At 40.8% G+C, this 71,082-nt stretch overlaps 3 protein-coding genes across 9 annotated transcripts; 2 read left to right on the forward strand and 1 right to left on the reverse strand.

Moving 5' to 3' along the window:
- Positions 1-336: 336 nt before the first annotated feature.
- Positions 337-42,136, reverse strand: nedd4l (NEDD4 like E3 ubiquitin protein ligase). 6 transcript variants are annotated; one of them, XM_046374848.1, is made up of 32 exons: positions 41,771-42,136; positions 39,480-39,553; positions 35,407-35,488; positions 33,776-33,814; positions 33,303-33,356; positions 24,123-24,158; positions 23,423-23,473; positions 21,871-21,932; positions 21,404-21,506; positions 20,213-20,367; positions 19,387-19,522; positions 19,079-19,267; positions 18,825-18,902; positions 16,679-16,738; positions 15,293-15,430; positions 14,112-14,288; positions 11,468-11,665; positions 10,598-10,675; positions 8,849-8,903; positions 7,877-7,935; positions 7,424-7,489; positions 6,418-6,647; positions 4,967-5,088; positions 4,772-4,842; positions 4,460-4,555; positions 4,265-4,338; positions 4,046-4,106; positions 3,729-3,788; positions 3,468-3,575; positions 2,762-2,858; positions 2,191-2,263; positions 337-1,807 (listed from the first exon to the last, which is right to left on the reverse strand). In XM_046374848.1, exons 1-32 carry the CDS (start codon positions 41,813-41,815, stop codon positions 1,705-1,707), a joined length of 3,030 nt encoding a protein of 1,009 aa, XP_046230804.1. In that variant the 5' UTR covers positions 41,816-42,136; the 3' UTR covers positions 337-1,704. The 6 variants fall into 6 exon arrangements, with proteins under 6 accessions (XP_046230804.1, XP_046230805.1, XP_046230800.1 ...); XM_046374849.1 differs by lacking the exon at positions 24,123-24,158; XM_046374844.1 differs by lacking the exons at positions 33,303-33,356; positions 33,776-33,814; positions 35,407-35,488; positions 39,480-39,553; positions 41,771-42,136 and adding an exon at positions 28,033-29,301 and having other exon boundaries at positions 16,679-16,735.
- A 3,820-nt stretch (positions 42,137-45,956) lies between these two features.
- Positions 45,957-58,030, forward strand: prlra (prolactin receptor a). Of its 2 annotated transcripts, none has more exons than XM_046374235.1 (9): positions 45,957-46,171; positions 50,956-51,046; positions 51,243-51,375; positions 52,048-52,217; positions 53,484-53,650; positions 53,917-54,058; positions 54,594-54,690; positions 55,158-55,227; positions 55,341-58,030. In XM_046374235.1, the coding sequence occupies exons 2-9, from the start codon at positions 50,980-50,982 to the stop codon at positions 56,400-56,402; spliced, it is 1,908 nt and encodes a 635-aa protein (XP_046230191.1). In that variant the 5' UTR covers positions 45,957-46,171; positions 50,956-50,979; the 3' UTR covers positions 56,403-58,030. The 2 variants fall into 2 exon arrangements, with proteins under 2 accessions (XP_046230191.1, XP_046230192.1); XM_046374236.1 differs by lacking the exon at positions 45,957-46,171 and adding an exon at positions 47,578-47,599.
- A 1,229-nt stretch (positions 58,031-59,259) lies between these two features.
- On the forward strand, positions 59,260-70,191 carry LOC124051185 (alanine--glyoxylate aminotransferase 2, mitochondrial-like). The gene is made up of 14 exons (XM_046374246.1): positions 59,260-59,446; positions 60,972-61,060; positions 61,309-61,499; positions 61,627-61,750; positions 61,839-61,933; positions 62,379-62,472; positions 62,679-62,772; positions 64,015-64,115; positions 64,220-64,312; positions 64,863-64,995; positions 65,921-66,009; positions 66,173-66,322; positions 67,250-67,348; positions 68,511-70,191. Exons 1-14 carry the CDS (start codon positions 59,368-59,370, stop codon positions 68,610-68,612), a joined length of 1,533 nt encoding a protein of 510 aa, XP_046230202.1. The 5' UTR covers positions 59,260-59,367; the 3' UTR covers positions 68,613-70,191.
- The last annotated feature ends 891 nt before the right edge of the window (positions 70,192-71,082 follow it).

Here is a 71,082-nt window from a genome sequence, read left to right on the forward strand (position 1 = left end):
TAAGGAAAAAAAAAAGGACTCATCTTAGTTTGAGATGTGGGATGAGAGGAGGGAGGAAACACAAGGGAGGGAAATGAAAGAAGAAAATGGAGAATACTAAAGGATGTGTCAACTTTTTTCCTACCTTAGCAGCAGCAGCCCACATTTACAGACTATTTATATTGCACCAGGTAAGTGCTCCGAACAGAAAACAAAAAGAATCACATTCAAGTTAATGACAAAAGACATACAATAGGTGACATGACCTCAGAGTGATCTATATAAAGTGCCCTTTAGGTTCAATGGTGTTAGAAAAAGGAGAGAGAGAGAAAGAAAAACATAAAAAAGAAAAAAAACTTCTTTTTCCTTGTAAGAAATGTGCTGCTTTATATTCAGTGGCGATCACAGCTTTTCTATCAAACATCCACGCACGCACACAGCTTCATTTTAACGTTGTTGATCAGTAATACTTCTGTTAAATGTAGTACATACATATATTTATATATCATGAAAGAACTTAAAATGTGGTGGGTTTTTTTTTTTTTTTTTCCAAATACAATTTACAGCATTATGAACAGCAACAGGCATGAGAGTATTAATATAATCGTGACGCAAACATCTCAGAGAGACTATCCTCAGTTTTCCCCTTCTCGACCTCGAGACTGATTACACGTCCAAATTACCACCATGTAGTCGAAGCAAACACAAGATACAGTTTCATGCTGCTTTCATAGCACTACAATAAAAACCATTTTATTCAACACATTTGCTATCACCATAACAAATGATACGGATTAATTATTTCCCAGACTAGCCAGATTTACACTTCACACACCATGTCATATAGAGTTGTCAAAATAGTAAACAACATTGTTCATCAGTACAAATATGTGGAGAGTATTTTCCTGCAAGAATTATAACAATGGTTTAAAAAAAAAAGAAAGAAAAAAAAAATCCATGATGACAAAAAACTATAAAAATCATCTTTGGGGATCGTTTCATCCCCCACTCTCGAATCCTTACCAGTGGCTAAAAAAAAGAGAGAAAGAAAAGAAAAAGAAAAACATTCTACAAAAGGCTGCAGTGGCGATTTCTGATCACATGACATGTGGTCAAGGCTCTACGGAGGGGTGTGGCCGATTTCCTGAAATGTGACTGGCTAGAATTCCTAAGGTAATCTGGTGTTGGTCTAAGGATTTGAGAGAGTTGTGATCATAGTGCCATTGCAGGTTCTTAGAGAAATAGTGCATGTAAGAGCCGGATTAAGGCCATGCTAAGACCCTTCCACTGAAAGGTGCTCGAATACTGTGCTATAGTGTACATAAAGGAGCTATTGAAATGCATTAGTGTTTTCCAGCACTGTAGATTTTCACAGGGTGAGGGGGAGAGGGGAGAGAAATGGCGGATCAGGGGGCCAGCTCTCGTTATTTATCGCTCATGTCTGTGGGTAATGGATTTCAGCATTCAGCGTTGCGGCTTTCCCGTTCTTTCCCCAGCACCTTTAAGGAGTGACCTACCTGCACTGAAAAGACTTAAAGACGTAGGCATATTGGCTCGATAAATCGCTGTACAGTCTCGAACCACCGTGCTGTGGAGGTGGCTCACAGTCAGGCATTACAGTACAACATGCTCACACAGAACTGCTACAGCAGCTGGTTTGACATCCCTGTGGCTTTTTGTTTCGGTTTTATTGTCGGTTGGTTGGACGTGGACGAGGCGGCTATTTTAGTCGACGCCCTCGAAGCCCTGTGCGTTCTCCACAGCCATGAGGAGTTTCTCTCTCAGGTCCTCAAACGATTCATAGGTGGGCAGATCCAAGCGGTTGAAACTGGAATGAAGAATGTTTGATTGACAAATTTAATATAAAAAAAAAAGCATGAACAAAACCACAAAAGCACTTGATTTGTTATGTACTGCTCTGAGTATTTTAAGCTGTGCTGCTAACATGGCTACATGCGCCGTCTGACTGTCAGTCTGTCCACTTTGGTCCAGACTGAAATATCTCAACCACTGGACAGGTTGGCATGGACTGAGGTACAAAATCTGTTTCCAAAGCGGTTCCAAAATGCATCTTACTGACTTTGGTGATCCCATAACTTTTCTCTGATGCCTAAAAACAGCCTCAAAGCTGCACGCTTGTCTGTAGACTCCTCTGTGTGTGTGTGTGTGTGTGTGTGTGTGTGTGTGTGTGTGGTAGTGGTGGTGACATACCATGTGTGAGCTCTTGGCAACTTATCTGGTGTTCCCCACTGCTCGATCGTGAACAGCTGAGGTCCATTAGAACCTGGCGCAAAGAAAAGATGATTACAATGACAGACAGGAGAGGAATTACTGCCTTTGCTATCTCATTTTTATTCAGTTAATCGTTAAAATCTCACACATATTTCATACGTTTTCTGTGATCAAACTCCTACAAGCAAATTTCTAATCAAACGGGGATCTCTGGTTTAATTTGTGTCAGTTTAGGGGACCCTGACCTGAAGACGTTTGGGGACCACTGATGTACAGTGTTTCTACGCATGAATTGAACATTTCAGCAATCATAGTGCCATTTGGTAATTTGGTACTTCCTCATCTTTCTCTTATCCATATGTAAATGTGCACTGATGGTAATACAGTTCTTGGAACTGTTAATTGTTGGCTCATAGTCTCAGAGAAAACAACTTCTGCGTCACTGTTACATAAAGCTCAGGACCTGCGGCCTCGGCAGATGACATGATTTTAAAGAAATGCTGCAGCATGAAATAAAAGAAACCTGAAGTCATATGGTGAAGTAACATACCATAAAGCTCAGCAAAGCCATTCATGGGCACACGTGATGTTCCTGTGACAAACTGGAGGAGTCGGATCCTCTTTTCAGCATCCATCAAAAGGACAACCTGGAGAGTCAAAGTGACATATACTAAATCAGGAAGCTCACGGAATTTACATTAATATCCATATGTTATAACACCTTAATATTTCACAAGTACAACACAGAAAAAAAAATAAAAAAAATAATTCAAAGCAGAAAAGCACAAACTCAAAAAGAAGTTTGTTTGAGGCAGCTCGCTTAATCAGATGACATGACACCGTTGCCTGTGTCTGTGTGTGTTGTTTGCTGACTGAGTGTGCGAGTGTGTAACTGTGTGTGTGTGTGTGTGTGTGTGTGTGTGTGTGTGTGTGTGTGTGTGTGTGTGTGTGTGTGTGTGTGTGTGTGCGTGCCAAAGCACAAGTCAAGACAGATGATAACCAGGGCAGGTACTACTTTGGGCTCTTTCATCAGAGCAAATAAGCCTGTACTTCCAAACAGACTTTGATCTTCAAAAGCGAGGCCAGCAAACCCGTCGCAGGCTGGACGGAGGGAAAGATGACTGGAGCCAACGTTTATGATCAAATACCACCCGTGTGCCTGATGATTAGCTCAGTGCATGTTTGCAAAAATCAGTTGTGTGTATATCCATCTGTGCGCTTGCATCCATCTGTGTGTGGACATATCACAGACGTACCTTCCAGAACCACTGTATGACAGGATGGTTGGGACAGTAGCCATTTTTGTAAACAGTGTGTTGCCTCCAGTCGTTCACGTCAACGTCACCCAGACCACACATGAGCAGCTACGCAGAGTCAGAGGGCGACGAGCAAGACAGAGAAATCATAATCTTCAGACAGAATACTGTTTAAGTTAAGATTCATAATGCCTTGTGGCGTGTAAGTGTAATGTACACGGATATGATTGGAGGAAACAACTTTAAATTAAGACTCCATACCTCCAGTTCATTTTCATCAAAAATCTTGATCAGGTCTATGAGAATGAGCTCAGTGAAGCCCTGAAAATTAAAGTAAAATGGAATTAAAACATAATTCTGAGTTCAAGCCAAGCAACATAACTTCAGAACAACTCAATAAATAATTAACATGTTTTGATTTGAAAGATACAAATATCCAAGGAAGAGGTTTAGGTTTAGAAATAGAATAGACAGATTAGATTAGATATAGCTGAAATTAAAACTAAGGGCCTCAGACACGCCAAACATCTGTGGTCACGCTGCCCCCAAGTGGTGACTGTATTATTGGACATAAATACCTCCAAGAAGGCGTTCATCTGCTTCTGGACCCGATTGACAAACCTCCACTGGATGACCAAGCTGTCAAAGGGAAGATTATTGAGATGTGAATACAAAAACAAATTTTAGTACAGTTTTAGCGTTATATTTGATGATGAAGTTCTATGATAACCTGTAGCTACTCATAAAAAGATTTTAAAAAAATGAAGTCAGAGGAGAAATACGGATCACGTCCTTACTCTATGTATTCCTTTTTGTTCTCATTGGTGACCACCATGTCAGAGCCACTGGGCTTCAGGTCCACCTGGTACGTCTGAGAAACAAAACCACCATAAAAACAAAGACCAGGATATTCCAGATACCAAACAACATCTCTTTTACTGCAATTAGAAATGTGTTCACAGATTCAGAATGACTGACGGAAGCCTGAGCACCTGTCCAAAGTTGTCCTCGTCAATACAAAACCTCAGGTCCAGCTCAGTGGGATCATTCTCCAGAATCCACTTTAGAGAGTTGTAGTATTCACTGTCCTGCAGGGGTACAATGCAGGGCAGACAAACATTACACACACACGCACACACACAAAAATGTATGCATTCACTGCCTTTTATTTGTTAGACTTCAGAGTCTCCTTTTTGCGTCTCAATCCAATCCAAACAAACAATCAACCCTGCGCTCAACTGGTAGTAAAAAGAACTACTGAAAATTTAAAGCAGCAAAGTATTTCAGCAGCACTGAGATCTTACCACAGACTCCATGTCTTTCAGGGAGATTTGTTTTCCCAGCATCATCTTGTAGAAGGGTCGGATGAAGAAACCTAAGAAAGCAGCAAACAATACCATGCTGTCACACATGACAAACCTGAAAACACTCATGATAACAGAACATCATTATGAGAGAGTTTATATGTCAAAGACAGGACCCGACATCGAGCAGCTCACCATCCAGTAGTTTTCCGTGAAACACGGCCATTCCTGCCACACGTCCGATGAACTTGAAATAGGAGAGGTGATCCTCGTTGCACAGGCCAGAGTTGGGATTGATTTGGAGAGTGTAGTTGTCCCTGCAGAGACGAGCGCACAGAGGAACAAAGTCATTTTCAAGGTTTCATATCCAGGTTATTCTGTAATGCACAGAGCAGTCAGTGCTGCCAATGGGCTCATTTCAACAAAAAAACCAAAAGTCAATAAACATAATATCTTGACTGAAATTTCTGTATTATTTGGAGCAGCAAGCTAAAAAAAAAGAAGAAATACTCCAAGATTAAATTGCACCATCAACTTTATCCTTGATTTAATAAAACAGACTATAATTACCTTTTCCAAACGGCCCAGATTTAATAAAGTGTCATCTGTGATTTATTTCATGAGATTTCATAAATGCTCCAGACATTTTTTTAAAATGACATCCACAGTAAACACAGACTCTGCTAATCTATAATCCTCTATATCTATAATCCTCAGGTACATCTTGCACCTGAAGAGAAAGTTTATATATATATATATTTATATATTTACAGCAGAACATGCACTGCCTTCATGTATAGTCGTATTTTCCCCTCCTTACCACGGCAACAAAACCCTGCGTGATCCACAAAGACACTGCCACTGTTAAAGAGCATCTCACAGCTCATTCTACAAAACATTGTTCATATATTAAATTATAATATTGTTTTCATTAAAACTGTGTGTGTGAGATGGTTAAGGGTAAAAGTTTTGCACCCAGGGACAAACGCACAATTTCCAAGGAAGTTGCTCAGCATCGACTTCTCATCTAACTGTAACTACATGATGTGTTAAAAAGAAGGTTGCTGAGGTGAATATTCACAGTGGAGCATAATTTAAAACTTTTCAACTTAATTATACCTATCATTCATTTATGAAATGAAGCACACTTTAATTAAAGTAAGAGTCTATTTTTTTTTTTTTTTACTTTGCTGCCTTTTCAGCAGCAGTTTGTATCAGTGATTTCATGTCACCTTTGCCCCACATGGGAGTCGTCACCTATTGATGATGGTGCCAAGAAAAGGAACAAAACATACGACAATTTAATTATCTTTACGCATACTGAATGTGGGAAACGTTTGTTCCAGGATGGCTTGCTGAATGACAGGAAAAGACAATCAAAGTAAAAGGAAACTTTAACAAGTCTCATAGGGAAACAACACGACAGGACTGCCCCTTGCTCCACAATGTGGAAAAAGACAACCGTGACAATATGAGGGGTGAGGGATTGTTCCATGACCGCAAACATACAACATGGCTGTCTAATAAACTCAGCTTTACCCAATACTATGTTACACCCCTGTGTCCTGTGTCACATCCTGTTTTTGTCTCAGCTGTCTAACTCTTCAGTGAGAGGCTGCCCTGCAAATCAGCACAACACGACTTACGTGGCAGAGTACTCAAACAGGCCGTAGTAAGGATTAAACATCTCCTTAGATAAGAGGAAGAACCACTCTCTGGCCACACCGCCGTAGTCTAATCCTTTCTCGGACTCAAACTCGATCCACAGCCGCGCCTTGAGGACATCAGGCCTCTTTAGGGACATGATTCGACGGTACGACTCTTCAAAGATGTTGTTCCTGTGTAGCTTCATCTCAAAGCGGTTGGGAATGTCAGCCTAGAATAAATGCGAAAACCAGTGCTGTGTTAAACAAAGGGGAGTTTTTATTTCATTTTGATTCACTGAGGAAAGGTGGAAGTATGTGACCTTTGTACAGAGACAACAAATTGATTTAGACTCAGACAAGGAAAGAAGAAAAGAAGACTAGGAATTGTGTGCTGTTGTTAAAGATGCTCTAACAAAGTACTCACACAAGAGCACAAGTAACAATGTTGTTGTAAGCCATTTACAACAGTGCAGAATCCTTGTGCAGTTGGATTAACTGCTGTGGGAATTGCAAGCCTACTGAAGTACTTACACCTCAAAATAGAAGGCATGTTTCTCCTTCAGAAGTTACTGTAGATATGATCCTTTGTGTGATAATCTTGCCTGATGACCTTAAACATGCTCAAACACATGACTGAATACTGTGCCAAGGCCAAAGTATCAATATGTTCACCAAAGATTAAATTCCAGTATCAACAAACAACAGAAAAAAAAAACAGGCTGTAATGTGGCATTCTGCACTCCACCTTGCAGGTGTTAATTTCAAAGAAATGTGAAATGACTGCAATGAATATTTAACATGCAATGAAAATATCAAAATCAGTCATGCAGTGTCAAGACAGTGTGAAGAAAGTTGAATAAGCATCCAATCAAGCCTAATCAAGAAACAAGCTTAATTAGACTGCATTCTTGTGCAAAGAGAAGCCGTGACATTCTGAACAAATTTACCTTTGTTTCCCAACGAGAACTCAGAAACCCAAGACAAACCAGTCACTTAAAAATCTTACCGGTTTCTTCAGTTTCTTCCTGAAGTAGTCGTATTTCTGCTTGAACTCTCTGGAGTAGGGAACAGCCTGCACAGACAACACAAAGCACATACAAGAGTCAAGATATTATCAAAAAGGAATCAATATTCATATAGACATTTGACTCGTGATGTTTTATCAGAAAAACTAAGCATGCCTTCATTTCCGGTGAAAACAGAAATACCAAATACTAGATAAGAGTGTAACTTGTGTATGGTAGTTGGCAATGAGCGGAAACAATATCTCAAGTGGTACACAGAATAACACAGAGGCGTTGGCATGTTAAGTGGCAGTGACAAAGTGATCTGTCTTTGTTGTACACAGACACTGTGGCTGATGATAGTGTGTGTGGCAGACAGAACCACAATGTTAAAAGAACTGGTTGCTTCCATGTGGAAACACTGCAGGGACTCTGTGTTGGAGGAAACTACTCACAGGTCCTGTGATAGCTGGACTCTGGAGACGCGGGTCCTCCCACTGTGTGTTCTTTGTATCTGGATGAAATAAACAGCATAAACTTTTCAGACGGAAAACAAAACAAAAATCAGGAACATGTTCTGGCTTCAACTATTAAAAGGCGATTTGCTGCTTTCTCTGCTTTATGCCTTATGTAAAATGGGTATCTTTGAGTCCGGGCTCACGTGAACAGGTCACCTTAGGCCAGCATGACATTTTATAGACTAAATGATTGCTCAATTAATCTAAGAAATAACTGACACATCGATTAGCAATGAAAATAATTAAACTTCAACTCTTATGAATCCACATCCCTCAGTTAAGTGACAGCGCTGCACTACATCAAATTCCAAACAGAAAAACCTGTCAAGTGAGTTTTTGCTTCGATGGAGGAGGTGCGTTGCTGTCCTTGACACTGAAAAATCTGTAACCCCACTGCAACCACTCCACACTATAAAAAGTAACTCAAGAGAGAGGCAGACAGAGTGAAGGCTGAGTCCAAATGTCGCGATGTTCTTGGGAAGTCTAAGAGTGCTGAGGCCTGTCCAAACACACATTTTATCCAGCCCACAAGGGTCCCTCTACTGCACTTTCAGAAGACTCCCAGAGAGCCCGCTTGATATCATAACCCACAATTCATTGAAATACGGATGTGAAGTTTTCATTTCTCCAACTGCCAAAACAAAATGAACTTAATATGAAAGCGTAAAACAATGATTTGTTAAAATTTTACTCGAATCTTGGAAGTAAGAAATATGTAGAGTGCTGTGCTGTGAAAGCTGTGCAGTCTTGTGCCCTCTCACACTTGATGTAACGATGGTAAACACGTCACAGGCCATTTGACTGAAGTCTGCTAAGTCCAAAGGCTGGACACTCGGAATCAGCTTAAGACACACATGACAAAATACAGCCATGGAAGAGACAGAAAGTGGTAAGATGGGATCCGCTTACTGTGGTCAATGTAGAAGGTGCGTCCGTCTGAGTGAACTCTTTCTTCCCATCCAGGCTGAAAAAGGAGCACAAGTGAAAAGAGTCAGAAAAAAAAGCACAAAGTCACCATTACACAGCACTTTTAAACAGGCCATGCTCAAATAGTCACCATTTAAATCCATCCACTTTTTTCCCTTCCTTTTTTAATTTATGTTTGATTGACTGCGACTGACCACTAAATGGTCCAAACACTGACAGCCCGGCTCTGCAGGCTCAATCAAACACGCCACAAAGGAACCGAAAGGATTTTCTGTCCTATTTGAGTCATGTCTGAGACGTCAGCAAGGCAAGGATACGACCACAACATTAAAAGGTTAATCACCACTACTAGTTCAAACCAGTACATGGTGACCACTTTGTGTCACAGGTCACACACACACACACATTCGTACAGCATAAGACAATTAAAACAAGTACAGTAAACTGAGAGTAAGGGGGTGAGGAAAGGAACCAAGTCTGACAATCTGTCAACAAGAGTGCAGCTGTAGTGCGTTTCTATGGATGCTGCTACTGCATGAGTGGAGACATCAGACTGAAAGGCTGATAACACATGCGCCACACAGGCAGTTCCTTCCTCTAACATACATACATAGCTACTTTTGTTTCTCTTGAAACCTTCATGCCTCCCTCTGACCCTTATCAACCCCGTCTCTCCCCTATCAGTTCTTCTTTGTTCATTCTCCTTCTCTCTCTAACAAATGCCCACTGCATCTCGCCTCGTCCCACTTTCCTAAGTTGTCCGTCTGTCTCCTCAGACACTGAAACAGGTACACACAGAGATGGAGCAGTCAGCAGTGGTGGTGCAAGGAGGGCACACAGAGAGGAAGTGGGGTAAAAATACTGATGAAAAGGAAGGGAGAGGTACAGTCCATCCATGCCGGTCATGAGAAAGAGAAAAGTGAGAGAGAAAAAGAAGGTAAAAAAGAAAGCACAAGGATGTCTGCAGGCATTTGACCAGACCAGACCAGACATTAGGCAGGCAAGCAGAGGGAGGGAGGCACCAACCAACCTCCTCTGGTAGGTTCTGCCAAACAGGAATGGCCAGGTGTAGAAGAAGTAGCATACATTAGATCCACCAGAATGGAGAGAAAAGAGAAAGAGGGAGAGAGAGAACACACACACATGCACACACACCACACAACCCTGTGAGATGTACGAACCCATGAAGCTCTGATTATTCAAACAGCTACCTACAGTACCGTTTGGCCCACTTGTTGAGAGTCTGTCTTTGTCAAATGGATAATAGAGCAGGTGACAGACAGCCTCCACCTCCTAATTATGGATTATCACAGCCCCCAGACTCTGCTTTCTCATCCATCACCAGTTACATTCTCCTTCCTTTCTAACAGGACTGAAGAGGACATGTCTAAAAATGGCTTCATTGTCAACCATTTTATACACAAATTTAAAACATGGACCACTGAGTTAAACATCAAAAGCTGACCTGCAGACAAAAAACATAAAATTCACTGAAGGCGCAACAAGCCGAATAAATACCTTTTCTCATTAGCTTGGAGACGTGTCACATAGTTATGGTGATAGAAAAAGAGTTCTAAATAGATTTAGAACACAAGATGTGTATTTTGGTAATGGTACTTGTGAATGAGTGAACAAAGGGAAGCAATTGTTTGGATCTGCGAGGTTGTTATTAATGTGTTTTGTGGGCCAAAGGTTAAATATGCAGTAGGTCTAATTGTGACTGTAACTTACAGGAAGAGGACCAAGGTCACCAGGCTCCATTGAGTTCTTATTCCTCATATGGACTGGATACTTCAACCTGGGATCCTCCTGGTTGTCAAGACAGGGAGGGAGCGAAGGAGGAGATACACACATGGGTGAAAAAAAAAAGTGTGACAAAAACAACATTTTACTTTTGCTCTTGTTTAAGGATTAAAAAAACTGCTCTTTCAATATAATCGCAACTGCCCCAAAGCTCACTTAGTCTTAAGAGCTGAACGCTATTAAGGACTGAGGTAAATGTGAAATTTACTTAAACCACTAGATGTCACCAAAAGATCCTTGAGGATCAAGACTAACCACTGCCCTAGATTTTTTGAGTCTGTTTCACAACTCAGAATGTCAAACAAACGTTCATAATCACAGACAGAGAGAAAAATATAAATCACTACATTTGCTAACAGTAACCCAACACATTTTAGGCTGTTAACAAGTCTCCCAGAAAGAACTGTGTAAACTGGTACTAATTATAAGGCAAACAAAGTGAAACGCAGCTATTTAGGTGTAGCTGGTTGCGTTGAGTTTTTATACAGCTGTGGATTTTGAGAGGAATTTCCTTGAAATTGAAACTCCAGTCAATACTCATTTATTATTGGAAATCATATATCTTTATATATGCTGCACTGTACGGTTGTTGGCTGCGCACTAAGGTTATGCAACAAAGTTCCTATAATTATGACCAAATAACATAGTTCTTTCCTGGAAGTGTACTAGGAAACTGTTGGAGGAATTGCAGACCTGTAAAATGAGTCAGTCAATGAGAGTCACCCTCCACTCATACTTCAAAAACCATCTTCTAACCTCAAGTGCAACCCAGCCCGTTCCCACAGCGTGTCATCTCACCCAGGTAGTGGTTCTGCTGTTGTGGTCGATGAAGAAAGGCCGTCCATTGGGGGCTATCCTCATCTCCCAGCCTGGGGGCAGGAAGCTCTGCTGTGTCTTGTGCTGTGACTTGGGAGAGCTGTAGGGGGACGGCTGGGGAGACTGCGGGTTGGAGAAGGTGTCCTTCACAGCCCTCCGCACCTGGATGTTGTTGGCTCCCTGAAACCAAAGGAGAAAAACAAAGGGGAAAAAAATGCAGTGAACTAAAAGGACATGTAACTGGATATGGATGACTGACAGGATGAACTAAATCATTACTGATCCTCTGACACAGAACAGACAGTGATGGAAAAGCAGTCTCGCAACAGTAACCTTGTTAGAAAAGATGAGAAATTCAGACTCAGTCACCATTCTGATTCCCATAAAAACAGAGAGGGAGCTGATCAATACCCATGCTGCATACTCAGTCAGCCTGTCAAGTTATCAATCAAAGCGTCAACATAAACAACAACATAAACTCGATAAGTTCTACAGATTTCAGCTTTTACTGATTCTGTGGGCATGCCTCTGAAGCATAATGGTACAATAAAATTTAACATAACATAACATAAAAACTGGAGATAATTTACATCTACCAAAAGTGTTCAGATGCAGACCTTGGACAAGGATAAAAGAAATAAAGGAATCACAACATACCATTCAAGAAACAATGTTTCTACAGTAAACCAACGACAGCTGGGATCTTTAAAGTTTCTAAAGTAACATTAAACAGACCGAAGTTGCTCAGGTTAATGAATGCTCCTACATCGCATTGTTCTTTTAGCAGCAATTATCGCTCACTGATCTGATTTTTAACAAGAGGAAAGTCTGCATTAATTAATCCGCGGACCTCCCACCTCCTCTGGAAGTTGTAATTACAACATTATGCAGTGAGTTTTTCACTTCCTTTACATGTGCAACACCTTGTTAACACACAGACATGGGCAGAGAGAGACACACACACACACACACACCCTAATTAAAACTCTGTCAGGTCTTTTCCCTTGATATAGCGTGGGATTATCACCGCACAATAAAGCTGTTAAATACAGTAGGAGATCAAAAAAAGAGACCATCCTTTAAGATACACTGCGTTGATCTTAATTAACCAAGTCTGTGTGCTGTATTTAGAGCTACTCTGCATACTTTTAGTTGAAATCTGTTTGGAATTGATGATAGATGTGCAAAGAAAATAACTAACTAAATGACAAGTTTTGCAGGTTTTCTAAAATGTCAGTTCAAGTGCGGGTTCACACGCATAGCAACAATACAATATCCCGACGATGACATAGTAACAGATGACAGATGCAAGAGACATTTAACACAACACTTAAGAGATTTTTAGGACTTCACTGTAATTGTCCCAGGTAGTTACTTGTACAATGTCACAGCCTGAAAAACAAGTTATTACTTGTCATGTGGCTAACATATCAACCACCTGTGTTGCTGAATTATTAAACCGTCTGACCGATGAGTAAGAAAACTGGCTAGATGAAAAGCATGCAGTGTAGAAGACATGTTGTGAACAGAGCCAGGACATGACAAATGATAACATACTCAGGACATGCAGATTATGGGCCTGGCTCATTGTGGGATCTGTTATTCAGCATGTTTCCAATTATCTGTATGATTCATATGTTTGGCGTAATAATGCAAATATTCAGTCTGTCCACTACATGTGAGGACTCAAACACAAATGTACAGCAGCTGATGCCTGTTTGCTCTCTGCCTTACTTTCACTGAGATATCTAATGCCTCAAAGGATCTTACAGTAGAACACTTGCAGTACATGAGGTACTTGAATTAGCCCTGAGTGTGAACATATATCTGTATATTTTCACAGGTTTATTGTTAAACAATCAGATCCAGCAACTCCAACAAGCAGCAGCTAATTTCTATGGTCTGATATCCGCTGGATTTAATGATATTTACTTTGCAAGATCAATATCATTGATTTGGATGTTCCCGGGTTTGCTTTAGCAAATCACAACAATCATTTGAGACCTGTGATCAATTCAAATAATGGATTCATGCAGCAGTAACTCAATCTACCATCTTGAATTCACCACAGCAAATTCATTCTGTTAGTGTTACTGCTTTAAAACACACTGTGCTGCAGGGCGAGATGGATGTACCAAGAATGCATATTGTTCCCAACAAACTCATCACCATGAATACCGAGCAAATATCGAACCATTTCATGTGACTAATTACTGTTTAACAGAGAGAAGTATTAGTGCTTCGTCATCAGCTACTTCTCCACTGAAGTTGGAAAAAAAGACCAGTGTGAAGAAAGAAAACCAGACTCCACGGTGAGATCAAAAAAAGATTAGATGAGAAAAGGAGAGCGGTTAAATGATGAGATTAACATTTCCATAAGGTTGGCAAGGATGAAAAGAGAGAAAAACAGTATCAAGACAAAGTCAACCTGAAAGAAAGAGAACAACACTAGAAAAATGTAATATTTAAGAAGGAAAATGAGGATAGGCTGATGAAGATAGGTGAGGATCATGATGGAAATGGTGAACACAAAGAACAAGGAAGTGCGGAAGGGCAAAGACTGCAAAGAAAAAGGAAAAAGATAAGAATACAGGGGAGCGGGGTGGTACAGGTGGCTAATTCTCACCTCCAACGGGGTGGAAAGGGTGACAGTAGGGGAGCTGAGGCTACGAGGTCGTCGGACTTGGGGCTCATGGAGGTGGTTGTTGGAGGCATTGGAAGAGGAGGAGGGAGTGGATGCAAGTGCCAGGGCTGAGGCTCCTCCTGAAGCTCCTGCTGAAGTGCTGGCTCCATCTTCAGTCAGCTGTCAGTGAGAATAGCACTTTGGAGGTTAAGTGGGGTTTAGAATAAGCCGTTTTTCTGCGAAAATCAATACTCGTTCTCATAAGCCATTGTTGGAGGTGCTTATCTGGTACAGGAAAGGTCTGGATACAAGCTTTTCTCTCAGGGAATTGAGTTCCTAAAATATCAAAAGCATGGTTGATGTAGGCCCATTTATTTTGCTTAAAATATAATTGTTAACAATGGGACAAAGATTGGTGAGGTACTATACTGGAAAAATGAAAGTCAGTGTTACCAAGAACCCCGGCCCAAGTGGCTGATACAATGGTTAAACCCACATTTACAATTGTCACAACTACGTATGGAAGACAAAGCAGTGCTATAAAATCCTCATGTAAATCATTTGGCAATGTCCTCTCGTTCTGAGTAATAACAAAAACAGAGACTGTTTGAATGAAAAGACTGTTTGATGGAAGTCAGAAGATGAACATGTATAATATAACCAGCAGTGGGCTGATAAAAGCAGAAATGAAGGGTAGATTTTCAACGAGGAGAGACGTGAGCATTAAACATACACCAAGTCCCATGTAGCCATCTCTCCCTGAGCTCAGACTATGGTGAGCTGCCTCATTTGCAGACAGGAAGACAGAGGAAGGCAAGTGGAAAAACAGGGCAGAAATGGGAAAAGGCAAGGGAAAAGTGGTGGTTGCAGTTCCACGCCAGGATTTATAAAGGCGTGACCAATACGAAGTTGCACTTCATCCAGAGTATCAAACAAAAAAAGCTAGACAGGGGAAGGAAGACATACAATAAAGTTGGAAAGAATTGAAAACGCCACGGAGAGAAAGACAGAAAAAGACTCTGAGGTTGCATAGTTGTGTCTCTTTCCATCATTCTTTATGGCGAAACAGACGAGAAACACAAGGGGGAATAGAGGAAAAGGTCCGACACGCACGGCCATGACAGGGACTGAGGTAAGATCCAGTCCCATGCATAGAGTCCGGCCAGCCTGCAGACCTGCTGTACCTGCACAATTGGCCTAGTCCAGGTAGTGGAGCGGTTGTTATGGTTCACATAATAAGTTCTTCCTTTGCCGTCCTTCCTCTCTTCCCATCCAGGAGGCAGGCCAGGGGTGGTCAAAGTATAAGCAGTCGCCGAGGGAGACTGGCCAAGTGTAGAGAGAGAAAGCAAAGCAGAGACAACTTATCAGTACAGGCTCATATGTGTGGAGATATGTGAAGGGAATCTTTTGATATTTGTAAATGACAGAGAGTCGGAGCACAAATTATTGTCCTTCCAAGGGGATGGTCACTGATGTTTTCTATAAAGTTTAGGGTTATTCCAGCATACCACGCGTTGCTTTTCTCAAAATCTATCAAGAACAGCACAGGAGATTGGAAAGACTTTCCATTTCAGCTGCATGGCACAGCGAAAGAAACAATTTAGGGACAGCATATAACAAAAGATTTTTAATGGAGTGGTAGGCGACTGCGTGTAATGTGAACCTTCACAAACAAAACACAATGAAACACAGAGAGTGCTAAAATAAACACCACACAGGGAATAGAAGTGGATCATTACTATTTTGCTAAGTGAACTATTAACCATTTGTGGTAAAAAAATGACTAAAATGGCTGACCAAGTAATAGTAAATATGGCACCCTTAAACATTGGACAGCACAAATATTCCAAGATGTGCATTCTCCACTTAAATTTTTGTTCATATCAATGATTTAAACATATAAACTTGATATTTTTGATATTTTAGAACCGGGACCTTCAGTATTTGAATCAAGTAGCATATGAAAAAAAAGGTGAGAAAGCTTAAGAAGTCTGTTATAGCAATGTGTCACGTACACCGATAAACCCCAAAACTAAAAGGCAAAAAAGGACAAAAACGAACGGATTGGGAGATCCCCATTAGTGGACACGTTGCATAAGGCTGCTTCATGGACTGTTATTAAAGACTCATCAGTGACACTTCACCACCAGGTTGCTCTATCAAGATATGATACACACAAACCACTTTATAACTCATGCACAGCAACTCTGGGACAACTTCTCATGTAACTGAGCACACAGTAACATCACAACTAAAAGAACTGAAGAAGGACTCATATGGATGCGGGTGGCTTCATCAGCTGATCGTTTTAGAGAACATTTTAATGAATGTATGCACTTCAGTTTCATTTCAGTGTTTGTTGTATATTCTTTATGCGCTACGTGTCATGAAAATGTGTCATACTTTCTGGAAATGTTGTTTTTTGCTGCTTTCTTGGATAACAAAGCCAATAAAAGAAAAGATTTTTATCAAAGTGATTCACAAAACCACTCAATCCCATCCTAACTGGTGTGTAGGAATTAAGAGGTATGCGAGCAATAGGTTTTAAACTGTATAAACTGAGATATTACCATAGACTCCTCACCACCTGAGACTGTTTGAGATCTTGTTCTTCTGCTCTGGGAACCCTGCTGGTGGTAGACAACAGGGGAAGATGGTCTTTAGTTCACAGTATGTTATGTTTTCATTGCCAGAGAGGACATAATGGGGCAAAGGAGAGTGGTTTGGCAGTAGTGCGAGGGTGGGAAAATTCTCAAAGGAGGTGCGAGTGACAGAACAGGAAGCGAATCTTGTGATTAGGGGCCATGGTAGAAACGTGTAGTGGCCGTGAATATAGGAAAAAAGGGGACTGTGAGGTTGACGGGTATCAGGAAAAAGCACAATTAATCGGGAATGTAATCGCAGTTGTGATTGGTTGACATGATTGAGCAAAATGTAGGTGAAGAGCAGTGTGTTGTCAGTAACGTTTGAGCAAAGTAAATCAACTTTAATACTGAGACAAACAAAACATGAAGACAGTTTGAACCACTGAAGTTATCAGGCTTACATTTCCCTGCTGGAGGGATGACACAGATGCTTTTCTCTGGACTGTAAATTTAGTCTCAATCTCAAGAAGAAAATGGCTTTAACGCTACTGTATTACCAGTCAGAGAAAACAGTTCCGTGTCCTGAAAATGTTAGAGCAGTGAAAGTGAAATGTTTTGCTGAAGTTCTCAAAAGGAACTTGAATCTAAGACTGTAAGAAAATAATCAAATATAGAGAAAAAGAAAAAATGAAACTGTAGATTCCTCCAATTATTCCAAAACACATGGATGAGAGAGAGATGACAATATATTTGCACCGCCACCAACCCCATAACAGTCAATGGCTTTATGATGACATAAAAGTATAATCTTAATCTTAGTATAATCTTATTTCTAATGTTCAAACCATAAGGAAAAAGCAAAAATATTTGTGAACACTTACGCTGAGACTGTATTTTGCCATTTTGAGATTTGAAGTAAACACACACAAATTCCCAATTAAAGGATAAATGTAGTGAAATTTTATGTCAACTAATCCCAAGACCAAAACCAACAATGAGCTGGTTCTTGTTTCAGTGTTTCAGCACCACTTGCTAAAACTGCAGGGCCTCCCTGTTTGAGTCTTAAAAAAAACTATACTACTTATATGTAAGCTGTTTTTAAAAATTTAATCTTCAGAAGGAACCAAATGGCTTGGTGTTACACACAGGGCTGCTAAGTGGGACAGTAATGGTTGTTGTACTAAGATGCTGTCAATGCCAGCCTTATCTTACGAGGCCAATTAACTTGTAATCAGAAAGGAATCCTGCCTTTACCCAAGAGACAACCTCACATGCATTGGTGGATACAAACAGCAACCATCCACCTACAGACCAATTTAATATAATTAGGAACTGTGTCACTGTAACTAATCTTCACTGCGACAGGAAACTACATGTGAACCCTCCCTCCTCTGATGGCTTTTTCATGAGCCTGCTGTTGTCCAGTCCTTAAAGATTTGACTTTCAAGAGAAAGGCTGATATCAGCACCTGTACTTTTCCCTGCCTTGACAAGGCCAAGCTCAGTTCTGTGACTCAGCTACAAGACAAACATCTGACTCAGATCTTGTGACAGTTCATTGAGCTGAGTCTCCACTGATGCTATGACTCAGGACTCTGTGGGGAACGTTTGATCTGATGTGGTGCTGTCCTTAATCTTACTTGGCAATGCTTTCTACTGGAATGGTCATTCTGCTGGCACACGGCTGTAAAGCCAACATTTCTATAATACATCCACCATAGCTACAAGTGAATCACAAAGAGCGGAAAGTAGAAGTGGGAGAGGAGGGGGAGGAAGAGGTATGGCAATCCTATACAGGCAAGAAGAAAAGGAATGGACGGGGAAAATATCAAGAAGCACAGATACCAGGAGGGAAAGGTGAGGAGAAAACAACACCTGCCTGGTACAGACAAATGGAGATTTTAAATGCAAGGAAGACAAAAAGAAGGGGAATTGATATGTGCTACACCCACAGCACTGAGGCATGCCAACAGAGAGCAGGTAAATGAGACAACAATGCTCGCTTGCTTGCTTAAGGCATTCAGAGAACAAATATGGGATGTTTGCTATGGTAGAAGCAATTTAACAAGGCAAAGGAGGAAGTCAAAATGAAAGAATTGGAGGAAATTCTCAGCGTTCATATATATATGTACCATGAGAGGAGGTGCTTGGGCCTGATCGCTGACACCATCCGTCATACTTGAGGATCGGAGTCTATTTGACAGCTGTCCCTGTTAAGGAAAAAGTAAGCAGGAAAAGAAGAAAAAAAAACATTATTGAAAATGCTATCACACTAATGTCTGACACAACAAAGACATGCATGGAAATATATGAAACTGGCTTAGGTTTATTTAAACATGTAGTGATTCAGTTTTGACCACTGAAAAATGAAGTGTTGAAGCCTCACCAGAGAAGTGCTGGGCCCTGCCACTTCGCCATTGGTATCAGGAGTGAGCGACAGCCTCAGGTTTAAATCTTCAGAGAACTCCTGGGTGACGGGTGTCGACGGATGTTGTGGTGTCAAGACGGAGGATGGGCCGGGTAGAGACTGGGCCATGCTGTCATTAGGATCCTCTTCTGTGATGAGCTCCCAGGACTGCAGGAGCAACAAGGAGACACAGCTATGAAGCATGAATAACACTGTAGTGACCTTATCACCTGAGACAGCTGTGGCTCATTATGAGCCTGCTGTATGTGTATATTCCTCTCTCTCACATTGTCCAGGTCTCTGGGCTCCAGGTGCTCGTTCTCTAGGTCTTCACTGATGTGGCGCCTCGAGCGGAAAACTCTGTGTGCTTCCTGATGGATCTGCCGTTGTTGATTGTCACTCTCAGTCTCAGAAATCACATCCCTGAAGGAGAAGAAAAGATTTCATGCAAAAAGTGTGAAAGTGCTAAGTCAGTAAGGTAGTAATAAAGTAAAATTCCAATATACAGCTGGAATGGTAAACACTGCAGATTACTGATTAAGTAGCCTGATTCAGCTACAGTGTACCACTCCGCCAGACTAATCTGTACAGTCTGATTCAGACAGAGGAAAGTGAGTATGGGGAAATAAGCAGATACACAATATCTGTGGTTTACGTGTCTATTGAACTACTGAACTACTTTGTGTTTTCTTCAAGGAACAGTTTTCCTTGTTTCATGAGCAGATCAATACTACTCTCATATCTTCTCATCTATAATATAAGTTAAAGCAAAAGTCTGAAATTTATCTTAGCTTAGCATAAAGCTAAAAAAATCCTGTAATCTGTAAAAAAGCCTGTGTAAAAAGTGTAAAAATGCCACATTGTGCTTTTAAGATGAGTTATGTGCAGGACAATGTCTTGGCAGGGAACCGGGGGCCTTCATGGAGTCTTGCTGTCACTGTGAGTTCACACAGCCAGCAGATCTGAAGCAGTCTCACACACAACCCCTTGTAAAACCACAGCTTCTTTTTACACTTCAGTTCTGGCACAGAATGAAACAAAATAAACACGATACTGTTCCTGTAGTACTGCTTTTGAGTCGAGCTAACGTTTGAACTGAGACACTACACGTACATGTTGGAGGGCCGTTTCCACTGTGTAGAGCGGTTGTTGTGGTTGACAAAGTAGGTGCGTCCCAGGTTGTCCACCTTCTCTTCCCAGCCCGGGGGTAAGGGGGGCAGCAGTTGCTGGGGTCGCTGAGAGCCTGAGTCTGCAGACTCATCCCATCCCTGCAAGAGAAAGTTCAGTTTTTGATGTAAGGTAGCATGAGTAACGCTGCTAGCTCAAGCCAAAGATCCAGTGGTCACAGACATCCCACTGAGCTGACAGCTTGTCAGACATGCATGAACACTAGCAAACCAGTTTAAGATGGGTTTCAAGTATGGAAATGGATCAAAGATGTCAGATTTACTTGTCTGTTTAAAATCTTTGCTGTGCGGTGCTCAAAAATGTTTTTTCTCAAATTTACTGGTGTTTATCTTGGTCTGACAAGCTGCTCACTGGTTGGACACATCAAATATCTCTCAGTGCAGTGTGTAAGACTGAGCTAATGGGTATCAATATCCCTACCAGTGCTGACAAAGTTGAACTCTCTCCTTTAGGACAGACTGACAAAGAAGTAACCATGAAGAAAAACAGTGAAACTGCTGTAATACCTTATAGTTTTGGTGGGAATCTGTGTACAGAGGTTTAAAAAAAGAAACTTTTCAATGTGAAAGAATGAAGGGCTTTTCACATTGAGAACATGTAGTCTGGGTAGGTTAGCACAGTGGCACTGAAGTTTTCGTACTTTGGCAGCTGAATGTCACCTCATCTGTGAAGCTTTTCACTTTTTGAAAACTTATAGCACCTCTCTAACACTTTGCGAGAAATCCACACTTGAACACACATACCAAACGAGAACACAAAATAAAAAAGAGGCAAAGCTCCTATTTCTCCAAATAACAGGCAGTATTGTAAATGGTTTTTCCATAACCTGACCTGGAAAAGACTTTCACCAGATCTTGGCGCCGAGATGCTTCCTGAATTCTTAGAGAAAAGAATAAAAAGAAGAGCCATCCTTTCTCCTCTCACTCTTAGCAAAAGGGGCCAAGCTGGAAACTCACTTAATATCTTTACACTTAGGACAATATTTCTTTGCATGTGTGAATTAAACTAGAATGTGGTTTGGCTTCAGTTTATAATGAACAAGTCAGTCAAAACGATGCCTTAGGTAATGCAAAGTCAGCAGTTAAAACAAACTCACAATAGTAGCCAAGAGCTTACCTCAGCTTCCTCCCTCATCTCTCCAGCCTCTTCTTCTTGTCCTCCTTGTTTGGGCAGATAGGCCATCTTGAGACGTAGGTAACCCTTCACCCTGGACTTGTGACTAGAACGATAATATCAGGAAAAGGGGACCAATCTGAGAACAGCACATCAAAACCAGGTGTCCTCCACCCTCAGAACCCCTACCAGGATAAAATTTTGAAATACAAGGGAGTTTCCAAACTGTCTATTAGCACCAGATGGTCTTTCACCTTCAGTGCTCAACTGACCATCACATACAACTTATTGCTCTCTGGAGATACCATACTAGTCTGCACAGTGTTTCAAACCAGGATTAATGTTACAGTGAGTTTAATAATGTGTTAATGTCTATCCCACTTGCTAATGGGGGCAAACCAGACACAATTTAAGTTTTATTACTGGTGTCCAATTTCAATGTTTACTTGTCACATCTGGCAGAAACTGACCTTCTGGGCCGTAGGAGGAAATCTTTAAACGTGTAGGGCCGCTCCATAGCAGGGTCCTCTGTCTGCAAATTTAGAGGAGGCATTTGTTGACAGCAGTCAATTGCACACACAAGCAAATACACGTTAGAGAGTATCAAAATATCAGTGTCGGGAGTTTACAACACAGTGGGAACTCTTTGCACAGCCATCCCAGCATCATTATGAAACAACGAGCTTCTCCTGTTACATATTGAACAGCAAAAAGGTATTTTGTAATTTACAGCAATCTCTCACTGCTCTCAGACTAGTTCATCATGTACTGCTCAGTAACTCACCACTGAATCAAGCTGTCAGTTTCCATATCAAGCACTCACTTGAATACAGGTTTTGTATTAATAAATAAATGAAAAGATAAATAAATTCATTAAACTGAGCTCAAGCTGCTGAGACCATATTTTCCTTGATATCTTATTATTAATTAAGGATTCATATCAAGTCTTAACTTCTCAGTTAACTCGGTTTTCAATAGTTTTTTCAATTAGTTTATAGCTTTTAAAAGCCTAAAGCAACATGTACCCTGTTTTATGTGTGACTCACGCAAAACAGGGTTACTTACATTAACTGGCACAAGGTTTCATGCTTTATGGTGCATAAGACTGTGTTTGGGAAAGCTTCCACAAGGTAAATGTAGCTACCAGATTATTTCAGTTGAGTCAGAGAGAAAGGTGATGACTATTAGGTTGACTACTACTCCAGTAACTATGAATAAGACATCTAGTCATTCGTAAAATCGACTTAAAACAGACACCACTTATACAAGCAATGCAGTAGCTTATTCATGCTTAGCTCAGTTTGCTCAATGGCTAAATTTAGATTCTCAGCATTAGCTGCATCAGGACCAAATATTCTCCATCCCGTCAAGTGACTTCATCTCTCAGCGTGACTCAGCTTTTATGTGCTCCCAATTTCCTGGACCCATGGGAGCCAAACAGGACATTAATAATTAACCCCAACACCTTTTACTGAAGTGCTTTTAAAGGTTCGCACAACTTTCACAGAATTTCAGAGAACCACAACCAGTGACGGCACAGCTCTCAACAGAGTAGAGGAGGTGCTGATCCTCAGTGACTTGTCTGAGTTTCAGCTCCCGTTTGCTTAAATGTGAAACCTCAACTGAAAAAACTGCCAAGCTCACACTGGTTCTCCATGTTAATGTTTTCAAAGGTTGTTATCTCACAGCAATCAACAGTTTTTCCAAGTGAGTACATGTGAATGTGCAAAAAAAGTGCAGCTTTTTCCACTGATTGTGAGGGCAGCCCGCCCTCAGGACAGGACCTCTGTTTACTGCTTTTCATATCTAAGAAGAAGTGTACTGTTTGATGACAACAACAAGCTACCTGTGTGCCTGACACTTTCTCACACTCAGGACAGCCAAACAAACACTCTCTGCCTGACCTTCAAAGAGGTTATTCAGGTAGAGCAATAATTGAAGATAAGAAACAGTTGAGTATTCAAAACAGTCATTTGGGCCACACACACACACAATCACCACACAGAGCTGCAAATAACTCACCGGCAAATGACTGAGAGGAACATCAACTTGTCCAAGGAAATCATCTCTGGTCTGAGAAAGAAAACAAGAAGGTCACCTTCAGCAGCTTAATTTTAGAAGTCGCAGCTTTTTGAGTGTGTCTGGAGAGTACCGAAATTTCCAGAAGGGGAAGAGGGGGGAAAAACACAATGTTGAGGTAAATCACCTAATGCACCAGAAGGTCCAGCAGCATTTTGTGTTTGTCACAGATGGAGTGAAAGACACAAATATTTTCATTTCATGAACAGCCTGTTCCAGAAATAACTTCTAGCCTTGTTTAAATTTGACCGATTTAATCCAAATGTAACTGAAATTATCATACAATATTTGCTCTAGTTTGTTGTGGCTTATCTTCTTTGCCAATCAGCACAGATTTTCAAAAGTGTCCAGGCAAAAAGGCCCAGCCTAGAGTTTAATTTCTAGACAGGCCTTTGCTATCACTTCATAGGAGAAGAACCCGTGAACCCAGCAAGGAAAAGTAACATCCACTGCCACCAGATTTGAAGCCACGTCAGCCAGACAGAGGGAGAGAAGGACAGAGGTGACAACAGAGGGGGACCAGGGAAGGTCTGTGTTTCAGATTTAAGAAGCCTGAAGATCCATCCTGTAGTCGTAATTAATGCAGGCTGAGAGGAAAAAGGGGAGACTGATGGGTGATTGGGCAGCTCCCAGCAGTGATTACCTGTGTGAGATGGAAAAGGCCATTCTTGGAAGAAGCCTGTGTGTGGGACACAACTGGTTTAGACAACAGGCATTAACTAACAATGATGTTTGTATGTAGACACTGGTTTGACAGGGAAGGCTGAGCTGAAACAATGCGCAATACTTTCGTTAATCCAGCGTTTCTCAGTCTGTGTTACAATATATCTGTATTTTGTGGGAGACTCTGTGGGTTGCAAAAGGCTTAATATTAAAAAAATACCCCTCAAAAAAAAACAAAAACAAAACAATCTCACAGTCTCATTGTTACTTTTGAAGGTTGTTCACTTCTTCAAGCTTTAATGTACAACAAAAGAAATTTTCAGTGTTGTGGCATCTGTAAAAGTTGCTTCACTGATCCACAGAAGTAGTGCAGTCAGAAAAAATCAATAATTTCCAACGGAAGATGTGGGGGGGGGGGGGGGGGGGGGGGGGGGGGGTTGCTTTGCAATGTCGAAATACAAGCAATGTAGTAAAAGCAAGAAAAACCTACAGATCGCTGGTCTGCGTGGGTGGAAATTGCTTACAACTGTGGTGACTGACATTTTCTCATTCTTTCACACCAACAGAAGCTTATTTTGATCATCAGGGGACAAAGTATAATGCAGACACGTAAACAGACACTTGTGAATCCATGTGTACTCTCTCTCTCTCTCACTCACTCAATCACACACACAGTTTAAACAATTTCTTCTTGGAAAACCCAGAACCACTGCTGTTTAAATTACAACAGTATCTGCTTTCATTTCCCAAACCAAGTAGTGATTTACTGCTTTACTCAACATAATTCAAAACTCTGAATCATGAGTTTTATCTGAATTGGGAGAGAGCAACAAGAGCAACCTGGACCACATCATGACAATGACAGTGTCCCATTAGACTCTTTGACATCTGTTGCTCGGTTAGCACATGTTGTGAATTTGTGAAACTCTTTCTACCCTCGTGCTACCGTGTTTGAACCAGTGGTAGTGCAGCTTGTAAGCTAAGAAATAGTCAGGGGCTACGTCAGTATCTCATGGGACACAAGGTTTTTTTCAGTCTTTAACAAGCATTTGAGTTGTGGGTATGTGTATGCAGAGGGATATAATTGCAGAGTCATCAAAGGGTCACAGTTGAGCCTGCAGCTGCCTCCCAGGGCCAGGTTACACTCAGAGAGGGAGGGCGCCACTGACAATCAAGAGAAGGAGGAGGGGCAAAGAGTTAAAGAGCCAGATAAAGGATGGAAACAGATAAAATACAAGAATTATACTAAATCACCAAACACCTACTATTCACATACGTCTAGCTGTATGCAGAGTATGGGGTTTTATTCATCCATTTCTGAGACTTCTGCCAGTAACAAAACAATATAGACTCATGCAATTTCATTTGTGGTGCTCATAACATTGAAAAATGAAATGTAAAAAATTCAACAGCAAAGTTCCAATAACAGAACATGTATTGAGAGTTTCATAGACCTTGTTTTTGGTATGACTTGTTTCTGCTGAATTTTTTTAATCTTATTTTTCAGTGCTGTGAACACCACAAATGAAATTCCATTCATTCATGTTGGACCTGAACAAATAAAACCAAAACTGACAGCACGTCTGGGCGCCTGAGGAGGTTTATGATAAAAATGGCCAATGCTAACTGTAGCTGCACAGAACTGCCATGCCTGACGAAGTGGTAGCAAACTGAGAGTTTATGATACAGGGTGACCTGGAACAAGTCCCAACTGGTACTGAAGTGCGAAAAGGTTGTCTCACCTACTCAACAGCCTCTGTGCTGACACAACTGAATTACATTGCAATGTACCGCTGAGAGATCAGAGCTGACAGAGAAAAGCCCTTCACAACAATAGCAGTATGAACCCCTCTCACATGCTGCAGGTCCAAAATAAAAAGAGAACCCCACCCGATAGGTCCTCAAGCCCGTCTCAGGTAAATATAGCCAACATGGCCTGCGAGAGCACTTTGTGAATGGCAACTGGGGGGGCATCAAAGCAGGGCTGTAATGAGGGCACGGAACACTGGCATAGCTGTCTGCAGATAGTCTAGCTGGCACGTACACACAAAAAATACACACTCGTAGTATCCCATCATCCAGGGCTTTAAAAAGGGGCACTCTAACTCCAGGCAACCAGTTGGGGAAGACCTGCCATTATGGTCTAACGGAGGATTTCCTTGTTGCATGAGAAACAGGATGCCCCGGGGTAACAAAATACCAGGTGTCTTAAAAAAGAAAAAAAAAAAAAAAAAAAAAAAAGGAAAGGAGAAGGTGTGTAAAATGTATTCAAGTACAGCCTAAGTGGTGTCAAAGCTATGACTAAATATACTGCACAAGCATTAGAGGAGAGAAACCAAAACCACTACAAAAGATAATTTCATTATTGTGGCACACAATTTTGTGTACAGTATTAAAGGAGCCCTGTGGAATTTTCTGATACACAAACAAACATTATGTTACATTCATTCTTACTCACTACAGTCTGCTGTGTAAGTGTATATGTAGTACAGTGGTCATGCATCAAGAAATAATTAACAGGATAGGAAAACCTCAAAAATCTGAAAATGTAAAATTATTTGTCAAGTGTTATTTTCATAGAAGTCAAAAAGGTTGAGGAACCACAAATGTCCAGGTTGGATATATAGAAAAAGAAGAACGTAGGAACAATATTTAACTTTCTGATTTAGAGAATCCCTGCAGACTCTTGGCAGCAAACTCTTCATGAGAAACGAAGTTATGTATTTATAGTGAATGACAGTCCCACAACTTAAATATCTACTATATATTAAAGTTTACTATGCAAATTTCAAAAAAGTGGGGTACAGAACATAGTCCTGCTGAAAAGTCCAACATCTAAAGTGAATTAAGTAGAAGCTCATGAATGCTAAAGTCGTGTAATATGACAGACGTACTATAAAATTGCAACTTTTATATCTTCCAAAGCTTGAGCTATACTTGAAAGGAAAACAGACATCAACATCAAAAGACTTGAAGCTTTCAGGAAACTGATAGGTTGTTAATCAGAATCAGAATTCTTTTATTTATCCCTGAGGGGAAATTCTTTTAAAATTAAAGCTAAAAGTCTTGATCGTCATTTGGGCCATAAAGAAATCTTATTTTTTAATCACTCATGGAGCAGCTGAGAGGATATGGATCCATACCAGCCTAGAGCCAAAGAAGACATGCCGCCTGCCCGCTCACAAAATCAACAACCACACTCGAAACAGACTAAAGATAGAAACAGCCAACTCTCAAAGAGCACTGGCTACAGCTAAGGGTATTACCCAACTTAAGTGTCACATTTCTGTGAAACAGAAGACAACAAGTGCATGGGGAGAAATGTTCCCGTTTTCCTTTCACGACCGAACCTGCCGATGTGCGTAAAATTTTAAATGCCTGTGGTTGAGAGGTGAACGAAAGCCAGTGTGTGTGATTTAGCTCAGCATGTCTGTGCTTTTCACTTCCCAGAATGTCACCACCCTCTTCCTGCACCATACAGATCTTTCCTCATCTGGGCTGGGTTCAGTGGGGAAATTAAGTGAATTACTAGGAACTTTGCAAATCACATGCATAATACTGAACACATCCCACAAAGTCTGAATACTTTTAGGTAGGTAGGTTTAAATTTTACCCTGATTCTCATTTGTTCTGTCCATGGCGTCACTAAATGCTTCTTTTGGCTACACTGCATACAAGCTATCATGTGTTCAACTAAATGTTATATGAGAGAAATGACCCATCCACTATTTGTTGTGACTGTTAACTATTCCTTCTCAAATTCACTTCTTCATCATTAAAACTAAAAACACGATGTATCTCATTGTCAAATGTCATAATATTTACAAAACCTTTTCGATTTAAAAACTTTTATAACCAAACCGTTCTACTCAAGTTTTCCAATAATTTACCTTGGGATTATTCCTTGCCGGATCATTGCCAGTGCTCACATCCTGATCTCCACCTCCGCCTGGGGTAAAATATATCTTGAAATGAGGCTGCCGTCTGGAAGTCTCTCCACTGATTTTGAAAGTACAGCCATTAGATCTGTTTCTTGCTTCCATTCTTTGTGTCTCCGTGTCTGTTTGGTTCTCCTCTATATCTTGGCTATGTGTATCAGTCTTCTGGTGTTGATTCTCCACTAACAGCCTCTGATGAGGTGAGCTTCTCTCCAGTCGAATTCTGGGGTAACACACCATACGGCTACCTCTTGAGCTGGCAAAGCCAACATCTGTGCATTCTTCCTGGGGTGCAGCAGCCTGTTGCCTGGCCTGACCCTGATCCTGGTTCTGATTTTGCTGGAGCTGAAACACTAGTCTCTGTGTTCCACCATTAACAGCAGAGCAATGGTCCAAGCTCGGCTGCTGGACAGACCAGCCAGTACCACCATAAGGGAGGATTCTGAAATGCTGGATGTCAGAACCGTCAGGACAGTTTCTCTGGATACAAATACCATCAACTCTCATTCCAGGTTGACCTCGGCTATACAGAGCATGGCCATTGGAGCCGATACTAAACACCCTGCGTTTGGGCAGGTCAGGCTCCGTCAGACAAGTTTGTGAGTTTAAAGAATCTGGGCTATAGTATGGTGGAGGTGGATGTTGTGGAATGGCCGCTCCGATTTGTGGTTCGGTATAAGCAGGTGCAGGTCCTGGAGGAGTATAACAAGGTGGCGGGACATCATCGGCATGACCACGGGCATCTCCATTACTTGATCCATTGGCGCGCTGGAGGGAGATGTGCATGGAAGAGCTCTTGGTGGGCCGTGGCTCAGTGTAGGTGGCGAGCTGAGGTATGAACATGGAGGAGCTACGTTTCAGTGAAGGCTCCGGCCGCAAACCAAAAGCTCTTGATGGGACGTGCTGCGCAGCTGGCTCCTGAGAAGGCCTCGACACCGGAGGAGCCTGCGTGTGGAGCAGCGTGACCACATCGTTGTCTCCCTGCTGCTCTTCAGAGTCTCCTTCCAGTATCTCCGGCGCTGTATTACTGCGGCCTGAGCCAAAGTACAAACGCAGACGTTGTGCCATTTTCACCTCACGGCCCACAGCCTCTCTTCCCTCTCACTTTTTGCTCTGACTGGCTGTTTGGTTCTCTCCTCTGGCTCCTGTCTCCGTCTCTTAGTGTCGCCCACTTCTCTCCTTTGGCTGACTAGATGACTGATCCCCTGTTTTTTTTCTTCCACTCTCTCTAGCCCCCCCGCCCTCCCATCCCCTCCCACCCTCTCAGAGTCTCTTCCACAACTTTCCTTCCCACAGTAAGCTGTACGGAGGAAAGAAGTCACACCACAAAAACCAGACTGCCACTGCAAAAGAGCTGACTACTTTACACTTAACTCACCCAAAGGAATGGCAGAGTGGAGGTTAAAGAGAGGAAGGGTAAGGAGGAAAGATAAAAAATAAAAGGATCCCTATGCTGTACTCACAACACTACCAAGCACTAGCGACAGACAGCATAAATAGCCTGAGCCGAGTGACGGCCAGCATTCCTGACATGATTGAATAAGAGTGGTTGGCGCTCCTGGTTTCCGAGGTGACAGAAGGTTGCTTGTCAGTCATGTGATTAGAAATGGCCCAACCATCTCCTGTTACAACCACATGCTGCCCTCAAGTGCCAACTGGCCTCCTAAGCACATCCTACCTACCTCTGTCTGTCTCCTTCTTCATTCACATGATCTCTTTCTAACCCCCGCCCATTTCCCTGTCTCCACACCTCTCATAAACATAATCACTCCTTGGTAGACGCAGTTTGGGAGTTTTTATCTCCAGTAAGTTACTTTTTAATTTTGACATTATCTACTTTTCCAATCCTCCACCTAAAAAGAGCCATCAAATATATGAGCGCAGCTCAGGTTCTTGTAGCAGTGCTAAACATTATTATTTCTCATTAAAGATAGCTAACAGAACTTAACACATCACTGGTAAAAATAATCTCCATCCTCATCCCCGTCTCTGCATTAATATAATGACTCAAGGTGATAACATCACCTTTTTGGCAGTTATTTATCTGCCTTAGCATCCACCTATGGTCCCCTGGAGACGGAAGGTAGAGAGTGAAAGAAGAAGAAATGGCAGATCCATAACTCTGTTGTTACACACAATATGACATCCATATCCTGTGGAGCCCTCTCACTTCTTGTAGTTTGGAAAGATGAAAAAAAGAAGCATAAGGAAGATGTTGCTAAAAATGGACCAGAAAAAAAGGCAGCAGCAGAGTGAGGAGCAGAATATCTGACAGATTGCGGCTTTGATAAGGCAAACAGCACAGTGCTCTCTGGAGAAAGATATCCAACTCTTCTTCAAACAGAATAGACTATGCTGTCTCCCATACACAGCCAAACGCTTGACTGTCTGGTGGTTTTATAGGCCACTCTGCTGTGATCCAAAAAACGCCCAAACACAACTGAGTTGTGATCCTAGTCTGCAATGCTGAAATTAGGCACACAAATTATGATGCTTCAGCACTTGTAATATAATAATATCTGGCTACTGTACAAGGTAAAAAGAAGAGACATTTTCATGACATAAAGTGAATTTATGAGCTCATACTTTACACTGCTAGGCAGAAAAGTGATTCACCAGTGGATCAGCCTAAGAAGGTTTTAGAGTTAGTGGGGGATCTGTCTACCCACATGAACAAAACTGACAAAGTGCCTAAGATAATGTGGCCTTTCATAACTGTCCAAAAAACCATTCCAACTTCTATGACTGTGATCTATGGTTTAGCCGTCAGTGAGTCACCTTTCTGGTTTCATAAAAGCAAGATGCAAACAAGTAGATAGTCAAGTCACTGATGGTGCCACACATTAGAAACAAACAACAATGAAAGTTCCACATTGTGGACAAGAGGGCATCACGAAGACAAGCGATACTGACTTGAAGCAGAGAAACACCCAAAAAAGAAAAGACTGTAGAGCAAGAAGAAATCGTGGCTTGGCAGCCAGTAACAGTAGTGATGACACACTGCCTGCAGTGTTAGGCACAGTCAATAAATGTGTGTGTGAAATGTTACGGAGAATGTTCTGTATAAAAGAAACAAAATGCCAATGTGTCGTCCAATGGCAGCAAGCCCAGCTTGCCCAGTGACATAACATGCCCGCTTCAAGCAAAGCACCACACTGTACTGTAGACCTATTCTCACTTTACATTGCATGTTAACTGTCAGTCTCCTATATTTTGTGGGCATTTACATTAGCTAATATTTAGTACTACACATAAGTAAACCACAATCTCTAATGTGTTACAGCACAAGGCTTAGTCAAACTTTTCATCTCTCCTGACAAAGAAGCCATTAAATTAATGGATGCAAGAGAACAAGCAACCCCTTCAAAGAAATACTGGCTAGTGATGTAGGAGGTGCCTTGGCATGCACCTAGAGATGGACAGAAAGAACCTCCTCAGACATATAAGGAGATGACTGAGCTTAAGGCTGCCTGTGCTGTGTTTTCTTGTGTCATCCTCTTCTATACAGCGAAACAAAAGTTGGAGCTGCCATTTCATTAAGCTCCAGCGACTCCCCTCTGCAGGGGCATACAGAACATGCACACACAACATGCACCACTGTACGCACTGATTTTATCAGGACATGAAACATTTTCATTTTTATTATCAGGGAAAGTACATAATGTGGTGTTATAAAAAAAATACTCCACAGTCACACACTGTGGAGTATTTATACACACAATCTTCCAACCTCCCACATCGGTCCTCCGTGCACAAAAGCAGTAGCCTCAAACCTGTGAGGCCCAGATAGAATGTGCTTTATCCAGCCAAGAACATCAATACTATGTTGGGCTACATCCGCTGTTTGTTTTATCAAGCATCAAACTCAAGATACAGACCCCAGACTTACTGAGAAGTCATTAGAAAAAAATATCACTGCAGTCCTAAACCCCCTGTCAGGAAAGCCTTTCAGTTTTTCCATAGAACAATGTCTTCATTATGTCAACAACTACTTCACTTGCCTCTAACACCTTGAAGATGGTTTGCCAAGGTGGAGGTTATACATAACTGTGAAACTGTCAATTGATTATTTAAGACCTACTTGTACTGTTTCTAATTGTTGCAACTCTTGACACTGTGCAGACACAATGTTGTCATGGCAACTGAGGGCCTACAAGAGGCTTAATTTCACAAGTCAAGGAAGCTAGTGTTCTTGTCTGCAGGGGAAATCTGAGAAATGTGACATAAGAGGAATGTAGCAGTCATTAGTGGGCTACAGCCTTAAAGCAGAGTAATGAAACAGGCACAGAAACACAGGCTATATTTACTTTTCTTCCATGTGTACTAAAATGCATGTCTTTTGCTTGAGTTCTTTTGAATGAGCGTTGCTTGCAATCCTGTGACATCCAATCTAGCGATGTGGCAGAGAATCCACAAGAATAAGACTGTAAGACATAGGGGCAGAGATATAATCAATCAGTCAATATAATAATCTCCAGGTTGATTATTATCCCCGCGGTGAAATTAAATCAGGAATTTTATGGGAAACCGATTTGAAAATGAGCGCAGCCCTCTCAGTTTTATAATCGTCACATCAAGATTCTGTTGACATAATTGAGACTTAACTTCAAAAGAAATTATAACCTTGATTCCAAAAATGTTGGGGGCACTGACTAGAGCATAAATAAAAGAGAATTTACTAATCCTTTTTGACATATACTCAACTGAAAATAGTACAAATACAAAACATGCTCAAAAGCCACTTGTTTTGAATATTTGACAGGTACCATCAGATAACATCTTAACTGGTAACAGCTGATCATATCATGACCGGGTATGAAAGGAACATCCTGGAAAAGCTCAGTCGTTCGCAAGGAAGGGGTTTCACCATTTTGTGAAAAATGACTGTGTAAGGGTTATTACTACATGGGCTCAGGAACATTTTATAAAACCACAGACAGTAAACACAGTTCGGTCACAAATGATTGCATTGTGTGTTTATTTATGGTTTATAGAGTTCCACGACTTTTGTGGAATCAAGGCTGTCTTGCTGTAAAACTTGCTATCAATGCCTAAATAGGCTGAAGCAGAAACAAAATTGCATGGAAATTAAAGGAGGCATGACGATTATGGTGGATGGAACTAAATAAATCAACTGCCGACAAGCATGACAGACTGGAATTAAAAATAATATGTGATACAGAGTGAGTGTGGGGTATGAGATCACGAAATATGAATCTTACCAATCTGTTTTCATCAAACACCTCAAAGAGTAGCCTGTGATTCTGCGGACACACCTGTGATGGCAACAAAATAGTAGGGGAGATAATATAGCAGTCAGTGCCTACGTGGCATGCAAAGCCAATGCAGATGCACATGCAAATAAATACCTTGTAAGTAACTGCCTGCTTGTTTTTGTCACATAATAATTCCTAACTACAGTGGCCAGAAGAATCTTCTAATCATTATAACATAGGACTGAGCTGTAATTCTTTTATAAATAACCAGTGGGGAATAATCATACACATATGGTTAAGCTTCTAAAGTCCAACGTGGTCTGTCTGATTACAGTAGTGGAGGAGGTGGGCCTCAGTTCTCGGTTAAACTGCAACCAAACATTAACAACTGTAACACTCAAGAGTAAACAGGGCCAATAACAGACCACAGTAGTGGAGGATACAGGGAAGAAAAGAAATGTGACACAAAATGGACTCACTCTGAAGTAGAATTCCTCGTTCCATTTGGGATTGAGGGTCTGAAACACAAAGCACAAACGTGGTTGGGCTAATAATTAAAGCACATTAAACACCATCATTGGTTTGCACAGAAAACAGAGCAGATGTATGAAACCTGTCCAACTCATAGTGAGAGAAGCGAGCCCAAGTGAGAAATTAGGCTCAATCTTTTGCGTCAGTGATCCTCTCATGCTGTTGGAGGGTGTTTGTAGCTGTAACATGTCTCAGTGATTGGCATTAGTCCTTAGATTAACAGCCATGAGGATTCTCACCCGCTTCCCGGATGGGTCGGCTCAGTTTGCGGATGTCTTTCTCCTTCTGCTTCACACATTTCATATTTTATTGGACTGAGAACTATGTGACACATCTCATTAAAATTCCTTCAGTAATTGAAATGACTTAAACACTAGAATGTCAATGAAACCTTAATTTCGCAAGTCACTCTGATTAATAAACACTTTACTACATTTTACAGCAATGATAAAATAACATCTCTGTTAAAACAGCTGCTGATATAGCAGAATTACAAATGAACCCACTGCCCTGTGACTGAAAACCTGTTAAACGCTAACATCTGTCAAATTCTCCTTGATCAAATAATGAAAATTTACAGAAACGTAAGCCAAATACCAATGTTTGGTATAAGCTCAGGGTAACTTCTAGTTACGGATGTACTGGGTTACGTCATATTTGCCATCATATTTCATGCCATCTTGCCACAAGCCAAACTCTTAGATTCAACAACAAAGATGCCATCAAAAGGTGTCCCACTTAAAGACACATAGAGGCCACAGAAGAGCCGAGCAGTGATGCTTCTTTTTCTGCTCCACATAGCAGTGTATTGTCAGCTATTTATATCCAATAAAGCAACCATGGCCACTGGCAGCATATGTCTGCCTGCATGGAAGCCTGAGTTGCCTGACTCCAGCAAAGGGTTGGCTGGCAGCGACATGTAACTAACCTAAACAAAAAAACAAAAACAAAAGAGAAATTTACAGACACACAAGGAGCTGCTTGTTCGGCTACATGAGATGCATCATCAAAGTTTTATCCCTGCATATTTTGTATTTTAACCAGTGACGGTTAGTTAATAACAATAATAATAATAGTAGGTCATGCAGAATAATATGTCAACAAAGACTTAACTTTGAACCTGCACAGCCCACACAATTCTTAAATGTGGGCAATGAATGTGGACATTTGGTTCAAAGTCACAACCCACTTGGACATTAAGGTATCTTCTGAATGGATTTTACACTAGCAGCAAGTAATAGCTCCCCCTGCTGAGAACAGATTTCCTCCCCAAAATAGGCCACTGGGGGAAAACAGACTTCCTGTGGTTTCTCTCTCACAAGATGATGTAATTAGCTTGATTTGAAGGAGAAAAGGTGATCTCAAATTTGTGACTATATGTGAATATAGGGGAACGCATAAAGGTACATTTAAGAGGCAGTGCAATAAGGAGGAGATTACTGCTGCAGGGGTGGCAAATCTGGTACGATGCAAAGAAATTAGAGTTCATTAGGTCCAAAATTATGATCCAAACGTCTGTGCAGAACACAACAGGGAGCAACAGTATGCTACAGATGCATGCATCAAAGCCACTTCTTACCTTTTTAATGGTTTTTGTTTGGACTAAGGCAAGCTCTCTGTTTTCATCCGCAACATAGAGGGAAAGTTTCACGTAAGGATCGCTGCAAAAACAGAACAGGATTAAAAAAAGTGTGATTTGAGTCTTTCACTGTTCTCACTTTGTAACAGCTCACGCAAATTCACAGGTACAAATCTGTTCCCCACAAGCTTATGAGTACTTACCCAATAATACTTAAAATATAAAATGTGTACAGATGGTCTTGCTGACACAACGCTTACATTTCAGTACCAATAACAAAATTTTATCAGTTGGTAAGAATAAATGTATGATCTTTATTCTCATTTACAAAATAAGCCAAAATGGAAAAAAATGAACAAAATCATGGTTTAAATCAGATGACATCTGACTAAAATTTACAAATCTGGCCAAGAATTAAGTGGCAACTTTAAGTACTTGGTAGTTTTTGATATTCTAAGAAGAAAGGTATTAAGACAATTAGGGATCCCCACAACATTAAATATACTGAACAGCCTAGAGGTAAACTACCCTTTAACACAAAGACTGTCTCCAGAACTGAAACCTGAGTCAACCATGAACAAACCAGCAGATTAAAAACTGCTTGCATTTGTATTTGTATTGTGAGATAAGGCTATAATGTGTTATTGACAAAGCAGAGGGCTAAAAATAGAGGCTGCACCACATTTTGAGTTATGCGGTGCAAATAGCAAGCAGTGAGAATTGGTTTATTTCAAAGTACTGGCAGGAGTCTAGAAATCTCCAGTGAGTTCTGTATAGGCAGGCAGAGAGGCTGCACTATTCACCAAACACACAGATTACTCAACTGATCTCAGTCCCAGCAGGCAACATCAGGTACAGTGTCAGGTCATACCCTTTCAAAACACTCCCTCTGAAGAAACCTTCTCACAAGCCCGTTTGTGTGTGTGTGTGTGTGTGGTGTGACTGTGAAACATTTCATTTTTTAAATCAGTAACTTGGAACATTCTTTTACGAACTTACTATTAAAACCAAACCTAGAAAACAAAGCTACTTTGTTTTAAAGCACAAGTATGTATTCCTGTTGCCTGTATTATTTTTTTGTGTATAATACATACATAAAGTAGGTAGTAAGTGGAGAGGTGGCTCTAAGCCTTTCATAGTTCAAACAATGACTACAGTGACTGCTTTGAATGGCTAGGGGAAGGGAGATGACAGACTGCGTTCAAGTGCTTCAGTAGAGCCTAGTGAATGGGAAACCCTTAAGTCATCCTGTCAAACCAGATTCACTCCTGCTGAGATCAAAACACAAGAGGTCTGATTCCACCACACAATGCATATAATCATATGCTTTTCACAGAATAAGTAATGTATTTTCCTATCCAGTGTAGACATCCAAATTCAGACTCCAATATCATACCGAACTTCAGAAAAGGGAGGCAACTAATGATTATTTTAATTATCAACTATTCGTTGATTATTTTTTCAATCTGTATATTAATGCTTGAATGCTCTATGAACTCTCAGAAAGCAGTGAAAAATGCCTTAAATAATATCTTAGAACCCTGTCTGACCAGCAGTCAAAAAACCCTCAACATTAATTTTATAGGATGTAAAAAATAAAAAAAAAAGCAAATTCTCACATTTAAAAGTTAAATGCTTAACTTGGCCAATACTATACTCTGGGTGGAACATTAGGGTTACGTCTTGCACTTCCTGTGTAGTAAATGAAATTTTGATTCCATTTTATAGACTTAACACCCATAATTGAGACCCATTTCAAACCATCTACAAATGTTTTAAATCTGATTTGCCACAATCAGTTTCCATGAGAAATTTTTGGCATCCAGAACTGATGTAATCACCAGTCTAATTCCAGCATGGATGAACCAAAAATTAGATTTGGCTTGCCAACTGGAGTGCAGTGTTACATTGATTTTATATAAATAGCAGTGAGAGAGCAGATATATACTGAAAAATGAGCTGCAAACCGTACCCCAAGCAAAACGGCTGTGCTTGATTGCTAATTAACGTCTCCAGGAACCCCACAGCTTCTAATTGTGTGTTTGTGTGGTTCTGTGATGTACTGTGACTAAACAGAAACAATGGTCCTTCTGTATCTAGATTGCACTGAGACTCCTTCTTGTCTCCTTCCTTCTATCAACAAAAACCCTGCTGAGGGAGATGGGCTACTTCAGGTCAACACTGAGGGATGAAAGCTAGCAAAAGGTCGCTCAGTCCACTTGTTGTTAGACTCCATGCAAGTTCCTCAAGTTTCTATCAACACCTCACAAGAACAAAAACAAAACATAGGGGTGTTTCATTTAGTTCAAAATAACAGAGCAGAACAGAATAGAACAAAGTAGCTGTATTACAGAATAGAGCAGCAACAGAAACAGATTTGGAGCGAAAAGATGAAAAGAACAAGCCAGCACTGTCTGAGCATCTTATGAGGCGACAGACTGCCAAGTCAGCACTGTCTCCTGTGGTAGCTAGCCACACACCCAGGTCTCATTCAGTGTTTCTTCATTACAGTTCAGATTTCTCCAAAGCCATGCTGAGCAGTCCTGCCAGCAGGACATCAGGATGCGAACACATGCACTCTGGCATGTGAACAGCATTCACACAGTGCTAAAAAATGCCAAGCTCTTTCTCTGACAATGTGGGCTTTCTCATAGCTCATATGCAAAGCATTACCATAAAGAACAGTAAGAGCAGTGTTCAAATTTAGTTCAGACTTACACTAGTCATATGAAGATTTCAGCCATATTCCAAGTGAATTAAAAAAATACAAACTATAAAATATATTTTTTTCAGATTGTTTGCTCAAATGGGTGCTGTCTCATCTGGACTGTTCTTGGGCCTTCTTGAGTTTACCAGCAGAAGTTACTGATAAGCATGCATGTAAACCATGATAATACATAATTTTTAGTTATGAATCCTGTTCAAAGCTTGCTGGGATAGCGATACTGCAGGACTACTGCATTTGCACTACATTTTCATGTGTAAACCCATAGACATGATCTTTTGATCATGAATTTTTTGACAAGCTTATAATTTGTCTCAATGTCTTCATGTATACCTGATTTGATATAAAGGCAAGTGCGTATGACATCAATATCAGAGTAGCAACAAATGCCCAGGAGAAGTACAACAATATTTCACTGAACTTTTTCTTTTTTTTTTATTTTAAATGTGTCTTAGAAAAGAATGGCAACATATTACTAAAAGGTAAAGAAATGGATGACTGATCATTCTGACTGACGTACGAGTATGATTACAACAGACTGATTACAACTGAGCAGTGACAATCACTTGGTGTATTATCAATTGATAGCAGCATTCTAGCATCGCAGGTAGCCAATTAAACTTCAGAGGTCAGAAGTCGCAACACTTAGCCATGCAAAAGAAATAACTAAAGGCAGACTTCAAACACAAATCCACAGAGGTATATTATGTAACGTCACATAAAAGTTGTGATAACAGTGGTTTGCGCTTCATCATAGAGTCACACATGGGTAAAGATGGTTGGATAGCAGAGGACAAATGCAACCTTGCTAAATATAGCACTTTATACACCCTCAGAGATTTAAGTTTTACATCTGTGTCTTTAGCCATGTGAGAAAGTACATAGATATACATATGTATATTTTAGTCAAAAACGGTTATGAGTCAGATAGGAGAGGCAGGTAGGTAATCATTGATGGAGTTCAAAGTCTTAGTAAAAGGAATGTAGTGAATGTGCATAACACTGTGCTGTCCAAGGTTGAAAGGACAGACTAAAGGAGCTCCTCTAAATGAAAGAGCAGCATGTGATGACATATCTACAGGTTACATATTTCGTCTTATGTTTGGCTTTTCTCGTACAAGCCTGACAAATCGTTATCGCTGACTGAAGTGCCTTGCTTAAACATTTTATGTTACAAAACAGTCATAAAAGTCACAATGCATATGTGATATGAGAGGACCAGGGCAACACATCAATCTTACAATGGTGACATGAAAGTAGAATAACAGTGTAACTCCTAAGAAACCTATGATGTAAACAGCATCTCTTGGTGCGTCCAAAACAAGAAAAGAATTCCTGTGATGCTCACCTAGCTCCAATGATGTCCTTCTTCGCCAGATCAATTCCTGCAATGACCTTAACCCGCAGGACTCTTGTTTCATGCTGAAGAAGAAAAAGAGGATGCATGAAAAACTTTAATCAAAAGATTGTGGGAAAAAATGATCTCACAGCCTTCTCACAATCAAGCAATGTCTAACATTTAAAAGGCGCTGGCTGCTCTAACATGCTTTTTTATGTCAATAACCCTGACCAAGAAATAAAGTGAGTTGTATCTGAAAAGCTCTCAGTCATGAGTGACACCAGCATATAGAACCTAACTGATCCCATGAGCTATGCTGAAACACTGCATAGAAAAACATATTTGAATCAATACAATATTCCAAAGTGTATAGACTCCCTGGCACACTTGCTCAATAATCTTTGACTTTGATTTCCTCTAAGTTTTATAAAGATTGTGTTAATTAATAAGACACAAGATTTTGTAGTGTTTCTGTGGGAATTTTTGCCCATTCATGCAGTAGACCATTTGTGAGGTCAGCCACTGATGTTGGACCAAAGGGCCTGGCTCACAATCTCCATTCTCGTTCATCTCAAAAGTGTTCAGTGGGGTTGAGTTCAGGGCTCTGTGCAGGCCAGTCAAGTTCTACCACTCCAACTCATTCAACCATGTCTTTACGGACTTTGCTTTGTGCAGTGGGGCACAGTCATGCTGGAACAGAAAAGGGCCTTCCCCGAGCTGTTGCCACAAATTTGGAAGCATAGCACTGTCCAAAATGTCTTGATATGCTGAAGCATTAAGATTTCCCATCACTGGAAGTAAGGGGTCAAGCCCAACCCCTGAAAAGCAGCCCTAGAAAGGGGTATGTCTGGATACTTTTGTCTATACAGTGTATGTGCCAGAGAATGGAGCAAAGCAATGAGATAGGCTGGGAGCCCAGGCCAACCCAGCTGTTACCTCAGGCCATGGGCTGTTCAAGGGGTGCAGCATTACTGAATGTTTACCTCATAGTTGCAGGAAGTACGGGGTCTCATGATGTGTAGCCTCACAACTGACTTAAAACCTTTATCTGTGGAGACTGCATTATGTGATTTAATGTCTGTAATATGGTGAGCATTAACCAATAACCAGCCAACACTTTCCAAAGGTCCTTGTGTTGCAGTGTGCAGTACCATAATGACTGGCATACAGAGCACCACAAAGATATGAAAGTGTAATGGGTTACCTCCTCAAACAAAGCATAAGAAACACTGACTGATTTAGATTGCTCACAGTCAATAAAATAAAGTTTAACATTGCATGGTCTGATCTTAAAGAAAAAAACATGTTATATGTCAGAAATGCACAATGAATGTGTTTTGGGATATCTATCCGATGTTCAGTCTATCTTCTGAGACATACATTCTCTTAGAATAAATAGGCCACCACAAGCAAATCTCCCCCGCATCCTGGTGAAAGAGTGACAGTTTAGCCTAATGATGAAAGCGCAGTCTCAATAATCAGTGTCATGCCCATATTTTCCTCTCAGCAGCTTGAATGAACATATGAAAGAAATTATTTTTAGTCACCATCCCAGGGGATCGTCAAAAAATCCGCAGCCTTACTATTTACGACTGCATTAGTAATGCCTGATAGGTAGTTAGCTGATATGACAGCTGCCCATGTAGCAAATTATTTTGTTTGTTTGCTCGGTGGCGACTCGTGACAGTCGTGTCCCAGTGGAAAACAACATTTGCAGTATAACGTTAGCTTTACTTTATACTACATTACTGATGAACGACTGAATGTCAAAATTGATAAGAGTTCAACACTAAAGTGAATATCGACCTCAGCTGACATTGCTGGACGCGCATTCCTCAAAACAGCACTGATTACAGACAAGACGCTGTGTTTAAATCGGATTAGTTTGTAAAGTCATACAGCACTCCACCAAAGAAACGAATCGATTCTTCTTCCAAACATATTGGGTTCACAATAGCACTTAGGGATAGTAGTCGAGCTACAAGTCGTTCATACATTAATTTAAGTACAGGATGTTGCTCGATTGAACTGAACGGTTAATTTCAATACTCTGAAGGCAAAGTGGTGCCGTTGTAACTGAAATTAATGTGTGCATCGGTATTTAACCAATGGACACCCAGGTGGGGGGCAGGAAATTGACAGCTGCTTCAACATTACTATGGAATGTTACCGTGGGGTTGATCGTTGTTAGCTTAAATATCAGCTAACACTGGTGTTAGCTGTCTCTGACTGAACCCCCTGTGACAGACCCATTTTTATTCTCATCTACATAGCAAAGCTTTGCCGAGATTAAAGCTTACCTCATCTTCTGAAAGTCCATAAATTGGCTCGTAAGTCGCAGCCATATAGCCTGCGGTCCACGCTATACACAAACACAAGCCGCTTGGCAAAGCTAGCTAGCTAGCCTTGAACAATAAAGTCCCACTTTCCTCACTCTGCTGTGCGGCGGTAATGAAGTCCACAGTGCGACCAAGTCCTTGGCTCTGCACAGGGGTCTGATTCGCGGCCGGATAACGTAATCCTCGCCAGCGAGGTCCGTCCAGGACAAAACTTGTAAATTTAAAAAAAAATGCGAGTCTAAAATGTTTCAACTGAGACAAATCGCTTTTGTCAACTCCGAGCTTATCTCAAAAACGTTTGACACTTGACTTCCTCCTAACAGGTTAGCCAATCCTGTGCCGAATAGACATGATTGTTGTACATATCAACCAATCAGAAGCGTTGCAAATTCCTCAGCGCTCCTCACCAACCAATTAAATATGCGGTGGGCGTGAGACTGGGGTGTGTCGTGAATGTGTTTGTTTCCCCTTTTTATGCTCGTGTGAGGCTGTGGTTCGGAAAGCAATTGAGGGTATCATTGTGGTAGCATTGTCAGGGTGTTTTCTGTATAACATGCAATATTCCCGTTAACAGCTAACTGGTCTCTGTTGTTTCTCCCTCTGGTTACTACCATTTGGTCCTGAGCGCGTGCGTGTTTTGGGCGGGGCTTGTATCACACAACCAATCACATGCTACATACACAGAAAGAACCAGATCAAACTGCTGATCCGCGTCTCCAATTTAGGTCGATATTATCGGCTAAAGTTAAAAGAGTCTGTGGGAAATTAAATTAGCTGAAAGCCTCAGAGGACCCCCTCTTGCACAAATGTATTTTTGTGTTGAAATAATCATTGTTTATATAAGTGATTTTACTATTATATGTGAATTCTTCATTCATTCATAGCTTATTAACAGAGACATGTGAATGTAACCGATTTTTTTTATTTGCTTGCTTCTTATATCGTTGTCATGGGTATCGCCAGTCCTATACTGCCGCCTAGATGCCTACTGCATTAATTAAATTGTACCAGACTACGTGAACGCATTCAGAAAGCATACAAAAATGCAAAACATTAGATTCAGTTTCTTTCTTTCTTTCGTTCGTTCGTTCTTTATAATCAACAACATTCAATGACATATTCACATCATATGAAATTACAAAAATGTACCTGCGGTTAAATGCCGTTATCCGCAGTTAAGTGGCTGCGACTTCAACAGGTAGGTCATTGACAAATACCTATACTCTATCAGTCAAGGAAAAAAATCCAATTTCCTATGTATTTCGCGCAGCAGAGCTGAGGGCAAAATTTGGGACCAGTTCTCAAAGGCACCGCTAGATGTCACTATACAACCGACTAACGATTGCCTCATCATTTGTCCCGGTTTGTCCCTGCAGCCCGCTGATTCGACATGTGACTGAGCGAGCAGAAACCGAAGTTACACGGCGTATGTTGTGTTTAGAAAGAGGCGGACCTCAGTCCTTTACCTTTGACTGCAGGTCGCACCTCAGTCCTGGTCTGTTGCAACATCGCCTGCATCTTCGAGCAAGCGCAGACATGCTCTCATACCTACATCTCCAAACACATGCACTGCTGCCCAACACGTAAACGTTTGCTGGGACTGACAGAACATTACCTGAAAGGGCAATAAATGTGTTCTCTTGAACTCATCTATTGCGTCCTTGTTCAAATGTTAACTGGCGTACAGCGCGGCTATGTCGCATAATGGCACTTTTAAATCAATGTGAAGAGCAGCAGATGCAGATGGCTTTATTATGTAACATTATTGCTTCTTTGTAGAGCTGGGGGTGGACAGAGAGTTCCCATGCTACCGTTGATACAAGGCCATCCATCACTCGGAACAAATGCTTGTTTCAACTCAGAAGCTTTAAATAAGGTGCATGTGTGGGAGTTTTTTTTTTATCACACACATAAAAACAAATCATAGCCTCTCCTTGGAAAAAGATAAACTGATCAAACAACACTGAAAAAAGTTGCAAACAGGAAGGCTGTTTCACAAAAAGATGGCACGTAGGCATTGTGTGTAACTAAGTACATCTGCTCAAATAGGCCTACTGTACTGCAAATTTAAGGTACTTATATTTTCCATGAGTATTTATATGTTTTAATACTTCTACTCATCCACAATTCAGAGGGAAAAACTGTACTTTCTTAACAGCTGTACACACACAGTAAGATCTTATAAGATATAATATGTTGTTACAGATTACACTAAAAATATATCACATTGTTTACTTTTTATATTTAAGTACATTTTGCTGAGTTCTTCTACTGAAGAGACATCTTCAGTGCAGGACTTTTACATTGTAGATTTTTTTTTCTATTATAAAATGTAAAGAAACTGAATACTTCCTCCAGCACTGGTGCATACGCTGCTATACTTTCAAATGCTTTCTTTTTACCTTCATTTTGTTGCCCCACACACTTTAACCTCAAGGTATTTATGATTTAATGGCAAGCACAAGTAACTGTGCCAACCTGACTTTCCAGGAATTTCTGTTTTCTTAGCCCACATGTTTCACATGATTCGTGAATGCAAAGGTGTGCTTACGTCTGTGTCTGTAAGATCTCTATAGGTGTGGCTTCCCGTGATGTGAACACAATGAGGGAAAAGGAAGCTCATTTCAGGAGACAATGATCGGATGCAGAGACAGATCCCTGAAGGAATATGAAAATCACTGAGCTTTGTGAATTTCCAGATCTTCCACAGCCAACCCACTGTGTATTTACAGCTGTGATTTGCCTCATGTTTTATCCAGATATTTGTTTTCTGTACCCCTTTAGTCCAGTTAAGGGCAAAATATGCACTACTTTCTAACTTTCTGCTCTCTGGACAAACTCTAAGATATCTTAAACTCAGACACACGAATGCATACATAAGAGGGAGCGAGTCAGGGAAAGATCATGGTTTGGCAGGGGGAGGAGAGAGGGATGCTGAATACTGGGAGACCTTACTATGTTTACAGCTCCCAGTAAGAGGAACCAGTGAAAGGACAAACACTGCCTCAGGGACACGGTGTTATGATCGCCATGACGTGTTTTGTGATATTTGTCCATAGAGAGAGTAAAAGTCACTGAGGTAGCAACAAAAAAATGTGTTGTCCGGAGGAGAGGTTTTGTTTTGTTTCTTATACATTACCTTTACAGCTTACTTGAGAATTAAGAATTAATTAAGAATTAAGAATGGCTTTATTGGCAGTATATATATATTTTACATACACGCACTGAATTTGTCTTCTGCATTTAACCCAACATGCACACAGGAGCAGTGGGCTGCTATCAAGCGCCTGGGGAGCAAACTGGGGATTAAGTGCCTTGCTCAAGTGTATCATCATCAGCCAGCTAATGGAGAGGGGGAGCATTTTTTGATCGCTCCACCAAATCCAAATTTTTCCTGCCCGTCCAGTGGGGGCTGCCCCGAGTTATACTTCTCACAGCACCTACGTTCCCTGAAGGCAACGAAGGCATACTTCACAACATTTCAGAGGGAAATCTTCTACTGCACTACAATTACAAACAGACAGTTATGGTAACCATACAACTTAAGGTTTGTTGGTTCACACATCATATGAAGAGCTCCAAAAATATGTTTTGTGGCAGACTAAACTGTCCAACAGGGTGTGCAAGTTGAGCTGAAAGAATTAGCTGATTAACAAATCAGTCAGCCGACATAAAATGAATTTTTATGTCACTTTTCATGCAAAAAGCATTTCAAAGTTCCAGCTTTACAAACATGAGGATTTGGTGCCCTTCCTTTGAATTATTTAAATGCATTTTCAACATTGTTTGAGGTCTGGGCTGGAGGGCTGGACAAAGAAAGCATCGTGTATTTTCAGATTTTTTACAAAACAAATAAATCAGTCAATTGATTTAACAAACCAATAAGCAGATTAATCCTTAATTAAAATAATTATTGGCTAAAGGCAGTTGAAAAAGTAGCTGAGCCAACTACAACGGTGCTCACAGGTGTTGAACTTGTGTTTTGTTTAAACGATCCTTCTTTTCTCTCTTTTCTTCGAGGAACTTGAGGTGGATATGACTTTCACCCAGCCGGTGAGCCGCTCCTCGAAACCTTTATGTGTTGCAACCCAAGCCGTGGGCGGGGTTTCACGTAGACCGGGAGGCTGAGCTCCTGGGCCCCGCCCTCTTCAGATCGCAGGAGCTCAGAGTGGATGTTGCACTGTCTCTAGTCTGTTTGGACGGCTCAGGTGCCCGGGTCGGCAGGTAGTGCAGGCGCCCCTGTCTGCGGTCATCCCGGTAAACCGGTTACGGGCTCACCAGTTAGAAGTCGGAAAGTCCGCCGTGGACCCACAACTGTAAAAGTAAAAAAGAAGAAGAAGAAAAGACTGAACACTCCCGCTGGTAAGACGCACATTCACTTCTCTTTACTCGAGCAGCCCAGTTGTGTGATCAGCAGTGGTGTGAATGAAACCAGAGGCGAGGGACAACCTGTCCAGTCCAGTTACTGATGATGGACTCTTTTCTGACCGTCATGTTTGGACCAACCGTGCAGCTTGTAAAACAGAATATTAATATGTCGTTTTCAGATCAGAATTCCTTTATTTATCCCTGAAGGGAAATTCTCACGTTGAATATCACAGTTGATGTTATTAGATAGTTTAAATCTGTTATCCTTGTTTTTGTTGCAAGTCAGCCCGAGGACTCTGGTTAACACCAGTCTGAAACCCGAGGGACCATGTCGTCATAGCTGTGTGTGTGTATATGTGTGTGTGTTGTTTTGATGCTAAAAGAAACTCCAACTTGTTGTGGATGCTTGCTGTTTGTACATTTACAGGTCCAAGCAGCGGAACTGTAAAGTATTAATTTCACAGATTGACTTAAATGGTTAGTTGTTGGATGAACATCCTTGAAGGTTTTCAGATCATGTGAGTCAATCAAACGACTTTGCCAACCAATCAAGCACATACACAAACACAGAAGTGGCGTCCGGCTTGGCCACTGGCAGGGAAGTGGAGTCGTAAAATGGCTCCCACATTATGGAATTAGTCTCGGGCAGGTCTCGTCTTGGTTTGCTCTGGGTGAAGACCTGTACCCTGATTGACAGCTGACTGATCGGCAGGTTATTTCCTCCGGCGTAGGAGGATGTTGATGCTGGAGCGTCAGCGGCTTAATGGGATTTCCACGGTCATGATTTGCTCTTCCTCCACAGCCTGTCAGTCAGGTTAGAGTCAGGCCTTCCGCCCTTGTAGTGACAAACTGATCAACTCAATACTTCATTACAGTTCTTAAGCGATTCTTTCCACTGCGAGTCCTGCACCAGAGCTTTCTGTAGGTTGTTTGGCCGTGCACACAGACTGACTGAGGCACGTATTCCTGTTCTTGAGTGTCTTTGTAAAGCTGCGCATTGCTTGTGCTCATATTTTGAAATCCAGGCTTATCAAGAACGATGAATTATTTACCTTTAAAGGTTACAATTCTGAGAAACGCCTATCAGTTCGCTCTGATCAGCAGCGCCGGCTGTGAACTTTTGTCACACGTAGCGAAAGCGCAAACGCCAAAGGGTCATTTGATAGCACAGATACGAGTATTGCACAGGTGTAACATTGACATATCACTTAGCAAATATCACATCATAACTGCGTTAGCAGAATGGAAAGCCCAACTGACGTTATCTAACATAATCTTAATACATTTTCTTCACCACATGATGAATACTGCTGCTTGTTGTGGTCCAACTGAATGGCAAAAGAAGTTTGAAGTGTCCCCTGTGGCCTTTCCCACCCCAGCTGTTTCAGTCTTTCCATCTGACAAGGGACAGGCAGTACAGAGGTGAGCTGCTATGTGATCACACCCACCAATCAGAACAGCCTGCTGAAGGGTTACTTTCACCAAATGACACCCCAGGTATGGCAGGACAAATCAGATGTTCAGTTATTTCACCCTCATAAGCACGCACAGTTTCACCACTTTAACGTGTCTTTCAAACCAATACTGGTTCCCTTTCCAAAACGCAGGAAGCTAGTGATCTGTAGTGAGCAGTGAATAAATATGGGTATTTCAGTCGTTTCCCTAATTCTAACCTGTTTCCTAACTTCAATGCTGCCATTGCCCAAGTGCGTCAGAAACACAGCCAGGCACAGGATATAGGTTGGCCAAGAGGAAACATGATAGCACAGGCAACACATTCTCAATACGAAGTTAATGTAACTGGGAGAGAAGCTGGTGATTGGTGACTTTTGTTGTTGTTCGTAGTTGAAAGTAAGAGCGGTTGTGTGAAAGGTGTACAAATTGAAACTCTTCTGATTCCTTATGTTTCCAGACTCTGATTTAATAGTCTAAATCCCCACTTACAGCCTATGGAACCTGTATTGTCATTTAACTCACATTTGTTACCGATAGCCTGCAGTACACCCTCACTAGTAGTGTTTGTCCCAAGGCTGACAGTCAATCAAAGGCCATGAGGGTCTTTAAAATCAAGTGTCTATATCTTTGGAAACTTTTTAATGTCTTGAAATTTACCTTGCAACTTCAAGTCCTATGTTTTGTGTTGCCCTGTGTCCTTGATTAAAATCATAAAAAAATAGTTCCTAGAAAGACACTGGTGTAGATGGTCAAACCGGTTTTTTACAGTACCGGGAAGTGTTTAGGCTGTGCCAGTCTGAGCAGGAGTACAGGCCAAAGGTGTGATATGGAAGAATGATTCCTGGAATCTGTTAAACACGTTCCTTCAGACTGCACAACCCACAGTCAGATTTACAAACTGTGTTTCTACTATCTGTATGTCCTGGTAAGAGGACAGACTACAGACTGTTTCCCAAGGCAAAACGAGCCACATTTCTGTCATACTAACCCAGCTGATCTACAACGTGGAGCCGTAGTCACTCAAAGTCAGCAGAGGCTGTCGCTGCTTCCTTGTCTATATGATGAAGCTTTCATGAGCCCTGATGAAAGGAATGGTTTAAATCATTATTTTCTATCCCCAACTGCTTAGCTTTTAATTTTTCCAGGTAAAAAACTAGTTAATATAAAATTGAAATTCGTTACTGAGCAGTAAATCATTGAAGATATGCAGTGTAGTTTGTTAGCTTGCAGAAAAGAGACCTGGATTCTGGGAAACGGGACTGCTGTAGTTGTGCCTTTGCAGAGCTCAGCTTTGTGTTTCAGTGCCCTTGAGAATGCCGTGACCCGGCATGAGAAAGAAACATTCTTAATTCATCACCTTTGCAAAGGTAAGCTGTTGTAAAACCATGCCCAAGGGGATCATCTTGCTTCACTGCTCACATTTGCCACCTCAACATGCCATTTGACACGTTCTCTCCTCACATTCTGAAATTGAGAGGCCGCTGACTGACACAAATTATAAATTATTCACATTCACACGTCAAGTGTGATTTTAGGTCTCAGGCTTATGACTCATTCAGACCCGTGTGCAGCTGTGGAGCAGTTGGCCTGCAAGCAAGCAAGCAAACACCTGTAAGCATGTTAGTTTTTTCAATCCCAAATGTGGAGGGATAAACAGTATAATTAAGACACAAGACAGCGGGATGAGGGCTCCTGGTTAAACTGAAAATAAAAAGGTTGATCAAAATAGAAAGCTGGCTCAGAATCAATTTAATATAACTTAAACTTAACATTCAGGCCAGTATTATCCATGAGGGAGGAGCTTCGCACTGTTGGCCTGCACTTTCCCAGCTTAGCAGTTTATTCAGTTGGGCTAATGGTTACGTAAGAAGGCTATATGCAGCAGGAAGCTAATCCAGTGCCTTGACCTTAATGCCAATTATCAGATCACGGTGACGTTATTGAAATTAAGGCGAAATAAAGAAGAGTCAATGACAGTAACTCGCTGACAGTTTACCTTAACATATTTGTTTGTTTGTAGTTTTTTTTTTTAAATCATTGTGTGGCATAAAATGAGTATTACATAACTGAGGTTAAGTTAGCGCACCTCCAGCCATGATATGGCATGTTGAGGCAGCCACCCCTCCAATCCATCTGACAGCAAGTTACTACAGTTTACCTCCAGGATTATATCATCTTGTGAAATGCATATGCTGTGAACTCTTGCTAAAATTCTTGGCACAAATGTGAAAGCAGCACATATAAATCTTCTTCATCTTCTTAGAAATACCACATACTCTCTTTGGTTTTATTGTTTTTTGTAAAGCTCACCATTAATGTTTTAATCAAAGCATGCAGGAAGCAACCTCGCGTGCCTTGCGAGAACTTGTCGGCTATGTGATGTTAGGCCTGTAGGACTGTCGCAGCATGAAGCTTTGGGTGTTATTCTGAGGGTGTAAACATGCATCTGTCCATAAAATATGTCAGATCGTCCACTGACAGCAACAGTCCATCACCAAATATCAGAAGGGAGAGAGTGAGTGAGGGGGGTGGGCTTTCTGTCAGCTGTTAGTTTTCATTGATGCAGCGTCAGCTCTCCCATCTTTCTGTGTCATCTGCCCACCTCCCATTCTCCCTCCTCCCTCCCTCCCCCCTCCCTCCCTGCGCTCCCCATGGGGTCAGAGGTAAAGTGTCATGCGGAGTAATAACTCAAGCATCTGCACATGGCCGGGGAAATGAAGATTTTGAAGTCATGCGAGCAGCAGCGAGGCAAGCCAGCTTCCTCACTGTGTATGTGTGTATGTATGTGTGTGTGTGTGTGTGTGTGTGTGTGTCATAGAGGCAAAGCCTGAACTAGATTACGCAATCAGTTATGTGCCAGCTGGTAGAGGTAGACAGAAACAGGGAGGATGTTTTTTTTTTTTTTTTTTAATCCTTAGTGAAACAGCATACACTCTCTGTGGAAGATTTTCTTTCCACTTTCAGTCCATCACATTTACTGTTCTGTCGTCGGATTTAATTTCATTTTTATACTTATATTGTGTCTTGTTTAATTATACTTCTGAAAGGTCTCCTCAGCAGCAATATTTAATCTATTTAAATATATTTAATCTTTTAGGTTATCATGGATTGTTTTCTGTTCACCTGTGGGTGACCCTTTACGTGGTCTCTTCCTAATTATGTTTTCAGAGGCTTTAAACTTGTTTCAGTATTGCAGTCATCTCAAGCAGGGATTGTGACAATAAGAAAACATCTCAGCTACAGCAGGCAATTTCCTTTGTCGTGGCTCAATACAAGGTGTGCAGTTTCCACACACTGAAGTTTCTTTGTTTACTTCTTTCCAGCAACCGAGGGTTTATGGTGCCACGATGAAGAAAGCTGTGGAAACTATTTTGCTGTTTCTACATGTCTTCGTGCCATATGCAATGGGAACACGTAAGTGTCTGGATGTCGCTGGCCTTTAAACACAGTCTCAGTATCTTCTTAAGTTTCTGAGAAAGAGTTTAGGCCTTTGAGAGGAGGCTGGTAGTTGGTAGGCTGTAACACTAAGAAGTAGTGTTGTTGTGTGGATATTTTTAGGGTTTTATCATGCATCATTGCTTTCATTTTCTCTGTTTCCATATATCTGTAGGCTACAGTCCACCAGGGAAGCCAACACTGATCAGATGTCGTTCTCCTGAAAAAGAGACCTTCACCTGCTGGTGGGAGCCAGGCTCTGATGGGGGACTGGCCACCACCTATGCCCTGTACTATCGCAAAGAAAAGTAACTGCTTTCTACTTTCACACAGTAATGCATTCACTTCAGTTTGATTCAATTGGTTTAATTTTGAAAGGTGTTGAGGATGGATTTTTAGCAGGATGCAGGTGCTAGTTTTGTCAGCACCGAGGAATCCATTTTTGTCCCCCCCTTTCTCTACATAGAAGCCATTGTCATTTCAGAGGTTGTTGACTATACTGTGTTTAAGATGTATCATCCTCTGAATATTCAGCAGTTGCTTATTTTCACTTCACTGTGTGAGTGTATTGCATGCAGAAGCTCACTCCATGTTTTTGAACAGGTCCTCACTCTAATCAGCGCAAGTTGCTGCTACAGCAACACAGACACGTTCCCCTGTTCCCAGCCGTGTTCACTAAAGCACTCAAGTCTACTGGGTCGCCAAGCGCTCATACACAACATGTCAGTTATTTTCTGTGCCCTCTTGAAAACAAAACAACCTGGAGACAAGGCAAGCCTGCAGTAGGAAAGACATCTCTGTAGGAGCTTTTGAGGGTTCAAATAAGCAGACAGCTGGAGAGTGTAGGAAATAGGAAATCAGTTACAGAGATATTATCATTTCACAATTCAAAAGCCCATGGTTCCCATAATATTACACACACACACACACACACGCACAGACATGCGATCACATGCTGTGTTCCCATGTCTCTCTCGCAGCTCTGAGACAGTATCCGAGTGTCCCGACTACAAGACAGCAGGAGCAAACTCCTGCTTCTTCAACAAGAACGACACGTCCATCTGGGTCAACTACAACATCACAGTGGTGGCCACCAACGCGCTGGGCCGCACCTTCTCCGACCCCGTGGATATAGATGTGATGTACATCGGTGAGGGAATATGCTACTTTTTGTTCGTATTTCAGTGCGATATTGAAGGCACGCACAACCTCCCCATGAGGATTAAAAAAGTGTATTTTAATGCGCAGTCACACAGCTGCTCAGTGACAGGCTGGGTTACTTTGAGGTTAATTCTCTCAAGAGCGGACTAACCTTCCGTCCAGCTGTAGCTGCTCACTGAAGGTTTTAAAGAAAGTGAAATAAGAAAATTATTTTGTCAGTGTGCTGATTATGATCCATTGTCTGTGTAGCCAAAGCCTAATGCAGCTTATCCTCATGGACATAGGACCTTAATTGGTGTCCAAAAACTATTAAGAAAAATAAACTGAATAATAATAAAACTGCTGACATGGTACTTCATTAGGATGAACACACACACACTAGATTATTTTAAGTCAATCCCGCCTTCACCTTCCTGCTTTCTAGAGCACCAATCACACATTGATCCATGGCTGAAATGTGTCCATACAACTCCACTATTTTCTCCTCTTTCAGTAACATTTTTTTAAAATCTACAGTGCCCGAGTATTTTAGTAAATTACTCAGGTATTTTTTAAAATAATCCTGCTCTGAAAGTGGAAACAATTTTTGAGCTTGGAGGTCAAAGCCACAGACACAACAGCGAAGTCTGGGTTTTGGTCTGTTTATGGGGCCTGTTGACAACAAGAAAAATGTTGAAAAATTCCCTCCTCTGATAGCTGATCAATTATAAATGATGGGCAGATATACAATATATTATGTAAGTATATATAAATATTTTATGAGGTACGAAATTAGTCCTATCCTCTCGTGTTGCTAAATAAAAACGCATGTTGTTTTGTTCATGAAATATCCAAGAGGGCATTCAAACACATAATATTGAAGGACTAATCCAGACTATCCAAAACATCCATTTTGACCTTCAGGCTAACGTGCTCCACTTCCCCTTGTCTCTAATTGTTGCCTCGGTCTGATTTCATTATCAGCCTTCGGCATCGTCTTTGCTTTGGACTATTTGTCTTATCTCACCATTGTCAACTATATGTCTCCAAGAAGATAAACTAAAGCCTAAACATTAACATTTATCCCAACCACTCATGCAGTGGCAGTGTTAATCCACTGGGGGTGTGCAGTGGGTTACTATTACACAGTGGAAGAGACATGGACATATTCCTGTGTGCCACATGGGTTTGGTCTGATGGCTTACATAGTTGCAGTTAGCTCCTGTTGTGTCTCAAACATGTCTTTCTCATTTCCTCTCTTTTTCTCTCTCTCCAGTCAAACCTCATCCTCCAGAGAGGATAACTGTGACTGTACTGGAGGACAAGGGCTGGCCCTTCCTCCGGGTGTCATGGGAACCGCCGCATAAGGCTGACACCCGCTCTGGTTGGCTCACTCTCATCTACGAGATCCGTGTCAGGTTGGAGAAGGAAAATGACTGGGAGGTAAAAGGAACTCTTTAATCATGTGAGGGAATGGCCCGGTAATTAAAATGTTTATCTTAGTATGAGTTTGAACATAATGTCAGGGAACCAGTCACTGAACAGGATGTTAATAACCCTGAGCTGCAGTTCTGCACCAGAGGATGTAAAATCAAACAAAGTTCTATACTGTACAATATTTGTAATCTATGTGTTGACCATTTGAAGGGCTGACTGAACCACACATAACTGCTCACGTTGTTTCAACTGTGTGTTTGTTGTATTTGCAGACACACCTTGCAGGCCAGCAGAAGATGTTTAACATTTTCAGTCTGCGGTCAGGTGGCACGTACCTCGTTCAGGTGCGCTGCAAGCCCGATCACGGCTTTTGGAGCGAATGGAGTTCCGCGTCCTACGTAAAAATCCCTGACTGTAAGACATCTACCGACAATTATCTATATACTGTACACTTCATAAAATATAAATCAGTTATTAAAGGAAGATTTAATAGAATAGATGGGAGTTTAGCTAAGCTTAGAATAACAAGTGGCTCCATCCAAAGGTAAAAGAAATTAGCTTAACAACACCTCTAAAACTGCCTAAATATCTGTACAATAACCAAAATGTAAAACCCACAGCTTCTTATTTTTGTTTTTCATGTATGGATTTAACTATGTGATACCATGTGTTTATTAGTGCACATTAAAAATGCAGCCAGATGGCTTTTTTTTCTACCTTTGGAGAGAACCAGACTAGCTGTTCCCATTGTTTCCACCCTATTGCTAAGCTAAGCTAACCCCGGACTTTGGTCCCATATTGATATCAAAGTATTTCCATATTAGCTCTTTGCAACAATTTTAACTAACCGTAACAGGATAAAAGCAGCTTGATTATGTAATAGGAATAAATAGATAATAAGGATGCATGTTGGCCTGAAGCCTTTACGTTTTCATGTTGTGTCTCATAGATTTCCATCGGGAGAAGTCTGTGTGGGTTCTCATTGCTGTCTTTTCTGCCTTCATCTTCCTCATTCTCACATGGCTGCTACACATGAACAGCCGCAGGTAAGACAAAGATCATAAATTATTTATACAATCGGTTTGGTTAATGTTGACTTTTGCTTTTTATTTATTTTAATTGTGGTATGAATGTTATATGCTATGTCCCAAAGCACCTGCTGTTTTCATATACATAAGAATATCATAATTGGGAATTCAAATATTTACTTCAGAAACACACAATTTTAAGACTTTAAAACACACAATAATTGTCATGTAATTGTGATTCATTACGATCATTGTTATTGGCATTATTAATGGAAATTAAATAATCATTTTGTTACTGCAAGATAATGAAACAACTTAATATCTTCAGATTATGTGAAAAGTTCAGTTGTTTATGCAATCATCACCACTCTTTAATAGTATATAGCAAAAGGTAATTAATTTTCATGATTGTCTCATATTTATTGAGTTTTTTTCAGCTGCTCACAAACCCTGACAGACTTCTATTTTTTTTCTCATGTGTGAAGTCTTAAGCATTGTATCCTGCCACCAGTCCCTGGTCCGAAAATCAAAGGATTTGATAAGCAGCTTCTCAAGGTAACGCAGAAACATAGGAAACAATGTCTCGACTTTAGACTTTCCTAATCTAAGAAAAAAATTATTCTGACTGATTGTATCACCGCTAGAACTGATTTTTTCTTTATGTGTAGAATGGCAAGTCTGATGAGGTCTTCAGTGCACTGGTGGTGTCTGATTTCCCACCAACCACATCGTCTAACTGTGAGGACTTGCTGGTGGAGTACCTGGAGGTGTATGTCTCTGAGGAGCAGGAGCTGATGCTAGAGGAAACCAAGGATCTACAAGATGGCCTCCTCAAATCTGAGGGCTCTACATCGGACAGCGACTCCGGCCGGGGCAGCTGCGACAGCCACACTCTGCTGATGGATAAGTGTGGAGAAGCAAAAGAAGAAGGGAGGCAAACAGATCAGGAAAACATGGGGATGGACACACAAAAACCCCAAAAGGACTGGGACCGGGAAGCCTATGTCCATGAGGACATGGTTAGCCCGGATATGTCCAGTGGGAGGGTGAAGACCTGGCCTTCTGTGTTTTCTCCCTTGCCCCCATACAGCTCAAGCCTGCTGGACCAACAAAACTCACTTGAGACAGCCAAACAGCACTACCTCTCCGACAGCCTGTTTCCCCCAGGCTCCACACCCTCTTACCTCACCCAGCCTGGCCACAGCACCAAGGACGCTCTCGGACCAAACTACTGGGAGTTCTGCTCGAGCAACAAGCAGCCACATTCACTCCATCCCCACATGCAGGCCCACCAGCAGATCCAGGCCCACAGCGATGTCAACATCTCCAGCATCGGCCACAAACAGGCGCCTGCTGCTCTCCAGTCCACCGAGAACGTGGAAGTACAGAAGGTCAACGATGAGGATATGGCGCTTCTCCAACCTGCTGCATCAGGGAGTTGCTGCATCGAAGACTGCCCCCGTAAGCCCCAAAGGGAGGACTACAGCAAGGTGAAGGGGGTGGACAGGGACAACATGCTGCTGCTCCAAAGAGAGGTGATGGAAGAAGACAAGTGCCCCTGTGAGCACCAGGAGACGAATGGAGTGACAGAGAACTGCTACACATCGTCAAAAGTTACACAGAAGCCTACAGCCTGCAGTTGCTCTGCCATGCCGGTCCAGGACAAAATGGTCCTGGCAATGAACGGTTATGTTGACACTGCCGTCATGTGCACATTGCCCACTTACTAGGTGCCCTCCGAGCCCAACTTTCAGCTTTGGGACTTTAAGAGACCTGTTTTAGGTCTGGACAGAGAAAGCGAAAACACTGACACTGAATGACTACTTCAAAAATGGTTTCAGATTTTATATTTTGCTGTTACAGAATTACTGTCATTTATTTTCCTTCTACTTCTCACATAAGAGCTCTTCTCACTTCTTTTCCATGCAGTGACTCTCTGATTTTGAGAATCCAAAAGAATTTGATTGAATGATCTGAAAAATAAACTTCATTCAACTCAATTGTATTGTATTGTAATTGTATTGTAAATTATGTGGTACGATATGGTGTCATTAAGATTAATTTTATGTCTGTTATTAATATTTTTATAAGTAAAAGGTATGCGTTTCAAGTCATGAATTTCTCTGTTGAAATATGTTGATGTATACTGGTGTAATGTGAGTATCTGTTAAAAATATTTATGTAAAAATCAAAATTTGGAGAGCTCAAACATCAAATGTTTTTATCTTATGTCCATTTTTCTTTGTGGCTATTATCTCAGCCTCCCGTAAAACAATGCATCTTAAAGAGACATTTCACCCAAAAATCAAAACACCTATTACTCGTAGCATTATTTAAAAGGGTCAGAGAATACGTGTGCAAAACTCAACAGCAATGTTTTTTCTCAGAAGTGCCATCTGGTTTCATTGTGATCGAGAGAAGGCGGACATTTTTTACAGCCAATATTTCCTTAAACCCTGCTCACACCAAATAACTCTAGCTGGATCAATGGCATCACGGGTAAGAGCAAAAATATGAAGCTATTTTTGATTTCTGGGCAAAGTATTCCTTTAAAACTGCAGCACCTACCCTCATCCTCCACCTCCTACCTTTGCTGGTCAGAGCGAAATAATTCATTTTACCTTTTGAAATAATAAAAAAAAATGCTGTGACCGATTAAGTGGTAAAATGCAAAACTTTGTTGAGTTTTTTTTGGAGGGGAAAACAGTGTCATGATATTTGGTTGGCCATGTACAACACTAATTTTAAGTGACTTTGTTGTTTAAGAGAGATGTGATTGCTGTGTTTTGCCACTATGATTATTATTATTATTTTCATGCATATATATATATGTGTGTGTGTGTGTGTGTGTGTGTGTGTGTGTGTGTGTGTATAGCTTTATAAACAGTCAGTAAATGCATTCTGAAGCAGCAATCAACTGTCAAAAATCATGCTTACAATAAATTTATAATATATGGTAGTGGAATGATCTACTGTGTATTATTGTTATTTTTATTTGAGTAAATAACTGTGGGCGGCTAAGAATTATTTAGAGATGGTATATAAACTTTTTGACTGCCAGTTTTCGTTTATGTTTTTCAGTGAAAGCATAGCAGGCTGTAACGTAGACCTGGAAAGTGTTACGCCATGTGAGACTTCATGAATGTGAGTTTTGTGAGTGTGTCCTTTGTCATATAGAGCACTTACATTTTCAAGGCCATTTAATAGCAAACCCACAAGAGACCAGAACTTGGACATCTCATAATTACGGTCGACACACATAACATCCTTTCACAGATCGTTTCTTTGTTGAAGTGGAAGGCTGGTGAGACGTTTGCACGGGACTAAAATAAAAGCATATGTGGTGTAGAATATGAAATATTTGTTTTGTTGATTTCTGTTCTTAACCCGGTCATCTATTTGGTTGTTTGCCCCATTGATACATGCTGTAATGAGATATGGCATGTGTTTGAGTTTTTTTATTTCGATATGTTTTAGTGCAATTTAGGGTGTTAAGTTTGATCTGTGTTTATTGGTTGTCTTCTGGTGAGTTCTGTGATGTTAAATTAGGCAAATTAGAAATAAAACACACACATAGGTCTTGAGAGGAATTCTTAACAAATGAGCAACATAACATAACTTTTGAAATTGAAATTTAAGCGGGTTGTCCCCGGTTGGTTTATAGCAATTAAAATTTCTGAAAACAGTATTTAATTATTTTATTGGAATTTTATAAAAGGCACATTCAGAACACTCAACACTTATTTATACTCAAGTACAGACCGCGACAGAAATTGCGACAGAAATCTGGTTTTCATTCTGCAGTATTGTGTTGTCTCCTGCTAGCTGAGTTATGAATAAAGGTCTGCCAATAAGAGAAAAAACGTTTATACAACTAGATTTATTACAGTCTGCCAAATGTTGAGACGCTAACAGGAAGAGGCATAAGGAGACGGGCTACAGCTTTGTAGAAGTCTAAAAATGACTAATCCAGAATGTCCAGGACAAGTCTTGTCATGAAATCTGACTGTGTTTTCTCAATAATCAAGTCCAACACCATTTTAAACCTTTTAGTCAACAGTAGAGTAAACAATCATAGAGCAAATAGAACAAATCATATGACCGTTTGCTTTGGGAATTAAAATGGTCTACCTTTGAGTCATTGAAGTTGGAAGATATTCTACAAAAACGTCAAATGAAAAGGGGCCAGTTCATTAGAAAATAATTTGTAAAATCTAGAACCTGGGGATTTATTGTTTTAAGAAGATTAATTACATTCTGTTTAAATGACGGAGAGCTCAAAAAGGTTATATGAGAGCTTCTGAGCTTCCACTATTATTGAGCAGCCCATTTTTTAAAAAAGGCCAATAGACTTGCCTTAATGCACACAGCCTTACAGAAAGTTGTTTTTTGTTTTTTTGATACCTTGCTCTCCAGATATCAACAAACAGAATGAGAAAGTTTGACCCAAACTGCCAAGCAAGTGAAGCTTTGCGTTTGATTTCAGACTATGAGTAGTAGTGAACAAACAGGTGGTTTATCAGTGCGCTTTGACTACGTACGTTTACGCAACCCGTGACGTTGCAGAGATGCGCTGACTGCCCAGCCCAGAAAAGTTTTACAAAAAGAAAAAAGAAAAGCTTGGTGTAGACTGCCTTGTTAGTGTCAGACGGTGAGGGCAGTGGGATAGTTGTGTGTCCTCTGGGTCTGCTCAACATGTATAAGCTCGCATCCCGTCTGTTATCAGGACAGTCCGCCTGTCGGCCATGTCTGTCCAAACTCCACTTGGCAAGTGGTGAGTTTGCTGCGGAGACGAGCAAAAGCCTCGCTAGCGTTAGCTTACTTATGATCTGTTGCTGCTCAGTTAAACCTAAAGTTGGTTTGATTTAGCCTGTTTGTGTGGCATAGCAGAAGCGACACTCTGGTTTATAACCTAATTAATGTGACCTAATCTTACATATTCGTCCTGCTAAATGCACGTTATCTAAAACTAACGCGGTCGAAAATAATGCAATTGATAGATAGATACTTTATTGATCCCGAGGGAAATTCAAGCTACAGTAACTCCTGTCGTCTTTAGCTTTTTACTAAAATTACAAATAAATATTGTAATATCATTGTGATGTTATTTCTGATGTTTTAACACCCGAGCATCGTTTTAATGTTGCTCTCGGGTCTTTTTTCTTTGTAAACTCTTAAGTTGTAAAGTAAGTTGTCTCCAGCTGTCAGATAAACGCAGTAGAGTGAAAATACAATATTTAATGTGGTGGACTAGTAGGTTAAAACTGCATAAAGTGAATTGTTCTTGTGATGCTGTTGAGCAGTATTGTGTTTGCAATGTTTTGTCCTACCCGTTTATATCAATGAGGGTAAAGTAGATAACAGAAGCACACCTCTATAATGCAACAAAATCTCAAGAGCATTACAGACCGCTGGACGGTTGTTTTTACATCTTCCACTGCAAGGCGTGTTGGACCTAAATGTAAGAGTAATACATCAAAGGAAATTGCAGCTGAAGATGTTGAAAAGAAAGTAAATTGCAATGCAGAATTCTTTGTAATATTATGACACTAGAACTGGTTAAAGTGAAGCTGCACAGGTGTGCACAAGTTAAATGTTTCTCTGGAGATAAAATACAACATTTGGCTTTGTTTTAGTCAAATTAACTGAATAATTTCCAGCTAAATTACTGCTTTTTCCTATCTTAAATGTACTTTGAGAGAGCAGTAGTCTGACTTGTTTTCACAATTAGGTTTGGGGAGGGCTAAAAGAGGGAGAGCTAAAAACTTTTGAATTGGTTTGACATTAAGTCAAACACAGAATGGATGGAGGTGGAGCTGCTACGCCTCTTTTTTATGGGCTCAGCAGGAGCAGCTGCTGAGTTTAGTCAGTTGCTGCTGACTACATGTTAAATTTTTTACATCCGAGTAACATTATTCACGAAAGAGTGAAAACATGCAGCACGTTGTACAACACAATGTGTGATTTAGAGTGTCAGTCTGACAACAAACGTGAAAGAAAATTCTGAATGTCACGCAACAATAAAAGCAGCAACACCAATTCTAATATACATGTATCTTTAAAGAGCTTTTATGCAGATAATAAACATAAACATAGAAAGGAAGATGAGAATCATAAGACTCCTTGGTTAAAATGCTGCTGACAGGTCATTTAATAACTGACTCCCGAATGTCACAGAAATTTCATAGTAAAGTTTTGGCCAACCTCAGTCCAGTAACTGAATCAGCTCATGGAGTTTCTCTAAGAACAATTGTCTCTTGCTTGCTGCTGTTTGAACCTCAAACACGAATATTTCACAGGTGCGTTATGTCAGAAATCAGCCTTCAGATACGTTTCCGCAGATGTCCCAGAGATGCCCCCATGCGATTTCAAACCCGAGGAGTACAAGGTAAAAGCATACAGTATCTCTGTCTTAGGCTTGGTATTCTGTTATCATCTCAGTTATTAATATAAAATGTTATTATGTTAGAATAAGTACAGTTTTCATTTACAGTGGCACTTTCACAGGCACACGCATGGACCTCAGTTGCACTTATGAATGCATGCCTCCACATTACCTGAAAAGTGCTTTCCGGAGAAAAACTTTAATCTATCTGTCATCTCTATCATCTGTCCTATGTATTTGTTTCTGCCAAGGGTATGTCCAAAGAGCGGATGATGGAGATCCGCAGACAGCTCTGCAACCCCATGACCATGAAGGTTACCTACTATAAGAAACCAGTGTTTGTCCACCAGGGATACATGCAGTGGCTGTGGGACGTGGACGGCAGGAGATATCTGGACCTCTTTGCAGGAGTGGCTACAGTCAGTGTGGGCCACTGCCACCCGTAAGGTCCTTTTTTTCCTTTACTATATTGCGCAGTGGTGTTTTATTCTGATGCACAGTTCCTAATACAAATCATTCATTGAGTCATTGCCATTCTTACTTGTGATACCTGACATCTGCGGGTGCAGGAAGGTAACAGCAGCCGCAGAGCAGCAGTTGAAGAAGCTGTGGCATACTACAAACATCTACGTCTATCCTCCTCTCCATGAGTATTGTGAGAAACTAGCTTCCTACTTGCCAGATCCTCTAAAGGTACCTTGGTGTTTATTTTTGTATTGATCAGGTGAAAGCAAGAGCCTGGACTTGTAGGTAAGCTGATGGTCTTTGTTTACCTGTCCAGGTGATATATCTGACCAACAGCGGCTCAGAAGCCAATGACCTGGCTATGTTGATGGCACGGCTTCACACGGGCAACTTTGACATCATCACGTTCAGGTACAAGCCTACAATTAAGAAATATCAATTCTTTGTGTAATTATGAAGCACGTAAAGATATCTCTATCCTTAGAAACAAGTAAGAATTAGGAACATGACTTGAAAGGCTGGGATAGAAAATTGACAGGCTTTGTTTATATTTTTTACTTTTTCCCAACCTGGTAACAGTTTTTTTTTTTTTAATTGGTTTTGCAGTAATTTATTTATTTATTTATTTATTTGTTATCAATTCAAGATGCTTTTAGGACAAAAATAGATTCTCTTATGACGCACAGCCCTTGAGAAACGTGTAATTTGAGTAAATAGCAAATGAAAGGTTGATAATTGCAGCTCCTGCTCTTGAATCTGAAAAAATAATGTGAATGTGCGTTATAGTTTGGCTCGCATTTTCCTATGATTCTGATAGTTTCATTGTTAACGTTTCCAATTCGTTTTCCTCTTTCAGAGGCTCGTACCATGGTGGGAGCCCACAATCCATGGGTCTGACTTCCAATGCTACATATAAATACCCCGTTGCCAATGGTTTAGGCTGCACAAATGTGTGTATACATTAATGTATTTGAATGTTATAAGAAAAATAGACTAATTGATTATGCATAGCATAGTTCTTTAAATTTTAATACAATTTTAATGAAGTATAACACATAATATGGTGATAGAACGGGGGAACCTTTTTTGTGCTGCATTACTTATGAGTTGTTGCCATGAAGTTGATCCAGCTGACCAGTTTTCTGCCCAAAAACAGACCATGTGTCCTGATGTGTACAGAGGCCCGTGGGGAGGAAGCCACTGCAGGGACTCTCCTGTGCAGACCATCAGAGAATGTAGCTGTGCACCAGGTACACAAACACATGCAGCTGAGGCTCAGCACACTGACACTGCTCTCCTAAACTGGAAAAACACACGACTGTTGACAGTGAGATTAAGCATCGCAATGGCTGTTGCAGTATCCCTTTAAAACCTTAACCTTGCTCATGCCTATCTTGATTGGCCTGACTCATGCCGGATGTTGTGTATTTTCCTATGTATTCGGCAGCCCAACATCCACATAAAGCTGCATGTTTTGCTCGAGTGTTGTCTTTATCCAAGGTAAAAAACATTCTGAAGTGAGTGCTGAGCAGGCCTTTGGTACAGCTAGAGGCTATATTTATTTATAGTAGTCGGAGTTGCGGTTCACAAATTGCAATTCTTTTCTACAACGTGAAGGACATGAAGGTAAAACAGCTGATAATAACCCCGAGAACGAGGCAGAAGAAGCTCAGAATTGCCCGAATAAAGGTCAGAGTTTCCTGCTGTTAATCATTTACCTCCGTTTACCATTTTCAGAACTCTTTGCCATATTGAAATCCCGTGTCTCGGCTAGAGCACGTACGTGGAAATAGACAGCGCTGCATGTTGGCGTATTTCGATGACTGTTGACACAAAACAAACAAACCACTATGCTGCTATATGATATATCAATCAATAACAACCCTGCTAATGTGTGTTTAAATGTGGCTGTGAGTTGTTACAGTGGTGGGTAGTTTGGACAAAATGAGTATCGTGGCAGCTAGTAGTCCTCTCTCAATGCACAAAATACAATGTAATTACCAAAATACTCAAAATCCCAATATAAATATCAGATGTCTTAAAAATAGAAAAATAGGACCGTTGACTGACTTTTATTGCCGTTAACTTATTGCTAATTAGCTGTGAAGCATGTAGTAATATCAGAATTTTCTCACAGTACTACTTGATGGAGTTTAGCTCCCAGCCATTATTGAAGCAGTGGACTTACACTGTATTCTTTCATCATCCCATCAGCCATTTTTATACTCTTTCATTTTTTTTTTTCATACAAATTAAAGCCAGTTATTCGGTTTGGCTTCAGTGCTTTCGAACAACCTGTAAAATATTTCACATCTTCCATGCATTAGTGATATTGTTCAACTTCTAAGCCAGCAGTTCAGTCTCTTGTCGGCATCTCACCATCATTCAGTGGCACTCACAACATGATTTCTACAAAAACTGCTTCTCCCGTTTGTATAATAACATCTGTATTTGTTGAATGTAATTGACTTTACCTTTGTTTGATCCCACAGGTCAGTGCATGGCAAATGAACATTACATTGCTCAGCTCAAAGAGACATTGGCTACGAGCGTCCCAAATCAAATTGCTGCTTTCTTTGGAGAACCCATTCAGGTGCAAAATTCTGTCGTGGAATAAGAAATGTAGTCTTAAGGTTTGCATGTGTTTGAGTTAATTAAGATGGGACTGTGATCTGTGAATGTGTTTGGTATGTGCAGGGAGTCGGAGGTGCTGTGCAGTATCCTAAAAACTACCTGAAGGAGGCTTACAAACTTGTAAGAGAGAGAGGCGGCGTCTGCATTGCTGATGAGGTTAGACTCAGATTTTAGATTTCCTTAAAACTTTATGGATGGATTGGCTAAAACTATATTGATTTGTACAAAAACACTTGTGCGTTACGGATTGTGACAAAACCACCGCTGCAAAAAAGATGGAGCCTGTATTTGCATGAAGTTAAGCTTTCGCTGTTTACACAAAGCAACACCATATCTGAAAAAATACACAATTATGTCAAACATGGAGAATATGGTGAATAAATATAGATAGATTTATTATTATGATACAGTAATTTCTTGAGATTGCTTAAAAAGTAGCCAGTTTAACAATAGCTTAAAATAAAGCAATATTGTTGACAGATGATAGCCAGCGGGTTATCAGATTGCATTTCGACTGATGTGTTGCACCTCCACAGGGACTTTTTAACTGCGTACAACCAAAGCCAGAACATTTCCGATATCAAAATCGAGCCCCTTGCTTGCAGATTCTGTATTCATATACAGATATCTGTTTATGGGAATAGTATGTTTCCATTTTTCCATTGGCAAAATTATGAATAAACTTGGTCTGTTTTGCACCTGACAGGTTCAAACTGGATTTGGGCGAACAGGAAGCCACTTCTGGGGTTTCCAAGGTCATGAAGTTATTCCTGACATAGTCACAATGGCAAAGGGTATTGGCAATGGATTCCCAATGGGAGCTGTTGTTACAACACCAGGTAAGGTAATTCTATTAATTAAAAAAAGGAAAAACTTTAAATGCAGCTATAAAGCATGTGCGTAGTGTGTTGTTCTTCATTATTAACACAACTAAAACAACCCATAAGAGTATTGAGAGGAGGGGAAATGCCTCCAAGGGGTGGCACGGTGGTGCAGTGGTTAGCACTGTTGCCTCATAGCAAGAGGGTTCCAGGTTCGAATCCCAGTCTGGGCCCTTCTATGTGGAGTTTGCATGTTTCCCTTGTGTGGGTTTTCTCCGGGTACTCCGGCTTCCTCCCACAATACCAAAAACATGCACATTAGATTAATTGGCTACTCTAAATTACCCCTAGGTGTGAGTGTGAGAGTGTGTGGTTGTTTGTCTTTGTGTGTTGGCCCTGTGATTGACTGGTGATCAGTCCAGGGTGAACCCCGCCTCTCGCCCGTAGTCAGCTGGGATAGGCTCCAGCTCCCCCGCGACCCTGACGGATGAGCGGTATAGAACATGGATGGATGGATGGATGGAAATGCCTCCAAGTTCAACACAACAAATCTCGTTAGCCTTCCCTTCAGGTGTGCATTAATGCAGGTTATGACTTTCTTTTTGCAAATGCAAAATACAAAAATTATCAATTACCTTACTGGTATCGGCCATGAGAAACAGGCCAATACCATTACCCAACAGCTATGGGTATAAGCTGAAAAGACTCCATATCTATCATATCTAAATATAACAATACTATAAACAACACTGGTCTGAAAAGGTGTTCCTTATCTGTTAAGTGCCATAGCTCAGTAATCAGCCTTTAGCTTCACCCAAAGACCCAGCAGCACGTGTTGTGTGAGGAAATCTGTTTTTGGTAGAGATTTTGATTTGAAGCAGCAGTGGGTGTAAGCTTGTTTATTTCAGTTGTTTTTTTCTTGTGTTCTTTCTTGTTTTTCCAGAAATTGCAGCCTCGTTTGCCAAGGGAGTTCACTTCAACACCTTTGGAGGAAATCCTGTGGCTTGTGCCGTTGCTTCATCAGTGCTTGATGTGAGAGTTCGTCTCTCCTGTTCATAAGGAGAGAAAGTTCAGTTCAACCAAAATTCAGTGTGATTCTGCTTATTATTTTTGTAGCTCCATCTAAAAAGTAAAATTTAAAAGTATATTTCATGAATTATAATTCAAACTATGACTAATTATGTGTTTTTAACAGACTATCAAAGAGGATGGCACGCAGCAGATCAGTCTTGATGTGGGCACCTATCTGATGACAGAACTGACAAAACTCAGAGACAAGTACGAGATTATCGGCGATGTCCGTGGAAAAGGCCTGCTTATCGGGGTGGAAATGGTCAAAGACAAGGTATGCTTAACTTATAACAAGTGACATTGAGCTCACATGCTTTAGTAACGTGTGTGTGTCTGTGCTGTGCCTCTCGGGGGCAGGGTTCAAGCACTGCCCCAGTTAACCATTAGCCTGAGCAGCAGTGACCATTTGTAACTGTGAAGGAAGCAATCTCAGGTGCAGTGCATGTGCTGCTCTCTGAAGCTCTAACATCCTTCCTTTTTGTTCTGTTGATACCATTTTACCTGCAAAGGGAAGAGTCCAGAAACCTCTGATTAAAATAAACGAGTGCATGGGAGGAAATAGAAATGTGAAATATGTTTTCAGTTTTATTGACTTCTTCTTTTTCTCTTCTTCTCTGTTTGTAATAGCCTGCTTTGTCAGTGTTGTTAAAGGGTCTAATCACAGAAAGATGCCTTGTATCTGACAAGGTTGTGAGGCAGAGAGATTCTGGCCTCTCTAACTCCATAATTTGCTTTTTTTTTAACCTAGAAACAGTTGAAAGTGACTGGCTGCAGTAAACACACCAAAATTAGGTAGAATAACAAGGAGAATTTCAAAATTTATGCTGACCATAACAGTCTGGGGTCAAATGTAAACAATACACCAAGACTGATTTAAAGGGAGTGAGTCTTAAAATACAAACTACAGTCTCAAAAGTGACCATCAAATTGTTTAAACATCTCTGACAGTTTCAGTAACTACAAAAAAAGAGAATTCTGTATCCCTCAGGTGTCGCTTGCAAAGAAAGTGGAAGTTATTTTGAATTCCTGTTGTATTTCTTTCTGTACCTCTGCCCACACAAACATAAATTTTAAACATAGTCGACTAGTAGTGGAAAACATATGCACAAGTTGGCCATACCAACATTCAGTGTGTCCTGTCAAGCTTGTTAGATGTGTGGGTTACTGTAACGCATCCATGCTTCCTCTTTATCATCCACAGACTAGCAGGGATCCGCTCCCTCCTGAAGCAATGAGTGAAATCTTTGAGGACGCCAAGGACATGGGAGTCCTGATGGGGAAAGGAGGAATCTACGGACAGGTACAAGCCCTCAGCTTCAGTCCCTCTGCTGGTTTTAGTGTTTTACTGCGGCAGTATGTGGTATAAACACAGCTGGCCCCTGCATCATCAGGGTTGTTGTTTTGTTTAAGTAACATTTGCATAGCATTTAAATAGAGCCTCCTGCAAGGGCAGTGTTGCTTTTGGTAATGTCCTGACTAAAAGATTCACTCTGATCATGCATTTAAACATGGACAATTTCGTCACTTATTTGCCATCTCGAGGAAATTCAATCAAATGCAACTGGACTTAGTTATTTGTCTTTGAAGACGTTTCACCTCTCATCCAAGAGGCTTCATCAGTTCATGCTCGCTTGACTAGTCAACTAGACTAGTCGGACTAGTCCCAGCCTAGGTGAAACCTCTTCAAAGACAAATAACTAAGTCCAGTTGCATTCGATTGAATTTCCTTGAGATGACCATGACCTGGATGAATGAGAATATTCACAGGCTTATCACTTATTTGCCATTTAGTAGGTTCAGCCTCTCAGCACAACCATGATGTGAAGTGTGCTATTAACCATCTCAGACAGCATTTACACAGCAAGGTGCTTTTACTTTCTTTAGAAAATAAAACACTACAGATGTTTTTGCTGCATAATGATAATTATACAAGAGGAAAAACATTAAATATTGAGCATATGTTTTTATCACTCGACCATTACTGAGTCACAATGTTCTGTTACAATAATTCACTCCTAATTTTGTTAACGGAAAAAAGGGAAGTATTAAGAACATGAAAAGCACTGTAGCTATCTAAAGCAATTTCTCTGAGCTGCTCTTTGGGATTTAGTATTCATTGCATTGAATGTTCTGTAATTTCAACTGCAGTTACCGTACAACGTTGGTTAAGATATGTGGGCTGTTTTCTAAATTGCAGTTCCTCCTGGAATTAAGTTTAACTCACAGAACAGATAATTCATAAAAAGCTTTCAGGAAACAAAGCCATTTCAAAGCACGACCAAAACCTCCAGAAAACATTTCTCTAATTGTTTAATATTTGAACTGAATTCTGTATCCTATAAATATTTATATTTCTGCTGCCGAGCATATGTTTCAGAAATGTGCAGAACAGAGAACCTGTTCTGGTTATATATTTGCCTGCTAATCTCCCTTCTTCTTTCTATTTTCTCTACAAATGTCAGACCTTCCGCATCAAACCCCCCATGTGCATCACGATGGAAGATGTAGATTTCTTCCTGGCAGTTTTTAACAAGTCCGTCCAAAACTACATGGAAAGAAGATGAAAGTCAAATTAAGGTCGGCTGCCCAGGACCAAACCTGCTCAGTGGTGGATTGCATTTTTTTTAACTAAAATGTTAAAAATTCTGTCATTAATCATGTTGACCTTCAGAGCCTTTGCACAGCAATTGTAAAAGGGAATGTTTAGCTATGTTAACATATGTTGCAGTTTGAAGACTTAATACACTCAAGATAGCTCAAAACAGTAGTGCACAGTGCCTCTCTAACACCTGACCTAAAATTCGTTTTGCTCTTTTTTGGGTCTTCTGAATGTAGTTGGATGTAATGTTTTATGATCGTTTCACAATTTGTAATTTCTGAGCACATGCTTCCTTATTGTTTATAGATGTGAATGTAATAGAAATGGATCTTTGAGCTGGAGATACAACCGTCTGTGCTGTAACACATTGGTCACACTGCCCCCTGCAGGTATTTGTAGGTCCTACCTTTTGTTGTATAAAAGTCAAAAACAACAATGTTTTTTATTACCTTTTTTATCCCATCAACATCCTTCAATGTGGCACTAATATTATAATTTTCTCTTCATTGTGGATCCAGCCAGATCACTTCCACAGAGCCTACCTTTGCAGTGCTCAAATAGTGGGTAATTATCTGTGACCACTGTACAGGGATGATCAGTTCAATTTATATAATGCCACATCACAACAACAGTTGTCTCTTGACACTTTCCAATTAGAGCAGATGTGGACCAAATCAAATACATATCTGATTCTTGCTAGTGTGATGGCTGTGTGAATGGTCAGATCAGAGTTCATGTGGTTTTTCTCCCACCAAGCATGCTCACATCACTGTTGCATCATGGATGAAGCTACATATGAAAGAACATAGAAACAACCAGAGGAGGAACAGGAAGTTGCAATGTATTATATAGAAGGGAAGATACTTCAGTTACAGCAGTCACACAACACTGCCATTACCACAGTAGAAAATTCAAGTAAATACCTACACCACTGTTTTGATGATGGACTGTGATTTTCTGTTGTGCAGCAGCGCACATAAGTGTGGGATCGTGGAACAGAAGTGTTCACAATGATCTCGGTTACGGAGATGAATTTGAACAGTCAACAAAAAGATTAGATTAGAAAAAGAAATCTCGATGAACCGGTTGCACAGCAGGAAAAATGCAGGCAGACTTAATAAGTGCAATGATGGTTCACTTCCCAATAGTGTGTCCCAATCACAGTGAGCCAGCATGCACAACAGCAGGACATCCTCAAAGTGGAATGCAGCAATATGTCAGTAAACGCATCTGCAAGAAGCCGCAGGAAACTCACCAGTTGCTGTTTGTCCGGTCCCTTGCATCACTTGTCTTGGTTTGCAGTGTGAATGTATTCAAAGACTCACCCACCTGAACACCTGTATCTGCTTTCTCATTGGCCATGCAATAAATACATGCTTATTTGCATTCACTCTGTTAGATTACCCAGACATGTTTGCTGCTTGCCTGTCCAGCCTTTTGGACTTCTGCCCTTCTGCTGATTATTTCTCCTCCTCTGCCAAGCCTACCAGGTATTAATTTTAGCCTGTTATCTGTCTACAATTAAAGCTGAGCATGGCACTTTACCTGCTTGGTCTCTGAATTGCATTTTCGGGTCCAAAACTGGTTTACTCACTCGTTATAATTATATGGGATCCTTTATTTGTCTTTGTAGTAATCTGTGTGTGTGTGTGTGTGTGGTCTGTGTACATATGTATTCCATACCAATTTACTATTTTTTTTTATCAAAACTGTGAGGCACATGAAGGCTATTAAAGTCTCAGATGATTTAGCTAGCAGTAAATATGATTCTGTCCCAGTTCAGACCAGAAGGAAACTGAAATCATGATGACATTGCAAACACCACTACATTTATAACAGGAAAATGAGTTAATAAGTCTTGGTCCTTTCATTAAGGAGGCTTACACTTCTTAAGTAGCTCTCATAAGGCTTGAGATTCAATCAGTAATTCAGTTTGCTCATGATGAGGTGAGGTCTGCAGAGGTTGCCATGGCTTCCATCATCTGGCAGTAATTCACACCTTAAACTTCATTTCACAACTGGGGCATCCTAAAGATCAGGGTGGCATTATTTGTATGGTTCAAAGTAGAGAGATTTTAATACCTTTCTTCCAATTATTACATTTTTAATTTTCTCATAAAATGACTGATTAGATCACCCCTCAAAATAGCAGACAGCTCGAGGATGACAACATTCAACTTAATCTAACAAAAGCCAATAATGTTCAGACCACTGAGGATTTATCACTGTTAAAACTGAACAACAACCAAAAACAAATATGTTTCCTCTTGCCTGTACTGCCATTCATCCATCTAAATTGTTCTGGTGTGATTTGCCTAATTTTCTGTAATATAATGGAACTACGTGGCACTTTGCTTGTGGTGCTCAAAGGACCACGAAAATACATTTGAAAAACTCAACAGGAACGTCTCTTTCCAGAAATTATGACCCAGCTG

This window comes from Scatophagus argus, chromosome 20 (assembly GCF_020382885.2).
Source record: "Scatophagus argus isolate fScaArg1 chromosome 20, fScaArg1.pri, whole genome shotgun sequence".
In the NCBI taxonomy this organism is placed as follows: Eukaryota; Metazoa; Chordata; class Actinopteri; family Scatophagidae; genus Scatophagus; species Scatophagus argus.

What these genes read in the sequence shown, in the direction of transcription:
- nedd4l (XM_046374843.1), bottom strand. Translation starts at nt 29,148, where the DNA reads ATGGCACAACGTCTGCGTTTGTACTTTGGCTCAGGCCGCAGTAATACA. An exon ending in CGGCAAGGAATAATCCCAAG is followed by an intron (nt 24,159 to 28,032) that starts GTAAATTATTGG and finishes TCCCACACACAG; the next exon opens with GCTTCTTCCAAGAATGGCCT. An exon ending in TGAAAGACATGGAGTCTGTG is followed by an intron (nt 4,556 to 4,771) that starts GTAAGATCTCAG and finishes GTACCCCTGCAG; the next exon opens with GACAGTGAATACTACAACTC.
- prlra (XM_046374235.1), top strand. Translation starts at nt 50,980, where the DNA reads ATGAAGAAAGCTGTGGAAACTATTTTGCTGTTTCTACATGTCTTCGTG. An exon ending in GCCATATGCAATGGGAACAC is followed by an intron (nt 51,047 to 51,242) that starts GTAAGTGTCTGG and finishes ATATATCTGTAG; the next exon opens with GCTACAGTCCACCAGGGAAG. An exon ending in CTACGTAAAAATCCCTGACT is followed by an intron (nt 54,059 to 54,593) that starts GTAAGACATCTA and finishes TGTGTCTCATAG; the next exon opens with ATTTCCATCGGGAGAAGTCT.
- LOC124051185 (XM_046374246.1), top strand. Translation starts at nt 59,368, where the DNA reads ATGTATAAGCTCGCATCCCGTCTGTTATCAGGACAGTCCGCCTGTCGG. An exon ending in TCAAACCCGAGGAGTACAAG is followed by an intron (nt 61,061 to 61,308) that starts GTAAAAGCATAC and finishes GTTTCTGCCAAG; the next exon opens with GGTATGTCCAAAGAGCGGAT. An exon ending in AGAATGTAGCTGTGCACCAG is followed by an intron (nt 62,773 to 64,014) that starts GTACACAAACAC and finishes TTGATCCCACAG; the next exon opens with GTCAGTGCATGGCAAATGAA.